The sequence below is a fragment of the Cnephaeus nilssonii genome (genome assembly GCF_951640355.1).
Source record: "Cnephaeus nilssonii genome assembly, chromosome: 7".
Taxonomy (NCBI): domain Eukaryota; kingdom Metazoa; phylum Chordata; class Mammalia; order Chiroptera; family Vespertilionidae; genus Cnephaeus; species Cnephaeus nilssonii.
Window position 1 is genome coordinate 87,686,154 of NC_137078.1, and position 69,202 is coordinate 87,755,355.

Here is a 69,202-nt window from a genome sequence, read left to right on the forward strand (position 1 = left end):
GCCAGCCTTTGGATACTGCTGGCCTCCTGGGGGTGCAGAGGGGTTAGGGTGCTTAGGGGTTAATTGCTCTATCACCTAAGGTATGTCACCCCAAATAGCCAGGCAGAGAGAAGTTTCTAAGAGCTCTCCATGACCCTTAGGCTCTGGTGCTCCTTATATGTACTGGGACTCTCACTAGCAGGAAGTTCTTCTGTAAGTCTAGCCTCGTTCACATTTTGGCTGTAACCAAAGGCTGTTTCCTGGAGAGGCTAATCCCCCAAATTAGACATAAGAGCAGCTTCCATCTGTGACTAATCTCCATGGCTCTGAGGCATTTGACGGGGTTGATCATAAACTCTTCCTTAAAACTCAGAATTCGCCCTAACCGGTTTGGCTCGGTGGATAGAGCGTTGGTCTGCGGACTGCAAGGTCCCAGGTTCGATTCCGGTCAAGGGCATGTATGTTGGTTGCGGGCACATCCCCAGTAGGGAGTGTGCAGGAGGCAGCTGATTGATGTTTCTCTCTCATCGATGTTTCTAACTCTCTCTCCCTCTCCCTTCCTCTCTGTAAAAAATCAATAAAATATATTAAAAAAACACACCAAAAACAAAGAAAAACAAAACCTCAGAATTCTAATGCTGAAGGCAATTCTGAATTAAAATACTGGCTGTTCTCTTTCTGGCTGGGTGGCTTCAAACAAACTACTTGACCTCTCTGAGCCTCAGTGGCGGGTACACGAACAATGATAGCAACTAGTATTATCTTATTATAATCAAGATTTATGAAAGTGCTTAGCACAGAGCACACACTATAGAAGTGTTCTGTCAAATAAAATATTAAATTGGAATAAGATAAGAAGAGTAAGAGTGAGTCATGTTTTTTGTTTTTAAAGATCCCCGAGGGAGACTCCAAAACCTGCCTTGGCCACCTCTTGCAGCAAATCAGCCATGTTGGTGGTAGTGCTCTCTGCTGTCGAACCTGACTGCCGCCTGCTGTGGCTGGTTCTCCCATCTCCGTCCTGCCCTCTACCTTGTCCTCTGGGCTCGCTCCCATCACAGGTCCCTCCCATTCGGCCCCCGAAGGGAAAGGTCCACTTACTGCTCCGGTCCATGGTCCTGCTCGCAGTGTCCGTCCCAGGGGCAGGCAGGGGAGTCGGGACCTGCCACGCGCCACCCGCCCCTCTCCTCCGCCAGGGCTAGCAGCGCCACCCTGGGGTGGGGGCTGTGCTGGCGCAGCTGGCCAGGAGCTCCACCTCGAACCGGGTGGGCTTCAGGGAGAAGCGGGAGGGCCACGTCGAAGCCGGGCCGGAAGGTGTCCACCGTGGGGCTGGCCTCGGCCACCATTGCCTGTCCCAGCGGGAAGGTCCAAGAGCAGGAGGCCGGGTGGAGCCGCAGGACCAGGTGGTTCTTGCCCCCATTCCATTTCGGGGGCACCAGGCTGCACTCTCCAGCGGGGGCGTCCAGGCTGAGGAGGTGGAGGCAGGCCTCGGTGGGGCTGACGGTGTGGTAGCGGGACCCCTCAATGGAAGCCAGGATCTTGTGCTGAGTCTCAGAGGTGGGTCCGGCCGCTGGGTACACGAACACCTTGAAGCCACCACTCCTGCACTTCGAGGTGTCAAAGCAAGCTCCCCAGTCGCAGCTGCCACCACGGGGCCCTCGAGGAAGTTGAGCGGCATCTTCTGGGAGCTCCCCAGGCTGGAAGAAGCTCTGAAGGAGCTCTGCATCCAGCCAGCGGGGCCAGCCTTGGGGGGCCCCTGCCCGAGGTCCGGTGGGCACTGCCAGGCGGAGAAGGGGAAAGATCCCCAGGAGGCCGAGGAGCCAGGAGGCCAACAGTGCCAGCCAAAGGGACTTCCTTCTCCACGACTGCATGTGGCCACCACAGCCAGGGCCGGGGAAGCAGGAGGAGCAGGGGCCTGAGGGGGGGGGGGGCCGCTGGAGCTGGGATCAACCTAGTGCAGCGCCCTCATTGTACAGATGGGAAGACTGAGGCTCATCAAGAGCAGGCTGCCTGCGCAGGGCCAAACAGCAAGTCACCACCCAGGCGCCAGGAGGCCAGGAAGGGCCCAGCTTTCTGGCTTTGCGTTCCTGTGGTCAGGACTCTGCTTCCTTGGTCTTGGGACAAGCGAGCCAGCCTTTGCCCTCCCAGCAGGGCCCCCTGCCCCCAAGCACTATTCAGGCTGATGCAACCTCTGTCCTGACTGCTGGGCTGTGTCCTTCTGCCCTTCTGGCTGAACCCCCTGACCTGGCCCTCAATGGGAACGACTGTCTGCCAGGCCATGGGGGACCTGTCAGGGCTCCCACAAGAGGCAGCTTGGCCAGGGTGCAGGGCTGGTCTCCCCAATCCCCGCCCCCCCCCCACACTCGCCACCCGCCCCCGCCGCCTGAGCAGTCCCGGAGCAGCCCTGGCCACCCCTGTGCCAGTGGACCGGCACTCCTGGGCTCCGGGCCCTGTGGCTGAGCTAAAATTAGACCCTGTGCCCCATGTGGGCTATCAGGGTCAGCTGAGTTCAAGGCCTGGGTGTAGCCGGTGCTCCCTGCCTGGGGGGCCAGGAGGGCTCTTGGTCCTGGTCCCCTCCCATCCTACCGCTGTCTCCGTCTCGGGCAGCTCAGCCCCTCCTCCTCCAACCCCTAGAGGCTGACCCTGCACCCTCTGGCTTGGAGCTATCCCCTTGCAGAGGCCAGCGACCCTGCACCAAGGCTCTGCCCCAGGGTCCCCAGCCCTTCCCGTGCGCCTTCTCCCTTCCCTCTCCAGGCACCATCTGGCCAGCCTAGCTTTCTCTCCCAGCGGCAGCCCGGCTCCTCCCCTGCCAGCCTTGATTCGTTCCTGGCCGGGAGGCAGGGTCTCCCCTTAACCCCTTCCAAACCAGTTTCCTTGATTGCTAATAATAACCAGCAAGGACCACACCTCGGTTTGCCACAAGCTACCACAGCCTGTGTCTCTGAATTCTCACATCAACCCTTCAAGGCGCGGAGTTTAAAGCGCCAGAAGCATGGCTGGGTAGGGTAGCCAGCATGTTCGTCATCCCGGAGTTCTGCAAGCCGTTTTGATGCATCAAGTAGAGGGTGGAGGTAGATATAAGCCCTCTGAAAGGCTCACAGTCGCCACAGACGGAGGGAAGGGGAGAAGGGGAAGCAGGGCCAATTCTGAGATGGGTGCAGCAGGTCAGCGCTGGCCCCCAGTCAGCTCTTACAGGCTAACTGTTCTGTTTCTTTAACTCCCCGGACACTGTCATTTTAATTTAGAACATCTCAGATTTTTTTTTTTCTTATCATTACTCCCAAAAACGTCCTCCAAATGGCCAGCAAAGGGGGAATCTGGCCTCTTCGCATGACAGGGTCAGTCACTGAGTGATGGACTGACGTTCCCTGCACGGGTCAGGTTCTCTCTGTAGTGAGAGGCCTTTGCACATGCTCTTACTGCTCCTGCCTGCACGGCGTCCCTCTGTTTGCTGGGCTAACTCCTCACCCTACAGCAAGCATGTCAAACGCAAAGGCTAACATGGGCCAAATAAACGAGGCATTCGGCCCACGGCTTGCCCTATGGGAATCAGCTCCCTTCCTATAGGAAGCCTCCCTGACTCTCCTCCGACTGGGTTCGGGCCCTCCTCTAGGTTCTCATGCCATTGCTTCATCTCTCTATACCCAGACACATGCATTCATTCATCCAACCAATACTTACTGAGTACTACTGGTAAATATTGGCCGAACTTTATGCCAGGCACTGGGAATATACCACTGAAGAACAGTAATAGCTAACATTCATATTGCTATGCTTTTTCATTTAATCCTTTCCTATGGGGGCCACGAAGGAGATACCATCATGATTCCACTTTACAGATGCAGAAATGGAGGCCCAGGGAGCTTCATGTAACTTGCCTAAATTCCCATAGCTTAGCCAGAATCTACACCCCGGCGGTCCGGTCCGTTCCCTTAGCCACTGCACCATTCCATCTCCTACAGAAGACAGACATGGCCCTAGGTCACTGTCCCAGGGAAAGAGAGACCAGTAACCAGGCAATTACTGAAGAAGGGGGCAGAGGAGGCGTCTGAGGCAGGAACACCTCCCCTAAGACCTGAAGGATAACAATGTGTCTTTTAGGACAATCCCTGTGGCTACCTGTGTGGGAACAGTGAAAGGGGTGAGATATATTTTGAGCCAGGGCAAAATGACAGGATTGTTGATGGGTGGGATGTGAGGGGTTGCCTGAGCCCGAGGCAGGGTGGAGGTGCCAGCAACTGAGATGGGGAAGACTTGGAGGGAAGGGGGGCAATTTGGGGAAAAGGTCGTGTGGACTGAAAAGCGGCCACCTGTTAACCCTGACAAGCTCAGGGGAGGCTTGCATGGTGGGCCTTGCAAACTCAGAGACTGAAAGTAACCACAGAGGATGGTCTGAACATTGAAGTTCCTAACTAATAGCAGGTCATGGCGGTAGTCACATCCTAGTCCATCTCTACCTTCAGTGAGCCTGTCTGTTGCCTTTTTTGCATCTAGGACAACATACCTTTGAAATGTCAGAGTAAGCCCCTTTTCCAGACCCCTCAGGGCATAACTGCTGCACCAGAGCAGAGACCTCCGACCCCTCATTGTCACTCTGGTTCCCACATTCCATCTCCATGTGCTGTAAATGTTATTAGGTATCCTGTACCCACCAACGTAAAAGAAGTTATGTGTCTCTCCCTTTCACTCTTTATCCAGTCCCAGAAATGCCCCCGCTTTGCTTTCTCCTGCCCCCGTCATCTACCACCCATGGACTTCATGTCACCCTCCTTGCATTTTCTCCTTTGATTCTGGTGTACAAAATCAGATGCAAAACTGCCATTCTCTGGAGCACTTTCTCAATTTGTTGAGTTTTTGCTTCCAGGCAATTGTCATCAGTTTGATTCAAATAAACTCAAAATTTTTCTACAGGTTTGGACATTTCTTACATCGATAGTCAGGTTCTAAGGCTGGGAATTCATCCTTCTCATCCCCTGTACCAGCATAATGAATGTCCAACCAAAGCTTGTTGAAGGAGAGGATGGATGGATGGATGGATGGATGGATGGATGGATGGATGGACGGACAAAGTTGGGAGGGCTAGGAGGCCAAGGCCAGCTGTTGAGAGGATGGTGGTGGGACACCTGCTCCAGCTCCAGGCCCCCTGGCTGGCTCAGGCCCATGCCCACACTTGAGCGCACACACACGCCTTCTCCTACCTTCATCCTTGCAGAGGAGGCTCTCAGGCCAGCTGGGCCTGGGCTTGTCTGAACTGCCATTCACATACTTGCCTGGGGACTTGGATGAAAAAAGAGAAGGCAGGGCATTCTGGCAGGCAGGACTGAGCTGGGCTCGTCCTAAAAATACATGTCTGGGCTCTGCTAAGGGCTCTGAGCATCCATCAAAGCCATTAGGCGTGCCTGTCCTATACCTGGGCTCTGATCACTGGAACAGAAGCCAACACTTTGGGGTGACGAGAGTGAGACAGGGCAGGAGAGAGGAGGACAACAGTGAGGAGGAGGAGGAAGAGGAGGAAGAGGAGGAGGGGGGGTAGGAGGAGGCACTGGGCTATAGTTCAACAAAGGGAGGATTCTGGGAGGGGCAGGAGGCTTGTTTGTTTCCTGCAGGGCAGTTTGAAGCAGGCCTCTAAGTGGGTTTGCAGATAAGAAGATGCTCTGGATGGCATCCCAGAGCTCAGCGATGTTTGTTCCATGGCTGTGGTGGTGTCATGCTGCCTGGGGCGGGAGGGGCGGGGGGGGAGGGGCGCAGGAGGGGCGGGTCTGAGGGCTGCCTGAGCGTGGAGTTGCTTCCTGCCTGAGGTGCCAGGTATCATATTGGTCAAGGTGCCCAGGCAGGAAATGGAAGCTAACGTCACTGTGTTTGATCGGAAGTGCCCCCTCTTTGCACCCTGACTCTGCTTCCCCACCATCCTAACTTTTCTGGGAGGGCGCGACATCTCCGGAAGGAATGTATCTCGTCTTCTAGGAGAAAGGGGCCTGGGGCACTACCTGGGGCTGTGGTGAAGAGCACAGCGCAGGTGCTCTTACCAAGCTGTGTGTTCCTGTGCAGGTTACTCCACCTCTCTGTGCTTCTGTTTCCTCATCTATACAATGCTGGTAATAGCTTCTTTCTCAAAGGCTTGCTGGGGAGAGAATTAAATGAGAGAATGCCTGGCACAGAGCAGGCACCTAACCAATGGCATCCTTTGTTCCTCCTCAGCCCAGAGGGGGGTGAGATGACTTGCCCCAGGGACACTAAGCTTCCATCTGGGGTAGATCAGGACCGGTTTTCCCCTCCCGCACCCATGCTCTTCCTGCCGCACCTCCATCTCAGTTCAGAGCTCTAGGAGGCAGTCACCATGGAAACCCATCTGTTGCTTCTTTGCTGCTGCTTGTTCCTCCCGCTCTGAGCTGGCTGGGTGTCTCACTGAAAAATTAACCAGTGGAGCCTCGGGGGTCTCAGCTCACTTGCTTGAGCACAGATAAGTCCAAACTGTGGTCCCCAAGGGGCATCATCAAACAGGCCCCCAAGGGTCATGGGTCCCTATGGATTCAGGCCCAGACGTTTAATAGGTCTGAGAACTAAGATGCTAATTTGTAGAAAACAGATATCCAAGAGTGATACAAATGATTTCTGACCAGTAGGGATTATAGGTCATAACCCAAAGGTCATAGGTCACGCACTGTAGGGCGTTTGGGGCTGGAATCTGATTAGCAATCTTCTTCCAGTGTTCTCCATGCTTCATTGATTATACCCGTCAGTCCTCCGAACTAGCTTTATCATCCTGATAGTTTCCTCATGATTACGTGAAATACAACTTTAACTTGTGCTCACGATGCGTTTGTCTGATAATTTTTAAAAAATTCAGATGAGTATAATTTGGTAGCTCACTGGAGCCTCATGTTCCTCCTCTGTAAAATGGGGAATTCAAAGGAGGAGCTGACCAATTTGCTGACCCTGCACCAGGCACTACTGAGTTCTTGAGAGCCATGATTTCATCTAAGCTTCACAGCAAAACCGCAGGGGCGGGGTGGTGGCTCTTATCCCCTTTTACAGGTGAGGTGAGTGAGGCTCAGAGAGGTGAAGTGATTGCCCCAAAGCTACACAGCCAGTGAGAAACAAAGTCTGTATTTGAACCACTGCATCACAGGGGGCTAATTCCTGCTTCTGTGGGGCTGGTTGAATGAGAAAACAGGTGGGGAAGTGCTTGGCAAGCTAGACAGGTATGCTCACTTGTGAATAGTTATCGACGGCCCAAGGCATCCTCCTAACCAGACACAGCTAGGCATGGCCCAGGATCTGGGCTCCCCTCCTATAGGGTGGGTTTCTGTTGTCTGAGGTGAGTAGGCATCGCTGGTCCAGCCCCTCACACACAGGACAGCATCCCTGCCTGAACCTGCAGAACAGTTTCCGCCCTGGCCTCCCTTTGGGGCCTGAATTGCTGAGACAGGTGTCTGGCGGACAGCAGGCCAAGTAGAGTCCATTTCAAACCCTGGTCTTGAGGTTATTCTGTCCCATCCTCCTGATGGTTTAGATCCTCCGGAATTAGATCTTCTCTGAAGGCTCCAGAAGCCATGCCCAGCCTCCTCGAAGTTTCCGGACCCAGCTTCACCTCAGCCCTGGGCCCAGGGGTTAATCAGTGGGGCCAGCAGACAATGTTTACGAGCAGGCAGACAATTATCAGCCCGCTTTCCAAAGCAGCGGCAGGAAGATTTATTTCTCCCTCCTCCCTCCCTGGAGATGCCACTCGGCAGAGTAAACACAGCTTTCTGCTGGCTTCTGAGGAGCTGCCAGCTGAGAGGTGGGAGCTGAGAGGAGGTGCAGGGGCTCAGCCCCATTTCTCTTGAAGTCTGGGCTCCACCTTGGGCGCCTGGCCCCTCATTTAATCCTCAAAACCACCAGAAGTGCTAGGTGCTCTTTTTTCGTGGGGGGAGGGAGGGAAGAGAGAGAGAGAGGGAGGGAGATTTGTTGTTCCACTTATTTATGCATTCATTGGTTGCTTCTTGAATTCCCTGACAGGATCAAACCCAAAACCTTGGTGTATCGGGATGATGCTCTAACCCAGTGGTTGGCAAACCGCTGCTCGAGAGCCACATGTGGCTCTTTGGCCCCTTGAGTGTGGCTCTTCCACAAAATACCACGTGCGGGCGCGCACGTACAGTGCGATTGAAACTTCGTGGCCCATGCGCAGAAGTCGGTTTTTGGCCTGGGCGAGTCTATTTTGAAGAAGTGGCGTTAGAACACTCAAGGGGCCGAAGAGCCGCATGCGGCTCGCGAGCCGCGGTTTGCCGACCACTGCTCTAACCAACTGAGCTACTAGGCGAGGGGGCAAGGTGCTCTTAACTCTGCCTCCAGATTGGGGAAGGGCCCAGCCGGCAGTGTGGTTCAGTGGTTGAGCATTGACCTTGAACCAGGAGGTCACAGTCTGATTCTGGTCAGGGCACATGGCGGGTTGTGGGCTTGATCCCCAGTGGGGGGCGTGCAGGAGGCAGCCAATCAATGATTCACTCTCATCATTGATGTTTCTATTTCTCTCTCCCTCTCCTTTCCTCTCTGAAATCAATAAATCAATACAAATATATTTTTGTGGAAAACAGATTGGGGGAGGGAGATGCAGAGAGGTGAAATCACACGTCTAGGGTAACCCAGCTAGTGGGTGGTAGACCAAGCCATGGTCTGTCTGACATCAGGCCTGCCGGACTTTCTACTTTCCCGTATGGAAGAAAAGGCTGTCGATTTGTTGAGTCTCTACTGTGTGTCAGGCACCATGTTGGGCACTTTACTTCTTCCTCTGATCTGGAAGGAGCATTTCCTAGAATCCCTTTACTATGCCATTAACACCAGAAGAGTGAGATAGTGCCGTCCATAACTGAGGGAGGAAACACAGGAGCGAATCCCAGGAAGAAGAGATGAGCCTCAAGTTGCCACGTGTAATCCAACCAGAGTCCTCATCAGAGGCCCATGAGGTCCTGTCGGTTTCACCTCCAAGCTGCCCCCATGCCTCAGAGCCCACGGAAATTATTCACACTAGCCAATCCTAAGCCTGCTTACCCTGCCTCATCCCTTCTTACCGTGGACACCACAATAAAGACTCTGGCCCAAGTTTCCCCTTGTTTTCTCTGCCCCCTGACCAACCTGGTGCTTCCCCATGGGCCCCCCGCAGCAGGGCGTGACTCCTCCCCTAGGATCTGTGAATATTGCAAACTGTCTTTTCAATGGTAGTTGTCCCCTGTTCTCATCATACCTAAATAATAATAAAATCTATATTTTAAAACAAACTCCTCAGTGGTTTCCATCATACAGACTAAAAACCAGGCTTCTTTCCACAGTCTAGAAGGCCCTCCAGGATCTGGCCCCTGTCTGCCCTCCAGACCTTGCCTCCTTCCCTCTCCCCGGCTCCTCCAGCCCCACCGCCTTCTCTCTATTTCTCAGATCCAGCAAAGTAGTTTCCACCTCAGGACCTGGCTGTTCCCTCTCCAGGGCACATGCCTCTCCCAGAGCCCAGTATCATGGCTCCTTATTGACATCTAGGGCTCAGTTCACATGTCCTCTGCTCAGAGAGGCTGCTCTGAGCGCTCACCATCCAGGAACAGGAGCAGCTAGCAGCCCTTGGGTGTTTTCCATGTGTCAGGCACCCTTTTGTGTACTTCCCATGTGTTCACCCTTAGAATCCTCCAACCCTATAAGGTATGTATTAGTATTATTATTTCCAGAAACAATAATAAGAAACAGAGGCTCAGAGAGGTTAAGTGATGTGACCAAAGTCCCACAGCTAAGAGGCGGGACAGCTGGGATGCAACCCAGCAGCTCATTTCGCGTCCACACGTCCACGCTCTGAATCACTACGCCTGGCAGATTAAGTTTATCTCCTGGGCAGAGTAAGTTTAAAAATAACTATTCTTACATTTCTTTTTTAAAATGTTTTCATTGATTTCAGAGAGAGGAAGGGAGAGGGAGAGAGAGAGAGAAAAACATCGATGATGAGAGGGAATCATTGATTGGCTGCCTCCTGCATGCCCTCCTATTGGGGATTTGAGTCTGAAACCCAGGCATGTGCCCTGACCAGGAATCCAACCTTGACTTTCTGGTTTGTAGATCAATGCTCAACCACCGAGCCACACAGGCTGGGCTAAAATAATTACTATTTTATTACATTGTATTGAACAGAGGCTGAATTCCACCCACCCATTTTCTCTAACCAAATTTGAACTCCTTTATGCAAATCACTCACTGCCCCCTTATCATCTTACACCAATTTTCCTGACTTACTTGGACCCTGAAGGCATTTGTGTTTGCAACCCCCCGCTCTGGGTGCCTCTTACACCTTCCCTCATTCTTTTAACCCACTGTGCCAGGTGAATGGTTAACATGGTGGTCCAGGGGCAGGCTAAGTAGCCATCTCAGATGGTGGATAAAGAAAAATTGAATTTATTTAAGGAAAGCTCTTGTCGTCAATGGGCCCGGGGGCTGAGTCAGTGAGCTTGGAATGCAGATGGAATTTGGATGTGCAATCAGGTGTCTTGAGGACAGTTTCAGCTCCTTGCATGGTCTGACTCCTGGTGTCCAGCAAGTTTTTCCTGGCCTTTGTTCTTCTGTGGCAGGAAGCCCTTAAGGATCGCATTGCCCTATAGTCCTAACTCCGGGCTCTGCGCTAGGCCCACTGAGATGAATCAGATGGCATCTGTGCCTTCAAGGAGCCCATGGCCGTGAGGGGAGGCGGACCTGCACACGGTTGTCCCACTGCACTGTTACATAAGCGATTGTGGAAATGTCAGTGCATATTAGGGATTCAGCCAGGAAGGATTTCTCAGAAAAAGTGTCAGCTCTGCTGGGTTTGCAAGACTGGACAGAACACAGACAGGAAAGATGCAGCACAAACAAATGCACGGTTGAGCGCTTCACGTGGAGGGACCGGACTGCTACTTTGGAGTGAATCTAACTGGATGAGTCTTGAAGGCCCCTGGGCTTCTGATAAGGGTGCAGCCTTCGCCACGGGGGCTGAAAGCAGTCTGAGGAGGGTTTTAAGCTGGGGCTGATGCTGTGTTGTCGGTAAGGGTTCTCCCCTCACACCGTCCTCATTTTCCCAAACCTGCTGAGCACTTGGCACCTGCCAGGCCGGCTCCTGTTCTGCAGGCTGGGAGCTTTTCCAGGCATTTGATGGGATTGATGATAACAAGGCTGGGAGCCAGGAAAAGCAGTGCAGGAGTGGGAATTCAGGCCTTCCTTGGCTTCTGGGCTTCCCCGAACTGGCTCGGCCTCCAAGAATCATTTTTGATGAGAGATTCTGGGAAGCAGGCCATTGCCAAGGCCAAGTAAACTCCTGAAGGAATGGAAGGAGCCCAAAAGTAGAAAGAGTAATGGCCTCCCCAGTTTTCCCCTCCTAACTGGGAGGGGGGGGTGAGGGGGGGGGCGGATGTCCTGCCCCTCCCTGTGCAGGAAGCCCCCTCAGCCTGGACTCACGCCTCTGGGCTCCAAAGTCCCTACTCCTCCCAGCTAGGGCTCTGGCGACTGCCTTGGGGGAGGGGATGCCCCCTCAGTTGTAAAGTTAGACCTGCCATTTTAAGTGACTCTCTTAACAATGCTTATTCTATTTTATGTTCTCCATTATCAGGAAGAGAAGAGAAAATCCAAAGCTCGTCACTCAAATACCAACTGAAAGTCTCTTAGCAACAAGGTAAAGGCCAGAGTGGGATTGTGGCTGACTAGAAGGGGACCTTGGACCATTGGAAGATGAGATCTGTGGTGAAAAGGCTGGAAAATCAACCATTTGCTGAACACTCAAAAGCATTTGGGTCTTAATCCCAGAAGAGATTAGATTGGAAGGAAATGCAATTGGAACTCAAGTATTTTATTTTGCAACCGAAAATAGTCTGGGCCCTACGCAGATCTTCCTAACAGTGGCAAAAGAGGTAAAGGAAGCTGTGACATCCCTGTTTCTGGGGAGTTTAAAATTCAACCAGCAGATGTCCCCAGCGTGGCCTGGTCTAGAGCAGGAAAAGGAGAAACGACCTCCAGCTGCCCCTGTCATGCCTGGGAATCCGGTTAGCCATGCGTGTTCTGGACCAGCAGCAGAACACCGATTAATTAGCCAAAGGGAGCCACTCTCTGCTCTGCACTAAGCTTTTTATGTTCCGCCATCAACCACAGCTTTAATTAAATCCGGGGCTTAATTACCACAGTGCAGTCTGCCATCACTCTCTCCTGATGACTTTATCTTGGATCCTGGAAGGATGGTGGTGACGGCAGTGTATCAGGAGGAGAGATGAGCCTAAAGAAGCCTAAAGCACAGACTCTGAACACTGGTGATGTGAGGGCCCACGGGGTGGGCAGGTGGAAGGATCAGCTGTCGGACCCAGCACCTGACCTCAAGTTGCTCATAATTGATTGCAGAGTTAAAGCTTCCTACCTAGGAGATGGCACAAGGCGATGTGAAATAAGCCGCCAAAGGAGAGGCACACACCAGTATCCCAGCAACTGAGAGGGAGCAGAGACCCTTTGGGACTGGACCAGGGGAGCTTCCTGGAGAGAAAGTGAGGACCTAGAGGGATTTTCAGGGAAGAACATGATTACACAAGGCAGCAGGCAGGGCAGTGTACCCAGTGGAGGGAAGAGCATGAGTGTGGAAGTAACAGTGAGAACCTGATTCATCTGGAGGATGAGGAGGAGGCAAGTGTAGCTGGGAACAGAGCCGAGCAGAAGAGAAGGGGTTCCTATCAAAGAGGAGCATGAGCAGCCCTTTTGGAGAAGGTGGGGGACAGGTTGGGGAAGGCCCTGAATGCCAGGCTAAGAAGTTGGGACCTCATTCAGTAGGTAGTGGGAAGCCATTGAAAGTTTTTGAGCTGCTTGAATGATCCAAATGTCTTTTTGTTTTAACTTTATTTACTTTTACAATATTTTTGGAAGTACATGTTGTTTCTTAAACATGTTTTTAGAGAGAGAGAAATATCGATGAGAGAGAAATATCAGCAATTGGCTGCCTCCTGCACACCACCTTCTGTGGATTGAGCTCACATGAGCCCTGACTGGGAATCAAACCCGTGACTTCTTGGTTCATGAGTTGATGTTCAACCATTGAGCCACACTGGCTGGGCTTAACTATTTTTACTATTTTTACAGATGTCCTCTTTCCCCCACCCCCACCAAATTTCTTATGAAAGTTTACAAGACTCTTGAGGATGTGGTCCTGCCTATTCCTCAGGTCTCTCTCTCTCCATTTTATCCCTCGCATTGTGTTCCAGCGGAGTGTAAAACGTTCTTCCCGCTCCTTGTATTCCTAAATTCTATTCCTTCCGTTTTCAATTTTAACTTCTAAGATCTTGCTGACTTCATTTCCCCTTGGGAAGGTACCACCTTCCAAGGCTCCCACAACCCGCCGAGTTTCCCCAGTCCAGTACATGTCACTGGTGAAATTATTTATTTGTTGGAAACCTCTGCTAGACTGTGAATTCTTTTGAGGCTGCGGATGGCATATTGCTCACCCGTGTCCCTAAGTACCCGCACAGAGCCAGCAAGGTGAGGGTGGATGGAGGGGCTGGGGCACGGGAGGACCGTGATCTCTCACGTTTCCCTTGTTCCTGGAAAAGAACAATGGCACGTTACTAGAGTCAACAGGTAAAGGTTGGTAGGAAACGCGCACTTTACCTGAATGATCAGTCTCTTAATCTCACAGGCAACAAAGCTGGGGCGGGGCGGGGGGAAACGAAACAAGTTCCCACCTCCCTAAAATAAAGTGAAGCCACGCTATTTCTTGGCACGCCTGGGAATTATTGAAGGAACAGTGAGGCTGACCGTTGCTAATGGGACTAAATGCAGAAACCTCCGCTCGAGCCTCGTCACCAGGGAGGTGGCTCCTTGACCACCAGGGGGAGGCATTGCATCGCATCGCGGGCCTTGGGCGGTTTCTTCCAACGACAAAGGGCCGCGTAGCACTATGGGAAGTGTAGTCCTAGGGTAGAAATGCGCGATCTTGCGCGGTGCACCACGGGAATTATAGTTCTGGATAGAGAGTCGGGAAATGCTTTTAAGTGCCAATGTTGAGTTCTAGAAACTACAACTACCACAGGGCCATGAGCTCCTGGGCAGTTTCTCGGTTCCGTCGAAGTGACCGTCTGGGCTGCTTCTGAGAGGTCAGCTTGACTGGTAAGTTTGAGAGGGGGAAGCTCCTATTCTGATCGGAGGTGTCTGCAGACTTTTTCACATCCCAGCCCGGTATGGTGCTCTTCGTCTCCTCCCAGGAACTTCATATTAACCTCTCCTCCTTTCTGGCTGCTGTTCAGACGCCTCCAGTAGCCACCCACGCCCTAACTCTCCCACTGTCTTCTCCAGCCGTCACTCCCGGCGCCCCTGGAACGCCGCTCAGCGCTCTCGTCTTAGGACCCAGCCCCCTCAACCCCACCCTACGCCCCAGCTTCACCTCTCCGAAACCTGGACTTCCCGCGCCACACCTGTGTGCTTCACTCTCGCCCTCACTTTGCTGTTTCCCATGCTATGGAAGAAGGCTCGCCATTACTTCTCAGTCCGGGGAAAGCCCGGCGGGACTGGAAGTCAGCAGATCCGGGTTCCAGTCCAACTCCGCCGCTCACTCGCTGAGTGACCTGGGGCAAACCCTCCTTCTCCGGGACTCACTTTCTCCACCCACCAAACGGAGATGACAGTTGCGCTGTCACTCCCAGGGTGAGGCTGTGTTGTGCAGCCAATGAGCTAGTCTGCGTGAAGGTGCTATGTAAACTGTAAAGCCTCCACAAGCGAGGGAGATTATTTTTATTAGAATTATTAATGCTCTGGAACAGTCTTATCTTGGCTCCTTTTTTTAGCTCTGCCCCCTTGTTGCTCAAGCCTGTCCCCTGAGTGCTTGGTGTCTCTAAGCGCAGGATGATATTTCCTCACTTCCTCCAGAGACCAAAGGTCAGACTAATGAGCTTTAGGTCCCCAGAGAGCTTTCCCTGAAAGGCAGCTCCAAAGAAGTGCTTATCTTGGACTCGGTCCTGAAATAGTCAGAGACGAGAAGTCCACACAGCTGGCGGAGGGAGGCTTCTGCTCACTGGAAACAGGGCCGGGCAGGAGATGGACAGCTGGGCATAAGCCTTATCCCTTCCCCCTCGGTTCTTCTGGGCCCGTTCTGTAGATTGTGTTCTTGCCGGGCTGTCTCAGGCAGGAAAAGGCTGGGAGGAATGAATGCATTTTGTCAAAGACTTTAATCCAGAAAAAAATTAGAGACCTTAGTTTGGAATGATAAAAGAGAGACATAACATTGTTAATTAATTCCTAACATTTTATGAACACTTAAAATGTACCAAGCCCTAAGCAATAGTCATTTAAAAATACTTTTATTGACTTCAGAGAGGAAGGGAGAGGGAGAGAGAGATAGAAGCATCAATGATGAAAGAGAATCACTGATCGGCTGCCTCCTGCATGTCTCCTGCTGGGGATCGAGCCTGCAACCTGGGCATGTGCCCTTGACCGGAATCGAACCCGGGACCCTTCAGTCCGCAGACCGATGCTCTATCCACTGAGCCAAACTGGCTAGGGCTCAATATCAATTTTTTAATTTAAGTTTTACTGTGCCCCCATTTTACATATAAGGAACTTTGCCTCAAAGTTCATGTGGTTATAATGATAGAGCTACCATTTATGGTTATAGTGCCTTCTACATATTATTTACATATATTTGATTTACATATATTATTTAATTTAACCCTCATCTACAACTTCATGAGTGATTATTATTTCTATCATGTGGTTAAATTATCAGAGGCCTAGAATTTAAGGAACTTGTTCAAGATTACACAGCCAATTAAGTGGCAGAGGTGGAATTCACACTTCACCAAAGCCTTCCTTTCCTCACTATAACATATAGCCTTACTTTTAGATAAAAAGAGATTAAAAAATTGAGAGGGTTTAAAACAAAGCCTCATAAAGGGACATTTTTTTGGGGGGGTCCCTAATATATGGAGAAAGCATGAAGGTAGGTGGTTTGGCCTGAAAAGAAGTACAAAACAATCTACCTCTGTAGTATATCTGATGAGATAAGGCATAAGTATGTAAAAAATTAAATAGCATTTATTGGATAAATGGATTATTAAGGCCTATTGCAGGGCACTACATTAAGCCTAGTGACTAACAGGAGTATGTTTCTGGTGGCTATGGGATTAAACCAAGTGAAATCATAGTAATCATTTTATTAATTTGAAAATGAACTGGAACACTCAGGAAATGGTGCAGGTACACGTGTCTGAATAAAAGAAAAATCCCGTGTGCTATCTGAACCAGAGATTCCGAAACCTTGCTGATCAGAAACACTTGGGAAGCTTTTAAAAATTACCTGACCTCTGGGAATGTGGCCCCTAAAATCTCTGCATTTGAAGAGTGATTCCCAGATGATTGTGATGATAGGTTCAGGAACCTTGATCTAGATTCTACTTGGGCCACTTGTAGGCACGTCTCTGATAGAAAACTGCTAGAATAAGTACTAATGTAAGAACTGTCATAAGGCAGCCTGTGATTGGTTACCAGGGGCTGAAGACAGTGCCTATGCTAGACTTGAGAGGAGGGAAGGTTGTAAGGACTTGGGGAAGCTTCAGGGAAGACCAGGGATTTCATGGGCCTTGATGAATGGGGCAGGTTTGAAAGGGCAGAGAGTCTTCTAGGCACCACCATGAACTGTTTAGATAAAGTGAGCAAAAGAAGATAGAGACACAAGGCTGGTTTCCTGGGAAAATTCTGTAGCAATTACTAGAAATGACTGGATGCTCTTTGTGGATGTTCCTCAGGCAAAATTTGCAAGTCAGATTGGATTTTTCCATCTCCCCATTCTACTTGAGCCCAGAGAATGCAGAATCATTTTTATGTTAGTTTCACTGTGCACAATTAGCTTCTTTATTTTTTATTTTTTAAAATGTTTTTATTGATTTTTTAGAAAGAGAGGAAGGGAGAGGGAGGAGAGATATAAACATCAATGAGAGAGAAACATCATCGATCACCTGCCTCCTGCAACCTGGGTATGTGCCCTGACCAGGAATTGAACCGGTGACATCTTGTTCCTGGATTAATGCTCAACTGCTGAGCTATACTGGCCCGGCTAGTTTTTATTTCCAAACTTAATTTAGTTGATAACCTTCCCCAGAACTTTCCAGGAACCCCAAAGGATTCTACCCTCCTGTTTAGCTACTTGTAAGTCCACTCATTCTGATTCCAGTCCCAAGTACTGTTCTCTGTGGGGTAAGACCAAAATCTCTTCCCATAAGAAGCTGCTGTCATTCTACCCAATTCTGAAACCTGACTCATAGTTGGCTCTCCCTTCTCCCTTGACTCCCCAAATCCACTCAGTTGCCAACGCTTATTTCTACTTTTCAGTCAATCAATAGATATTTCCTGGATACTAAGAGCCAAGTACTACTCTAGGTGCTTTAAATGCGTTATTTCATTTATCCCCATAGCAACCCTATGAAGATGGATAGTATTCTCATTGTACAGATGGGGAATCAGGCTTAGAGAGATCGGATAACTTGCCCAAGGTAAGAAAGCTAGGCAGCAAAGGAACTAGGGCTCATCTCCTGAGCTAAAGAAGCTCTCTTTCTGAGAACTCCTGCACTGTTTATCTGACCCTCTTTTATGGCAGTTAGAACTTTCTGCCGCTTCATTGTCATGTGGGTGGCATGTGTCTTGTGCCCTTGTGTAGGTCTTCCGTTTGTATGCCATCAACAACGAGGGGAAAGGTCATGTCTGAGACTAAGCAGCACACATTCAATTTCACAGGCTACATAGTCCACTGAGTGCATCAGTCATTTCTGAAATACGTAGCCATAGTCTATTCCTACACGTGCCCCATCTGGCCTGGGGGTCAAACCTGCAACCCAGGTACATGCCCTTAGCTCAGCTTCTTAAAAAGAATTGGGTTTACTTTTAAATTTGCTTCAGAGAAAGGAAGTCTATAGCAGAAAGGAAGTCACTTATTATCTTCCAAAGTTAAATAGATCAACACTAGGATTATTGGTTGTTTGGGGTTTTCCACTGGACCAGACAGTTGGCAATCGGGAGATCTATGTGTGATAATAGTTCTGCTTATGACCTTGAACTGCTCACTTAACCAAGTTGGACCTTGATTTCTTCATCAGGAAAGCACATGTAGGTTACTGGGCCAGTGGGGAGGTGGGGGAGGGCGAAGATGATTGTGAGGAGGATTGATGAAAATTATCTCTAAGGTCTCCTCTTCTTCTTTTTTTGTTGTTGTTAATCCTCACCCAAGGAAATTTTTTCCATTGACTTTTTAAAAAATATAATTTTTATTGATTTCAGAGAGGAAGGAAAAGGGAGAGAGAGATAGAAATATCAGTGATGAGAATCATTAATCGGTTGCCTCCTGCATGCCCCCTACTGGGGATTGAGCCCGAAACCTGGGCATGTACCCTTGACCGGAATTGAACCTGGGACCCTTCAGTTCCCAGGCTGATGCTCTATCCACTGAGCAAAACCGGATAGGGCTCCATTGACTTTTAGAGAAAATGGATGAGAAGGAGGGAGTGGGTCGGGGGAGGAGGGAGAAAGAGAGAGAGAAACAGAAACATTGATGTAAGAGAGACACATTGATTGGTTGCCACCTGTGCGAGCCCCATCTGGCCTGGGGATTAAACCCAGGTACATGCCCTTGACTTGGAATTGAACCCATGATCCTTTGGTGCATGGGCCAACGCTCTAACTACTAAGCAACACCTGCCAGGGCTAAGGTCTCTTATTGCTTTGACTTGAACTTTCTTTTCTTCTTTTTTTTTATGACTTGACCTTTCTGATCCATCTCAGAGCATCTTTAAAAAAAAGCAGAGTAATGTAATGATTAAAAATGTGGGCTTAGGGCCCGACTGGCATTGTTCAGTGGATGAGCTTCAACCTTTGTGAACCAGGAGGTCACGTTTAGATTCTTGGTCAAGGGCACATGCCTGGGTTGCAGGCTTGATCCCCATTGTGGGGCGTTCAGGAGGCAGCTGATCAATGATTCTCTCTCATCATTGATGTTTGTATTTCTCTTTCCCTCCCTTTCTGAAATTAATAAAAATATATAATAAACAAACAAACAAATAAGTAAAATAAATAGATGTGGGCTTAGGACTGGACTCAATGTATCGGTTTAAATGTGTGTGTGTTTTAATTGATTTCAGAGAGAGGAAGAGAGAGGGAGAGAGAATCATCCATCACCTGCCTCCTGCACACCTCCTACTGGGGATAGAGCCCAAAACCTAGGCATGTGCTCTGACTTGGAATCCAACCGTGACCTTCTGGTTCATGGGTTGATGCTCAACCACTGTGCCACACTGGCTGGGTGTCAGTGTATCCGTTTAGATGCTTTTGGTTCAAGCAATAGAAATCTAAACTCAGTTGGTTTAAACAAAAAGGGATTTATTGACTTATGTAACTGGAAAGTCTAGGATTGGGTCAGGCTTCAAGTATAGTCTAATCCAGCAATTCTTAATGCCTGCATAAATGTGACTGTTTCTCTGATTCTCTTAGCTCTGCCATCCTCTACAGGTAGCTTCATCCTCAAGGTAGCAAAGTGGCCACAACTGCCAGTTCAAAGCTTCATATCTGCACATCACTCTAGTTCAAAACAAGGCCTTTTCCACCTTTCACCATCAAACCAAAGTCCTGGGCTTTACTCTGACTGGATGAACTTATGTGACCAGGGGATACCAGGGCTGATTGGCTCAGGTCAATTAAGGCCCAACTCTAGAGATTAGGGATAAGTCAGCCACAACCAGATCCCGAAGCTACTGTGTAAGAGGGCAAGATAGAATGGATATTGAGAGTCTGACGATCCTTTCCACAGGTACAGCCATATTACCCATGATCAAATTCTGATTTTGCTAGCTGTATGTTCTTGGATAAATTACCCAACTTTATCATGCATCATTTTCTTCATCTGTAAGATGAGATAACAGTATCTCAGAGGATTGTTGAAAGGATTCAATTAAATAATTCATGTAAAGCATTTAGTGTAGCTCCTGGCACAGAGTAAGTGTAATGATGATGGTGCTGGTGGTGATGAGATTGAAGAGGGACAGGGAGCAATGGCATTGGCCCCAGTGCAGAAGCAGCCAAGTTACAGGAATGTCTTCTAGGCAGAAGCGTGCGCAGCTGCCACATTGAAGGCGCGCGTTTGAACTACTGCCCCCATCGTACTCTTTCCTATTTCTGCCCCATTTTGCTCTTTTATTATGTCCTGTCTAGAAATGCTTTTTATTTTTATTTTCTTCCCTGCCTCTAAGTCTTCCTCATGTTCAAGGCCCAGCATAAGTGCCACCTTTATAGCCAATAGTTTAGGTCAGCGATTCTGTAAATATACAGTTGGCCCTTGAACAGTGCGGGGGGGTTAGGGCTACCAACCTCTCATGCAGTCAAAATTCATGCACAACTTTGACTCCCTCAAACTCAATTACTGTTGTGCCTCAGTATCTGCAGGGGATTGGTTCCAGGACCCTAGCCCCTTCCCCAGAGACACCAAGATCTGCAGATGCTCAGGTCTCTTATATAAAATGGTGTAAAACAATGCACACAGTCAGCCCTCCCATCTGCGGATTCCCAAGCACAGATAGAAAATGTGTTTGGTCTGCGGTTGGTTGAATCTGAGGATGCAAAACCCAGAGAAATGGAGGGTCGACTGTATATTTATTGAAAAAAAAAATCCAGGTATAAGCGGACCTGTGTGGTTCAAACCCATGTTGTTCGAAGGTCAACTGTTTAACATGAGCAGGATCAGTAAGGATTGAGAGCTCAGGTCTGGATTAGACTGACGTGTGTTTTGTCACCTGTAAGCAGTGTGACCTGGGCACATTATTCAACTTCCCTCTGCCTTATTTTCCTCATCTCTAAAACAGGGTCTTAGTAATTAAGTACCTTCTTCAGATGTGTGAGAGAATGAAATGCTGTAGTATATGTAAAGATCTTAGTTCAATGCTGACACAGTAAATAATATGTCTAAGTAGTTATTATTCTTTGCCTCATGAGGACAAGGTTTGTGTTAAATTCTCTGCAGCAATTACATCTTCTTACCACCCCTCCCCCATCAACAACAACATCAAAATCTTGGCAAAGGCAGTGTAGCAAAGCAGATGATGTGAAAGATTGAGAGAGCCACACTGGCAGGGAGATGGGGTGATAAGGAGGGGTGGTCAGGGGTGGCAGAAGACACGCGTAAGCAACAGGAAGCTAAGAGGGAACCAGCGAGAGCTTGTTCTGTGTTCCACTCTCCAGCATCAAGGTCCGCACTGCCCAAGTCGTTCGATCCAACTGCTGATGAGATGGGGGTCAACCAGTCCGTGGGCTTTCCACCTGTCACAGGACCCCACCTCGTGGGCTGTGGGGATGTGATGGAGGGCCAGAGTCCCCAGGTAAGTGTCTGCAGTTCCATCCCTGGGCACCTACACTGCTTCTGCCTGAGTGTGACTTATCGATCGCCATTCTGATGGTGCAGTTCCAGGGCCGGGGAGGAAACTGGGTTAGAGCGGGTCTGGATTAGGTTATAGAGCCCCCAAGTCTGTCCTCCGGCATTTTTCTTACTCCTTTCAATGAGGAACCTCTCAGTAGAGGTGAACCTCTCAGTAGAGTTCTTTTTCCAGCTAGGAAGCAAGGGGGCTCTGGCTTCAATGGCAGCTTTCAGATCCTTCCTCCCGTCTTGAGAGCAGATGCCTAATCCTGGAAAGGTTTCTGATCTCCTGCTAATCTGAGTGTCTGAGAGGAGAGCAGTGGACCGTTTGCCATTGGCCTATGACTCCCAACCTGGATGGGAAGACAGTCCCTTTTTCTCCTCTCCTGCCTTCATTCATTTCCCCCTGCTGCTTTGGTTCCAGACTTTTCCTCCAAGAGTTCCCAGGTCCTTCTCTGCTGGCCGTTGGACTCCCCTCTCTCTTGTGAGAGGCACACACTTCCTGGTAACCTCTTGCTGCTGTGTGAGAGGAGTGTGCTGCTGCTTGTGAGGGGCCAGCCTGGAGGTGACCCCTCAATGCCACCCCATTTAGCATGCGGGCTGATTTCTCACCCCTGGGGTTCCTCCAGGCCTGGGCTCAGGGCCAGATTTAAATCTTTCCATGTCCCAAGCTCTGAAAATATTTTGGTGCCCCCAGATGTAATTCAAAATACAGTTGGCTATTTGAAATAACATAAGCCTTATGTGTATTCTAAAAATAAAATTGCTTCTTTCTGGATTTTCTGAATGCAAAATTCAGGTATGTGAATTGAAGCTCAAGTTTTCCCATTTGGTGCTTTGCTCTTGCCCCAAACACCTGCTGAGTGTGTTTGTTGGGAAATCTAGCAGTGCTTGGGCCTCTAGCTGTGAGCAGCTGCTCTCTTCTTTCCTACAGGGGAGCTTCTTCCGACTCTTCTACCCCTGCCAGGAGTCAGAGGAGACCATGGAGCAGCCCCTGTGGATTCCCCGCTACGAGTACTGCGCTGGCCTGGCCGATTACCTGCAGTTTAATAAGCGCTGGGGGGGTTTGCTCTTTAACCTGGCTGTGGGTAAGAGTTGGCCTCACCTCTAGATGCTTTCCCAGCTTCTTGGTTATGTTCCTAGGAAATTGCAGGTAGACACAGTACCTTACAGCTTGCTTTGTCCAGCGCTTTTGTAGTGGGACATCCATTAGCCAGCATGGTGTGGAGAGCTGGAAGAGGGTTATATAATAAGAGCTTTTATAGAGTTAGATTGTCCTGGATTTGAGTCCAGACGTTATCATTTACTAGCTGTAGGGCTTGGGCAAGTTATGTAACCTGCCTGAATACCTGCCTTTGCAGGTTCTGGTTTGGGGTGTATGTAAAGCCTCTAGAGCAGGGCCTGGGACAGAATGTGTTCCATAAACGGAGGCTATTACTCATTTATCCGGCATGTAATTCCCACTCTGCCAGCTGTGTAGATCAAAGAAACATGCCTCACTGCCAAAGAGTGTACTGTCTCCCGCTGTTCCCCCTCCAGCTCTCTCCTCTTCTCGGGAGGGTCACACTGAATCATCCACTTCCCCCCGTGACCCCACCACTAGGAACTCTGCCCACTGCCTTGGCATCTCAGGGATTTCTGCCCCCCCCCCCGCCCACCTTCTTCCCATTTGGATTTATCTTCCCATTTTCTATTGTGTTCATGCTGTCCGGGGAACACAGAAAAGGTGATTGGTTACCCTGGGCTACTCAGGGGTACATGATAGTCCTCCAGAAAGGAGGGACATGTGCTCCCACACATGCCTATGCCCAGGCTGCCCTTGGGGTTACAGCTTTGGGGCAGCCAGAGATTCTATAGCCCCTGTCTCTGCTAGGATCTTGTCGCCTGCCTATTAGCTGGAATGGCCCCTTTAAGACAAAGGACTCTGGATACCCTTTGATCATCTTCTCCCATGGCCTGGGAGCTTTCAGGTAAGAGCCTTTTTCCCTTTAGACCTTGTCATGCTCCTTGCCTGGTGACAGCTGTTGAGACTTATTCTCAAAGGGCAGAGAAACAGACATTTCCATCTGCCAGCTGTCTTACCTACCATCTGCCTCATTTCCTGGCCTGGGGTCCAAGCTTCTTTCACCTGGTGGAGCTTTCAGCAGGCTTCACACCCTTCGCTTCTCATGTTCCAGCATTTATATAAGTTAATACTTCTGGTTTTCTTCCAACATAACAGCACAGAAATATTAGGAGTTTGAGCCTCATAGTCAGACTAGAGGCCCGGTGCACGAAATTTGTGCACGGGGGCAGGGGGGGGGTGGCGGTCCCTCAGCCTGGCCTGCACCCTCTCCAATCTGGGTTCCTCTCGCAATCCAGAACCACTGGCTCCTAAGCGCTCACCTGCCTGCCTGCCTGATGCCCCTAACTGCTCCCCTGCCAGCCTGATGGCCCTAACTGCTCTCCCCTCTTGGCCTGATCCCCCTAACTGCCTAACTGCTCTCCCCTGCCAGCCTGATGGCCCTAACTGCTCTCCCCTCCTGGCCTCACCCCCCTAACTGCCTATCTGCACTCCCCTCCTGGCCTGATCTCCCTAACTGCCTATCTGCTCTCCCCTCCTGGCCTAAACCCCCTAACTGCCCATCTGCTCTCCCTTCCTCTCCACACCTTCAGACCCCAGCACAGGAGTGCTGAGAGCTCTCTGCCAAGGCCCTGCCCCCATCCTGATGCCCTCCTCCGGGCCAGGTTGCGCAGCAGGCCTGCACACGCCTCTGCCGCGGGGGCTGCTCCCCCCTCCCCCCGCGACAGCCTCATGTCCCTGTGGTGCAAGTCCCCGCCCCCGTTCCCACCCACCAGCTTTTGTGTGCACGCAGCCTGTTGAATGGTCATGACTGGGACACTGTTAAGACCAATTAGCATATTACCATATTTCCTCTTTATATATATAGATAGTCATTTATTCAACATATGTTGAAGGATGACTGCACTGAATGAGAGAAGCTCACTTCCTGCCCTCATGGAGCTCTCAGCCTCACCTCCAAGTCTTAGCCAGACCACCTGTGCTCTGTGTGAGCTTGGGCAGCTGTAGAACTCCGAGCCTAGGTTTCTTCACCTGTCAAACGGGGACAGATGCTGCTCCCACAGGGCAGTCTGTGAGGATTCCGTTGGACTAACTAGTAGGAGCACACACACAGTTCTCTTCGTTCTAGCTGGAGGAACATGGGCTGGTGAACTGTAGGGTCCCTGTTACCAGGCTTCAGAGACTCTTTAGTGTTTGTAAGCTCCATGAAGACAGAGACCATGTCTGTCTTCTCTTTCCCAGTGCCTAGGGCAGTACCTGGACAGTAGTTGTTTCCCAGTAAATATTTATTGAATGGATACAGCGGCTATGATTTTCTAGGTTCTCATTCATTCAGAAAATATCTGTTGAGCACCTGCTCTGCGCCAGCCTCTTGGCGTGAGAGGAAGGTGGGACATACAGATATAAAAACAAGGAATACACATTCACTAGAGGAGCCTGAATGTGGACTCACATGACTATAGCCTATGGCAGGAAGTGGAGAGTTGATGTGAGATGAGGGTAGAAAGACAAGTAGATGGTTTTCCATATTGCTTTCTTGGTCAATAAATTAGTATCTGCTGTGTGCCAGGACCAATGCTGGGATTGGGTACTCAGTAGTGAATAAGATAGAGTACCTGCCCTCAGAAAGGTAGTCTAGTGGGGAAAGAAGCTAAGAAACATTCTCTCTCACGTTCACAGGTATTTTATATAGTCAGCAGGAAAGCACATGACTTTGGAGAGTGATCTTTTTGGTCTCAATCTGTATTGAGACTTCACACCTCAGTAGACCTTGTGAGCTCGTTATAAATAAATACTCTTCATTAACCAGAGCAAAATTCCAAGAAAAGGGGAGGGAAAGGGACATGGTTTCCTTTCGTAGTTTCTGTGTTTGATTCAAGCTCTGAAACCCTTCCCACGTTCCATAGACTCATGGTTTCCCATCCCAGGGCAGGGTATGCGCTTTAAACACTACTTAACCATTTGCAATGTGCCATTGTCTCCTTTGGTTTCCACACAATCCTTCGGGGCAGGCAGGGGAGGGAGCATATTTTACAGAAGAGCAGGCAGGCTCTGAAAGGCATACTTGCCCAAACTGACCTCCCTGAATCAGTTAGGATGTGGGGAAGTTGTATTTAACAGAAAACGCCCAAATAATAGTGACCTAAACGACACTGATTTCTTTTGCAGATAAAAGACAGCTAGAAGGCTGATATGTAGTTCTGTGCACTTATCAGAGAAGCAGACTTTTTTTTATCGTCTTGCTCTGCCATGGTGGCTTCCATTTATGAAGATATCTCATGACCCGTGGTGGCTGTTTTAGCTCTAGCCATTACACCCATATTCCAGGCAATAGGAAGGGCGTGCTCTTCTTTTTGAGATTTCCTCAAGTATAACACAACTGCTTGCGTCCCATTGACTAGAGCTGCTATGTCCACTATAATAGCTTCTAGCCACATATGGCTATTGTACATTTGAGGTCTGGTTGGTTCAGAATGAGATGTGCTATAAATATAAAATATACACTGAATTTCAAAGATTTCGTATTTTTAAAAAGTAATAAAAAACCACATTATTTTTTAATTTAAAAAATATTTTTATTGATTTCAGAGAGGAAGGGAGAGGGGGAGAGAGAGAGATAGAAACATCAATGATGAGAGAGAATCATTGACTGGCTGCCTCCTGCATGCCTACTACTGGGGATCGAGCCTGCAACCCAGGCCTGTGCCCTTGACCAGAATCGAACCTGGGACCTTTCAGTCTGCAGGTGGATGTTCTGTCCACTGAGCCAAACTGGCTAGAGCTTTAAATTTTGATTATATGTTGAAGTGATCATGTTTGGCTGCATTGAGTTACATATATTATTAAAATTAATTCTACCTGTTTCTTTTTACTTTTAAAAATATATCTACTAGAAATTTTTATTTATTTATTTATTTTTAAATATATTTTATTGATTTTTTTACAGAGAGGAAGAGAGAGGGATAGAGAGTTAGAAACATCGATGAGAGAGAAACATCGATCAGCTGCCTCCTGCACACCCCCCACTGGGGATGTGCCCACAACCAAGGCACATGCCCTTGACCGAATCGAACCTGTAACCCTTGAGTCCGCAGGCCAACGCTCTATCCACTGAGCCAAACCGGTTTCGGCTACTAGAAATTTTTAAATTACTCAGGGTAGTATTATATATATATTTTTGTTTTTAATATATTTTTTTATTGATTTCAGAGAGGAAAGGAGAGGGAGAGAGAGATAGAAACATCAATGATGAGAGAGAGAATCATTAATTGGCTGCCTCCTGCCTGCCCCACACCTGGGATCCAGCCTATTACCTGGGCATATGGCCTGACCAGAATGGGAATTGAACAATGACCTCCTGGTTCATAGGTCAACGCTGAACCACTGAGCCATGCCAACTGGGCCAGTATTATATTTCTTTTGCTGGACTAGAATTTAATCACATACAAACCTGGTTGTAGAGGAGGCTGGGAAATGTCATATTTTGATGGCATGACAGTGTCTTTAGCTGAACATTAGATTATTTTATCAAGGAGGAAGGAAGTGTTTGGAGCGGGCAGTTAGCAGTGTCTGCCATATTCTTTTTTTCTGTAAAGCTGGACAGACAAAAATTCCACATGCTAAATCTCAGATGCAGATTTGCATATTAAAGAAATAGCCAGAGTCCCTGTCCTCAAGGTGCTTACCAACTAATTTGGGAGACATACAATATAACAATAAAAATGCAATTGTTGAAGTAGCCAAACTGTATTGGGGATGGTGTGGGATGGTGTGTGTGTGTGTGTGTGTGTGTGTGTGTGTGTGTGTGTAGGGTTGGAAAACACCATGGATTGATTTGCACGTGCTTCCTAGCGGAGGACTCTGGGGGCTGTGGTGAGAGCAGGGATATTCTGGCTAGAGAAAGCACCTTGAAAAGGGCTGCTACAAATGGAAGTCCTCCATGCAGTCTTTTGAGATGGTCACTAGCAGAGAATGGTTAGAATGGGGGCTAAGGGTGGGCCATTTTTCTGATCACTTTTCTCTGTTCCTTCCTGAATCTCTAGGACACTATATTCAGCCTTCTGCATGGAGCTGGCCTCCCACGGCTTTGTGGTGGCTGTGCCAGAGCACAGGTGAGCAATGGCAGTCACAGTGAACTGTCGTGGATTGGGTGCCTGCTGTGGGCTAGGATATAGGTTAGTCCCCTAATCCTCACAGCACCTGTGCAAATATCATATCCATTTTAAAGGTGAGGAAACCAAGGTTCAAAGATGTTAAATAGTCTGGCCGGTGTGGCTAAGTGGTTGAGCGTTAATCTATGAAACAGGAGGTTGCGGCTCGAATCCCAGTCAGAGCACATGTCCTGGTTGTGGGCTTGATCCTCAATGGGAGGATCAAGCAGGAGGCAGCTGATCAATGATTCTCTCTCATCATTGATGTTTCTGCCTCTCCCTCTCCCTTCCTCTCTGAAATCAATTTAAAAAATACACTTAAATTAGTGGTATTAAAGCTTTAAAAAAAAAAAAGAAAAGATGTTAAATAACTTGTTCAAAGTGACACAGCTGAGTTAGGGTTCAAACTCAAAATCCATGTTTTTTCTACTCTCCTATGCATGCCCTTAGATTTTTCTCCCCTAGCAGCTGAAGGATGAGCCAGAGTGTCTTGGGTGAAAAGGAGGATTTGGTAAACGGGAGAAATAAGCTCAAGAGTGTACTTGGGTTTCTCTCTGGTGACATGTGTATTTCAGGGATGGGTCAGCTGCCACCACCTGTATCTGCAAGCAGGTCCCAGAAGAGAAGCAGCCCTCGAATGAGTTGCTGGAGGAGGAATGGATTCCCTACCGTCCAGTTAAGGAAGGGGAGAAGGAATTTCGTGTTCGGAATTGCCAGGTAGGCTTGTGCCAATTAGGGAAGAAGAATTAATAAGCCTGTCCTACATTCACTAAGAAGACTTATCCAAATTTCTCTCTTGAAATCTCAGGCGTAGTGTGAGTCTGAGCTTGCACATCAATAGGAGAAATGGGGTATTAATCAAGACTGTTGATAATTGCAAGTGACAGAAACCCAACTTATGCTTGCTGGGCAAGAAGGAGAATAGATAGGCTTATGTAAGTGGACATATAGGATGGGCAAGACCACTGGGACCAGCCTCAGATGCCCTCGGGACTTGTCTTTTGTTCTCATCCCTGTGTCCTCTGCTGGTTGGTCTCATCTGCAAACTGACATACTTTAAAGTTAGAGCCACAGTTCTTGAGCTTGCATATGTTTGACCTCGCCATCTGAGAGTATGGGACTGTTTGAGGTTGCTCCCTCAGTCCCTACCCCTGCCCCAAGCTTCAGTATGAAAAATCCTGGAGAGACTCCTAGGCTGGGAGAAGTACCAAAGTGAGAAGTTCCTATCAGAAAAACATTGTTAGATTTTATTTTTGTTTGCAGGGTGGGGGGCAGTCCTCAAAGGCAGGGTTAACAGGAGAAGTGGAGCTGGTAAGTGCTGGGCAGAAAAAAACAGGAGATGTGGGCAATAAATGATAAGTAGAATCCAGTACTGGATTGATAATAACAGCAGCCTTATGTCCTTTTGTTTTCAAAGTGCTTTCATATACATTGTCTTATTTGGTCCTCCTGACAACCCCAAGGGTATGTAGATAGAGTGTGGATAGCAGGTGGACTCTATTGAACCATTAGGTCAGGGGTGGGGACCTTTTTTCTGCCAAGGGCCATTTGGGTATTTCACAGGCCATACAATGTTATCAACTTAAAAATTAGCCTGCTGTATTTGGTCAAACATTGAATTAACTCACCCCTACGGCCTTGGCAGGGCCAGACCAAATGATTTCTCAGGCCTTATGTGACCCAGGGGCCAGACATTTCCCACCCCTGCATTAGGTGATGCTTATGTGAGCTGCTAAGAAGGAGCTGAGCCTTTCTCAGCATGTGGGGCCCAAGGGCTTGCTGAGACCTGGGAGAGCAAACTCTCCCTGCATTCTTCCTTGGCTCTGTAGGGAGTGAGTTTCTTCTGGATGGTTTGTGCAGTGTTCCCAGCTCCCACTGGGACTGTCTCTCTTGCAGGTGTATCAGCGGGTAGATGAGTGTACTCGGGTGTTGAAGATCCTGCAAAAGGTCACTGCTGGGGAGCCTGTCCTCAACATCTTGCCTGGTGGGTTGGATCTGATGACCTTGAAGGTATGACCTGAGCTCATGTATTCATCAGGACTTTCTTGGTTACACGTAATAGGAACTTACCTAACTTACCAGCTTAAACCAAAAGAGAATTTACTGGCTCGAGTAACTACGAAGACCAAAGGCAGACTGGCTTTGAGCCATGTAGTTAGATCTAGTGTCTCAAACATTGCCATCAAAGCTCTGTCACTCCTCTTCCTTCTGTCTCAGTTCCACTCCGTGTATGTGGGCTTCATTAGGCAAGAAAGGTTGCTGGTAGCCCAAGCCTGCATTTCAGCTCAGCTCCAGATTTAAAAGGAAAAGAGACTCTGTTTGCTTCCACTAATCTGGGGAAGGCTGTGGCCCTGCTTGAATCAGATGCCCCCCTGGGCCAATCACTGTGCCAGAGGGACAGGATAATCTGATGGGCCTGCCTAGGTTACACACCCACTCTGACAGCCCCACAGAGCCACCTGGATGAGGGAGAGATGGTCCCTTCCCCAAAGTCCTATGTTCCCTGCAGGCTAACACCTTTCTTTGAGGGAACCCCCAGAACCCCCAAGAGGATAGAAATTGCTGTTTGGTGCCTATTAGATACATTTTTCTCCCCCACCCAGTTCTTTTCTCCCTAATTTCAAAAGTAGCTCAAGCACTAGAGAACTAAGAAATCATAAAAAGCATAAAGAAAAAAGAAACAATTTTTTTTTTGACATTTTGATGTTTGTCCTTTCATTCTTTTAATGCATTACACACACACACACACACACACACACACACACACACATCTATACATATATATTTGTATATATATATCCTATATAATAAAAGGCTAATATGCAAATCGACCGAACGGCAGAATGACCGGTCACTATGACGTGCACTGACCACCAGGGGGCATATGCTCAACACAGGAGCTGCCCCCTGGTGGTCAGTGTGCTCCCACAGGGGGAGCGCTGCTCAGCCAGAAGCCGGGCTCTCGGCTGGCGAGCGCAGCAGCAGTAAGGACCCCTCGGGGGATGTCTGCCACAGGGGAGCAGCCTAAGCCGGCAGGTAGATATCCCCCTAGGGGTCCTGGACTGCGAGAGAGTGCAGGCCGGGCCAAGGGACTCCCCCGCCCCACAGTGCACGAATGTCGTGCACTGGGCCTCTAGTATATATATGAAAATCTAATGTTATTTACTATAAGCTGTTTTGTGGCCTTTTTTCTTTATTTAGCAAATATATATAAAATAACAATTACTGTTTTATGAGTATTTACTATGTAAGAGCAGATCACACAAATGTATGCAGTAAGCATTAGCATCTCTTCACATAGAAAGAAATAAAAGATCAAAGAAGCTAAGTATTTTCCCAAGGTTACACAACTAAGTGAGTGGTAGAGTTAAAATTTAAGTTGGGCTTTTGGATCCCAAAGACTGTGCTGTGTGTCCCAAAGCCTCTTTAGAAAATATCTTTTAAAGGCTTTGGTAAAGTCTTCCAGAAAGAGACACCTGTCTGGATGGTCAGTAGGGAAGGCAGAACCTGGAATCTGGAGTGCTTTACCGGCCCCCACCAGATAAGCGGGCTCCCAGGCAGAGGCCCAGGCCTGCATGTCATTGGGGAATGGCAGGCTACAGTATAGTTGGGTTAGTTAAGAGGGAGCCTTTTGGAGAAATACAGAATAAAGAAGGTAAATTTTCACGTATCAGACTGAGTAAGATCTGAAAATTGATTACTCATTCTTGTTGGCAAAGCTGTAGGGAAGTAGATATAATCCTACGTTGCCTATGAGAGTGCAGATTGCCCCATGTGTGGGGCAGTTTGGCAATAGCTATTAATGTTACAAATGCACATATTTTTTGACCCAGTAATTTCCAGTTTTGGAAATGTATTCTGCAGATACCTGCACACATGCAACATGATATATGTGCAAGGTTATTCATTCCAGTGTTGTTTATAATAGCAAAAGATTGATAGTATCCTAAATGTTCACTAATAAGGGAGCTAGTTCAATAGATGATGGAACAATGGCTGTATTCATTTGGGTAATGCTATTTGCTATGGCACATAAATCCCAAATCTCAGTGGCTTAACACAATAGAAATTTATTTCTCTCCCACATAAAGTCCAAAAATGGGAGCTCAGGGATCCAAGCTACTTTTATCCTATACTCTACCCTCTTCCACTTATGAAACCCAGCTTCACTGTGTGCATTAAGCCAGGAACCGGAAAGGACATGGAGGTGTGCACGAAAGAGTGTGCATGGACTAGGCCTGGAAGTAGAGATTTCACTTTCACTCACATTCTATTGGCTAGAGCCACAAGGCCACATCTAACTGCTGGGAAATAGAGTCTAGCTATGTGTCCAGGAAGAAGAGGAACAGATTTGGAGATCACTAGCTATTTGTACCATGGTGAAATCAAATGTAGCTGTAAAAAAAAGATAAGGAAGCTCTTTATGTATTAACATCATTATGCAAAAGGGTAAGATATAATATCCCTTGTGTAATAAGGGAGGAAGTATATATTCATGTTTACCCATATATGTGTCAGTAAATTCTTCAAAGACATGTAAGAAACTTACCTGTTTGAGTGCAGGGAGTGGAAAGGGGATGGGGTAGGTGGGAGAGTTCTCTGTATACTCCTGATTTTATTTTATTAAATATTTTTATTGACTTCAGAGAGGAAGGGAGAGAAAGAGACAGAGAAACATCAATGATGAAGAGAATCATCGATTGGCTGCCTCTTGCACAACCCCTGCTGGGGATCAAGCCCGAAAGCCCAGCATATGCCGTGACCTAGAATTGAACCGAGACCTCCTGGTTCATAGATTGACGCTCAACTGCTGAGCCACGCTGGGTGGGCTGCTCCTGATTTTAGAGTTATATTAACCTATACAAATGCCTGAACAGGCCACCAACCAAGTTGCTGATCTGGAGGCACTGAGTAAAGGGGGGGAATTTAAATATAAAACCTTGGGATAGAAATTGGGGAGAACCAGGTTCAGGCCAGAGGCTGGGCAGCGAAGCCTAGAGACTTCCCAAGCCCCTTAGCAGACAGCTGCAGTGGCTCTTTATGTAGCTGTGCCCTGAAGGCTTCTAGAGGCAGCTGGAAATAGGTACGTGCAGAGCATGTTCCAGCAAGCTCACTCACTCCGCTGCAGAAAAGCCAGGAGAGAGGTCCAGAGGAAGTAGAACCTGAGTTGGTTTCTCTACAGGCAGGTCTTGCTTCAGAGCAAAGTGGACGGGCAGCAGGAGCTCCCCCATTCTGCCCTTGACTTGGTGCGTGTGTCACCCCGTTGGACGGGTTTTAAGACAGGCATCTAGCGGTGGAGAGAGTTCTTACTCTTAATGTGCTCTTACACTGATGGGTCAGGTTGGAATCACATAATTTTTATCTACTCATAGATATTTTTTAAATGAGGAAAATCATTTTAAAAAATATTTTTATTGATTTCAGAGAGGAAGAGAGAGAGAGAGAGAGAGAGAGAGAGAGAGAGAGAGAGAGAGAAACATCAATATGAGAGAGAAGCACTGATTGGCTACCTCCTGCACACCCCACACCGGGGGATCGAGCCGGCAACCCAGGCATCTGCCCTCACCAGGGATCAAACCGTGACCTCCTGGTTCATAGGTCAATGCTCAACCACTGAACCACACTGGCTGGGCTATTCATAAATATTTGAATGTCTACTCTACTCCAGGCATTGTAGGTGTTAAGATGCAAAAATAAAGATGGGAAACATGGTTTTTGGAATGCCTGCCTCCAGAAGGCTGTTCAGTCCAGGGATTGCCTGGCAGGCTGCTCTCCAGTTGGCCGGTTCTTTCCTGTGGTGGGGGTGGGTGGGAGTGCTGGAAACTCACTTGAGTGGTGCTTCTGCATTGTCTCGCTGTTTCTCCTTCTTGCCCCTGAAGAAGTCCTCAGAAAGCACTCCTCTGTCTGACGTGGCTAAGTTCTCTGCTTTCCTCAGGGCAGCATCGACATGAGCTGTGTGGCTGTAATGGGACATTCCTTTGGAGGGGCCACAGCTATTCTGGCTTTGGCCAAGGAGACCCAATTCCGGTGAGTTTCCCATGATGCTGCTATAAGCTCCACACCCGTTCATTCTTTCAGCAGGTATTCCTTACGTAAGTATCATGCGCTAGGCACTGTTTTGGGGGCTGGGAATTTAGTGGTGAACAAGAAAACAAGGTCCCTGATTTCATGGAATTTGTGGGAGGAAACAGACTAGTAAACAAGCTAACAGATAACCAAATCCCCAGCAAAAAGTGCAATGAAGAAACTAAAATAGGCCAGCCGTATAAAGGTCTAAGGGGAAATCATTTTAGGCAGAGGGAACAGCTAACGCAAAGGCCTTGAGGTGGAAGGAAGCTTGCTGTGTCAGTGTGGGAGGAGCATGGTGAGTGAAGGGGAAGAGATTAAAGATGTGACCAGAAAGATAAAGGGCAGATCACAGAGCCTTTGGCCAGAGTAAGGAAGTTAGGCCTTATTCTAAATGTGATGGGAAACCATTGAAGGATTTAAGCAGAGAAAAAACAACTTACTTACATTTTAAAAGATTCCTCTGGCTACTGTGTGAAGAGTGGATAGTAGCTGGACAGAAAGCAAGGAGGCTAGTTAGAGGGAGCTATTTCGGGGTCCAGGTGAGATGATGGATTTGCATTACGATGGAGGCAGTGGGATGGAGAGAAATGAATGGAGTCAGGGCATGTTTTAGAATTTTCAGGACTGTGATGTATGAGGTGAAGGGAAGAGAGGAATCAAGGTTTTTCATTTGTGTATCCATCATTTGAGTGAAGATGATCGCCCTTTACTGAGATGGAGAAGGCTGGAGGAGCATTTGGGGCGGGGAGGCTTATCTTAGGGCCTTCGTTTTGCCCTTGGTTACTGCTTGTTTACTGCTTGACATACTGGCTAGATCTCTGAGTTGTGTCACCAAGAGGCTTTTCCTAGCCTCCGCCTCGTATGCTCTGGGCTCACTTAGCAACTTGTGCAATCAGAATGCTGAGCTGTATTTTGTTAATTTGTCTGTTCTGCCTCCCTTTCTCGACTGGGGACTCCTTGAGAGCAAGAACTGTGTCATTTAGCCCTAGCTGGTTTGACTCAGTGGATAGAGCACTGGCCTGTGGACTGAAGGGTCTTGGGATTGATTCCGGTCAAGGGCATATACCTTGGTTGCAGGCTCCTTCCCCAGCCCTGGTTCAGGCATGTGCAGGAGGCAATCAATCGATGTTTCTCTCTGTGTCTCTCCCCCTCCCTTCCACTCTCTCTAAAAATCAATGGGAATATATCCTCAGGTGAGGATTAAAACAAAAACAACAACAACAAAAGAATTGTGTCATTTATCCCTGTATCCAGAGCATAGGGCTAAGCACATAGTCGTACTCAAAGAGTGTTGAGTGAAGGATTAAACGAATGAAGGCCATTCCGTGCAATGGAAGGCAGCTGCCTGAGAGCAGGTCCAGGGCGAGGAGAGGTCTGACCCTTGCTCTCAGTGAGTTTAAAATGTAGAAGGATCTTTGGCAACAGGTGAAAGTGGTCTCTATCCAAGATCCTAACTGAAGGGTGTGGACCCTGGTACCTCCTTGGATTTCTGAACCTTCAGAAGATCTCGACGCCTTCCCCCATTGCCCTAACCGCTTCTGCACGGCAGTTCCCAATGTCTGGTCCTGCTGCAGGTGTGCTGTGGCTCTGGATGCTTGGATGTTCCCTCTGGAGCGTGACTTTTACCCGAAGGCCCGAGGCCCTGTATTCTTCATCAATGCTGAGAAATTCCAGACAGTGGAGAGTGTCAACTTGATGAAGAAGGTGTGTGCCCAGCATGAACAGTCCAGGATCATCACTGTCCTGTAAGTAAACTCCAAGGCCACGCTCCCAGTGCCCTGCCACCTTCTCGCCAGCTGTGGCTCCCTTGATTACTTTTGGGTTATCCAGAAGCTCTGCCTGTTAATGGGATACCTGAATGCTTCCTGATTTTCAAAACCTTAATTCCTTTAGAATTTCATATCTGCTCTTCTCCACTTCGTTCTACAGTGATTTCTTCACCAGTTTATGTGACAGGATTTGTCTGTTCACTTCTGGGAAAAGGGTATTGTGGGATTGTGTGTTGGGTCTGAGTGGACTCCAACGATATCTAACCTCATTTGGGAATTTTATTGGGTCTTTGGAAGAATATGGGTAAAGCCTGGCCAGCGTGGCTCAGTGGTTGAGCACTGACCTATGAACCAGGAGATCACGGTTCGATTCCCGGTCAGGACACATGCCTGAGTTTCAGGCTCAATCCCCATTGTGGAGCATGCAGGAGGCAGCCAATCGATGATTCTCTCTCATCATTGATGTTTCTGTCTTTCTCTCCCTCTTCCTTCCTCTCTGAAATCAATAAAAATGTATATTAAAAAAAAAAAGAAGAATGTGGGTATGATAGACCTTTGACATTCATAAGACAGATTTTTAGAGACCTTCATGACTACCTAAATTCAGACATCTTTCAGACACCATCTATATTCTGGCTAAGAGAAACCACACTTCACTCCATCATCAGCACTATCAGCTTTCTCTCATAAGCCATTTTCACAGAAAAATTTTGAGAACTTTTAAGAAACATACCATGCATAGGAAGTGGCCTAGAGCTCCAGGTGCAGGCTGAAGGCTCGCTGACAAGGCTGTGACTTGCTCCTGTCCTGCACTTGAGCCTAAAGCACATGCTTCAAGGGTCCCAGGCCCCATTGAAGCAAAACAACAAGTAACTGCATGCCACAGACCTTGGAATCTTCCAGAAATCATTTCAGGTAGTTGAAATGCCAACTCCACAGCCCCGGGAGGCTAGGGATCTGCTCAGTAATAGCGGCTTCTTCTCTTGCTCATTTTGGCCCCGAGGCCAGTCAGATTCGGGATCATTGTGAGCCCGGAGGAAAAGGCGGTGAGAGCCGTTGGAAATGGGTACACGGGGATTTAACTGCTGGTAATGTATTCTTTCTTAAACTGAGTGCTGGACATTCAAGTATCCATTATATTATTCTTTATGCTTTTTCATGTGCCTTAAAAATACATTAAAATTTTTTTTATTGATTTCAGAGAGGAAGGAACATCAAGATAAGAGAGAATCATTGATTGACTGTCTCCTGTAGGCCCCCTACTGGGGATCGAGCCCACAACCTGGATGTGTGCCTGACCGAGAATTGAATTGTGATCTCTTACTTCAGTGGTCGGCAAACTGCGGCTCGCGAGCCACATGCGGCTCTTTGGCCCCTTGAGTGTGGCTCTTCCACAAAATACCACGTGCCTGGGCGAGTCTATTTTGAAAAAGACCTATTTTTAAATAGGCCTGGGCGAGTCTATTTTGAAAAAGTGGCATTAGAAGAAGTTTAAGTTTAAAAAATTTGGCTCTCAAAAGAAATTTCAATCATTGTACTGTTGGTATTTGGCTCTGTTGACTAATGAGTTTGCCGACCACTGTCCTAGTTCATAAGTCGAATGCTCAACCACTGAGCCAAGCTGGCCCGGCAAAAAAATACATTTTTGTAAAATCAGGGTTTTTTTTTGCATGATATCAAAGTTTAGCATTTCGATTTTTCTTCCTTATTGATTTGACTAATGTTAGTTTTTAGTAATGTTAGTTTTAAGTAATTTAGCCCCAAATGAACCTAGTCAGAATTTCACCTTTGCATTAAATGTATTTGATACCAAAGGACTTAAATTCTAATCCAGAAAGCCTCTTTTACAAGCACTTGCCCTCACTTAAGTTCCTTTTTCCTGTTTACTTTGTGGTACAGTTCTGAAGACAGGAGCTGACATGTTTTATGAATGTTCGGAAGTCACCAGGTAAAAGCCGTGGTGTTACAGTGTATAATAACAGGAATGGCAGGTGCTGCAGACCTGGCCTCCTTGGCCCTGTCCCCACTCTGGCTAACACTCTGGCTAACTCAGCCTTTTCCCTGCACCACCAGGCATTGTGGTCCAGGCGTTGAGGCCTCTCTGAAGCCAAGCACACCTGTGTTCAAATCCTAATGCTGTCCCCTTACTAGCTGTGTGACCATGGGCAAACCATTTCTCACCTGATTTTGTCAGAGGGGAATATTCTTCCCTTATTGTGAAAATGAAATAATGCACATAAAGTACCTTGAACATAGTAGGTGCTTAACAAATATTTGTGTGCCCTGACCTCAAAACTACCAGTTATTTGTTTTTCTTTTCCTCTAGTGGTTCTGTTCATCGAAGTCAAACTGACTTTGCTTTTGTGTCTGGGAACTGGATTGGTAAATTCTTCTCCAGTCAAAACCGTGGGACCTTGGACCCCTATGAAGGTCAAGAGATTGTGGTACGGGCCATGTTGGCCTTCCTGCAGAAGCACCTTGGTAAGGACAGAACTGGGACTTCTGAGGCAGCCATGGGGTCCCTTAGATTTCCATGCAAAGTGGTCTATACTGATAAGTCTCGGATCAGGGAGATTATGGCTAAAGGAAACTCTGACTGAAGGAGAGAGTTACATAGACTTATAGAAATAACACTTAGCTGAAAGTTTGGAGATCCTGACTCTGTCTCTTACTACCCCAATGACCTTGACCTAGTCATTTAACTTCTCTGAGCCTTAGTTTCCTCACTGTAAATGGAATATTCACATCTCTCTACTCCACTACCTCTGTTCTAACTCATCACTTATCCGTATGGTGGAGGAGGTTATGATGAGAAGTGGGTTAAATTTGTAGAAGTGCTTTAATAAAAACAAAGCACGGGAAGATTGTGACTAATATCATAAATCACCCCAGCTAAATGGCAAGACCGAAGAGGTCTTTGGTCCAGCCTCCTGTCCTTAGGAGATACCCTCTCATATCCTCCCTGCCACACAGCCCAGCAGCAGGGAGAGTGCTCTGCCACAGCGTCAGCCCTCACCACCGCTGGAAACTTTAATGGTTTGGAAGTTAGTATTGCAGGCTTTTTTGGGTTACAAGGTCTAGAGAGATTTACCTCTACTGTTCTGCCAGTGACTCTCAGGACCCACGGATGCGAGTACCCAGTCTTTGGGAGACGAGGGAAAAGAGGCTCCCTAGATAAAGCGATATTTGTCTTTAATCTTAGCAGGTGATTAGGGTTCAGCAGGCAGGGGAGGGGCAAGGGTCTTCTAAACAGGAAGCACAAAGGCCTGGGTGGGCCTGGTCAGTTTTGAGAAACTGTGTTCAGTGTATCTGGAGCTCAGGATGGTGAATTGTTGGAAGATGAAGGTAGAGAAATGGGCAGAAACCAAATCTCGAATCCCATGCATTTGCTGAAATAATCTTGAATTTCCCCCCACAGTCTGTGAGAGTCCTTGGGTTCTAAACAGGGGGCTGTCATGATTAGACTTGTATTTGCATTCGGGCTGCAACATGGAGGATGGGCGAGACGGGGCAGGTTGAGAGGCAGAGAGCCCGGGTGGGAGGCTCTTGAAGTATCTAGCTGCTGAGAGATAAGACAGAGTCTGAAAAAAAGCAGAGCCTCTCTGCTCTAGTTAATTAGCTTTGCAAAGAGAGAAAAGCTTTTTGGTGGCCACACAGTTCCTTGTCACATGGGAAACTAAAATAGGTTGAAGAGGCTGAGCAGAACTTCTCACCACTCCTAAAAAATACCACCGAGAGCACATATTCCAGTGACACAGGGATAGTACTGTCCATCGAGAAGATTGGTGCTTCTCTCATATTAACTACATGCAGCTCCTGCCCCCACCTAGTCATTCTCTCTTCCCCTCTCCTGGAAGACTGTTTTACACCTTCTCCTTTATCTTCACCTCCAGCACCTCATCCTTTTTGGTCTGCTCAGGATGGTTGTGCCAGCAATTCTTTTCTCTTTACCTTAGACCAGGGTGGGCAACCTTTTCTCTGCCAAGGGCCCTTTGGAAATTTATAACTTCATTCAAGGGTCATACAAAATTATCTACTGCCCGGCCGGCGTGACTCAGTGGTTGAGCGTCACCCTATGAACCAGGAGTTCACGGTTCGATTTCTGGTCAGGGCACAAGCCCAGTTTGCAGGCTCCATCCCCAGTGGGGGGCGTGCAGGAGGCAGCTGATCAATGACTGTCTCACCATTGATGTTTTTTTTTTTTCTCTCTCCCTCTCCCTTCCTCTCTGAAATCAATAATATATATATAAACTTAAAAATTAGCCTGCTATGTTTGTTCAAACATTAATTAACTCACCCCTAATGCTTTGGCAGGGCCAGGCCAAATGATTCCTCAGGCCTTAGCTAAATCCAGTGGTCAGTTCCCATTCCTCAGCTCAGTGGAGCTCTCAGCACAGCTGACGGAGCTGTGATGCCATCCTTCCAAGACAACCCACTGAGGCTGTCTCCTGTCTCAGGATTTCTCCTCCTCCGTCTACTTGGCTGCTTCCAGGGCTCAGTGCTTGGACCTCTCCTCTGTCTATGTCCTAATGTCATCTGGTCTCATGGCTTTAGATGCCATCTCCAGGCTGACAAGTCCCCAGTTTATATCTCCATTTTTATCTCTCCCATGAACATCAGATTTATATAACCCACTTATTCAACATCTAATAAACATCACAAACAAAGACCAGTTTCAGTTGCAGTCTTTCTCTTCTCAACTAATAGTTACTCCATCCTTCTAGTTACTCAAGCCTAAGTCCTCATTCATGTCTCTTCTCTTACACCTCCCATCCCATCCCTCAGAAAATCCTATCAGCTCTACCTTTCAAATACATGTGGAATGTAACCACTTGTCATCACCCCACAACTGCCATGCTGTGCAAGTCAGCTCTCACCTAAATTTAAATTACTGTATCAGTTTCCTACTGGTCTCCCTACTGTCATCATGCCTCCCTACACAATCTTTTTATTTTTTTCTTAGTGTTGTCACTATTTATTTATTTATTTAAAATATATTTTTTATTGATTTTAGAGAGGAAGGGAGAGGGAGAGAGAGATAGAAACATCAATGATGAGAGAGAATCATTGATTGGCTGCCTCCTGCATGCCCCCCCACCGCAACCCAGGCATGTGCCCTTGACCGGAATCGAACCTGGGACCTTTCAGCTCACAGGCTCTATCCACTGAACCAAACCGGCCAGGGCCCTACACAATCTTTTCAATAGGACAGCCAGAGTGATCTGTTAGAAAGCTAGGCACATGTTGTCACACCTCTGCTCAGAACCATCCAGTGACTCCATTTCTCTGAGAGTCAGAGCCAGTGTCCATTGTCCTGCTAGACCCGATGATGTGGCCTCCTGAGCTCACTGCTCTCTTCCCCTGGCCTACCTCACTCCTGCCACACGAGCCTCCAACACTCCGGGGGCACTCTGTCTGGCTTCAAGCCTTTGTAGTGCTCTTCCCACTGCCTGGAACTTTCTTCCTGTGTAGTCTCGTGGCTCGCTCCCACCTCCTTCAAGTCTTTCTTCAAATCTCACCTTCCCAGTGAGACACACCCTGACCAGCCTTTTAAAAACATTACATCTTCCCTACCTCCCTCACCCTGTCCTTGGCACCACCACTGCTTCTCCTATCTGGCTCTTCCCCCCCCCCCCCCCATAGCACTGGTCACCTTTTCACATCCTATATAATTTATGATGTCTATTGTTATCTCTGCCCACTGGAGTGTGAGCTCTATGAGGATGAGGATTTCTATTTGTTTGTGGATGGACTTTTTGGAACCAAGAACAGAATGTGGCACATCATGGGTATATTCAGTATTTTTTGAATTAATGAACATGTAGCATTTATTTGTTGAGGACCTATTCCGTGCCAGGTTCTTTGCAGGGCCCTGGGACTCAAAGATGAAGGAGAGTGGGCCCTGCCTTCTGTCCCAGGTTTCGTTTGTTTTGAATATGGAAGTCCTTTGCCTGCTTGGCTGTGCCCTTCTCCCTCAGCCTGAGGCCTCGGACCCTTTCTGACTGTTAGACCCACCTGCCCATGACCCAGTGCCCTCTCTTGGATCATTCCCAGCGTTACGCTGCTTCATGATGTTGCCACCCTCTTCCTTCTACTCTTCACTGAGGTGGCCCTGGATTTGCATCCACTGGCTGGCGTACAAAGGACCTTTTCTTGCTCAGCACCATCTCCGAGCCTGGAAGTAGACTTCCCATTTTCTCACCCTTCCTGACCAAGGTGTGAACTCTGTCACTTACCATCTGTAATGACATTGGACAAATCAGGTAGCGTCTTTGAGCCTAGTTTCCTCAACTATAAAGTAGGCTAATAACAGTACTTAGCTAATAGAGATATTGTGAAAATTAAATGAAACAGTGCATGGTCAGCACAGTCCCCACAATGAGTTATTCTTCAACAAATATTACTTTTTTGTTATCATTATTGAGTTATTGTGGATTAAGCAAGTTATTTATGAAGCATTTTATAAAGGCACTGAATGTATAGTAGTTACCATTACTGCTACCACCATCACAACCAGTCCTTTTAGCATCCCAGGTGCTTCTCTCTAGGATGGCCCACTAAGTCTGTGGTCAGTACTCTTTGATCTAACCTTACAATGATTTACCTAACCTTCCTGGGGGTTTTTGTGTGTGTTTTTTTCAGACCTGAAAGAGAACTATGACCAATGGAACAACTTCATTGAAGGCATTGGACCATCGCTCACCCCAGGGGCCCCACACCATCTGTCTAGCCTCTAGACACAACTGGGCTGAATTCTCATTTGGGGTCTGCCCATGACCTCCTATCAGGAAGTGGTCAACAGCCCTTCTTCACAGATCCAAAGGATGTAATCACACTGCTGATTGGATAACGGGGTACTTTGATCTTAGACTTGTTGATCTTAAATTCGTGGTGGGACTTGGATCACTTACTGATTGGCACACTGACTTTCTGGGGCCTGAGCCCTGATGGCGTGGGGTTGGAGCAGTTGGGATGGGGCTGGGGAGCACCCAAGCCCTAAGCTGAGCACTGTGAGCACTATTAACCCAGCAAGCCTTCTCCCTCACCTTGGGCCAGTGTGGCTTCTGCAGTGGAAGAAATGAAGCCAAAGGATGGAGTGAAAATTCCTACCTTTAGGACCTTTAGCCAACCTGGCCCTCTCTCCTCATACCTCTCAGCCCTCTCTCTCTCCCGGGCCACTTGGTGAGTTCTCAGCACTTTGGGGAACTTTCTAGGATATGGACCACTGTCAGTTTTCTGTTTATTTTCAAGCCTTCTCCCACATGAAATGGTCCTGGGCACTCAGGACTAAGTTATCCTTGTGAGCCCATGGAGGAGGGCAGATAGCATTGCCCTCACAGCATAGGGCAAGATGCTGAGCCTCCGAAGCTCTGGATGTCTTGGGGTTTTGCTAAAAATTTATCTTGACACAAGTAGGTTGAGTTGGAGAATAACAGTGTTAAGTAGCCCTTGCCACAGGGGGATGTAGTTTGGTAGCTAGAGTTCAGGAGGCCAACCCTAGAAAGGTTAGGAACACTTTGGTCTTGCCTCTTACCTCAGGTATCGTGGGCCTCCACCTTGCTCAGAATTGGGGTGCTGTAAGTTGTCTGTCTTCTGGCTCTGAGGCCATAGCCCCAAATTTAAGTCAGAATATAGGTTGAATTTTTATTCCGTTCCATTTATATAATATGAATGATCTTTATACTCATGTTTATCTAATGATATGTTGGGATATTCTTTACTTAATCTGCATTAGAGCAAGATGGGGAGCCATCTGGACGTAACTTTTCCTTCTGTCTTCCTTTGTTCACTTACCACTTGTGCCCACACGGGGAAAAAAAAAAAAACCGTGTAAAAGGAAAGGAGGTCTTCCTGGGGAATCTAGTTCAAAGCTGTCTGGGAAGATCAGCCTGAAAGACCCCTCTCCACTACTCTAGACCGCTTACCTCAGTTCAAGTCGGGGACCCAGAGCAGCAAGAACTAAAGGGACATGCAGCTCTACACAATAGGTCCAAGGTCCGTGCCTCCACCACACGCTGGGACTAGGTCTCCCACCTCTTCACAGTTGCTGTAAGAGGAGAAACATCAGATCCGTGGAGGCTCTGAACCATGGGAGGATCTATGAGTTCCAGTGAGACGTAGTGTAAAGAGAATATCACTAAAGCCTGGGCTCTAGAGTTCTATAGGCTGGTTTTGAGTCCTGGTTTCACCATGACTAACTGGGTAAATGTGAGCAAATGATGTTCTCTTTCCAATCTCGGTTCCTGCATTTCCAAGATGCATTATGATAGTTAGGAGGATTAACTGAGAGTATGTATATGCATATGGATTATTTAAAGTATGTTTCCTATTTTCCAAATATACAAGATTTTTCCAGTTATCCTATAGCTGTTGTTTTCAAGCTTAATTGCTTTTGGTCAGAAAAAAATGACCCATATGATTTTCATCCTGAAACTTGCTTGTGGGCCCGGTCTGAGGTACATTTTGTAAATGTTCCTTATACGCTTAAAAAGACTAGATTCTCAAGGTGCTGGCTCACTCAGCAGCGTGGTGGTTTTCCTCCTGTGGGAGTGCAGACAGACATGTAATCGCGCCTTCCAACCCCCATTGGGGACCAGAGCCCCTCAGCACTCACAGAAGCGGTAGCTGCCTCCCCGTGCACATGGGCTGGTTCTGCAGCTTTAGCACATGAGACCCACCTTCTCTCTGCCTGACATGGTGCAGATATATTTTGTAAAGACCGGAGCCTCCCTAGAGAAAGAAGTTGTTTGGAAACTGGATCTGTCTCTCCTCCATTCAGTTCATATTCTGTCAATGACTCATTTATCCAGCAACCTTGGAGCAGATGAATTTTCCCTATAATTGAAAATTATCTTTTAAGCCACAAAACATAACATTGACTATTTTGAATGGTAACTTACCAAAAAGATAGTGCACATACCTCTTAGTGTGAATTGACCTCATTTAAATTTCAGGATGTTTCAGTCAGGATAGATTATATTATATGGTAGTAGCAAGCAACCCGGAAAATCAACAGAAGTTTATTCCTTGTCCACGCTACTTGTCCTCTGTGGGTCAACCAGAGGGTCGTCTCTGTGTCATTTTTTACAAAATATATTTTTATTGATTCCAGATATAAAGAGGGATAGAAACGTCAGTGATGGGAGAGAATCATTGATTGGCTATTTCCTTGCACACCCCACACTGGGATCGAGCCCAGAACCTGGGAATGTGCCCTGACTGAGAATTGAACCGTTCACAGGTCTATGCTCAATCACTGAGCCATGCCAGCCAGGCTCTGTGTCATTTTTATCCTTACTTGGGGACTCGGGCTGGCAGAGCTGCCACCGTCTGGAAGTGTTGGAAGAGCATGGTGGAACTTTCTGCCCAGAAGTAACACTCATTATTTCCATCCACATGTCATTGGCCCAAGCAAGTCACCTGGCCATACCTAACATCCCATCATCCCAAGAGAGCAGAATATCTGTGGCCAGGCCCAGTGGCGGTGCAGTGGCACCCTTTGGCCTGTGAAGACAGGATAGCTCTTTGCACCTACACTACATGGCCCCAGCAGCTGTCCTCCTATCCTGTGATTGCATTTCATAGTCTGTGTCATCTCCCTATGGTCAGGCGGCCAGCCATTACTCTTCATTGCCTCCGATGTGCCAGCCCCTAGCAGCTCTCCCATCACTTCAGATTTATTCAGACCAGCTACATTATTTACAACTGTCTAAAGTAGAAGTCGGCAGTTACTGAGAGAGGGCTTTAGGGACTCTCCTGCAACTAAAATGCACTGCCTTTAGTGCTTAGAATTTGCAACCTTCCTTTGACTGCTCAGAGGGGGTATAGCAAGGTCTTTGGTCCTTTGCCTTGGTTTTTGGTTAGCTTCTAGGGAATCGAAGGACACCAGATACATGGCCTTTAGAAAAGCAAGATAATCCTACATATTAATTGTCATGGGCTGATAACCTGCATGCTAGTGACTCTTTTCGAGAAGCAAAGGTGTCCTGTGTTTCTTTTGCTTCTTGTTCCCATGCCGTTATAGAACTGTGCTCATGGAGGCCTCCTGGTGGCGTGTTGTGACGTTGCTGTGCAGGGCAGGGTTATTTCAGTTAGGAAGGGAGGTGAGCCAGTACCGGATGGAATGAGACTCCTCGTCCCTCCCACTTCCTGGAAGCATCAGGTTGAGGCTGGTTGGGTTCTTGCTTTCCCTCCAACACAACTGCCCCCTTGTCCTTCCTCAAGAAGTCCACTGGGCTCTTGAAATATCATGTGTTGGCCTTGTGGGGACCTTCATCTGCCCCCCTTTTCTTCTGGGGCACCACTGACCCCTGGACCTGCAAAGTGACAGTGACAGGAGGGGCCATACACTGTACTCGGGACCCAGTCCTTATTAGGAAGCTCACTTTCTGTCCCATCACAGCCAGATGCAAAGATCAGTGCCCCTGCCATAGCTGCGTGGCAAAATGACCACGATGCTGATGATCGCCACTGTAATAGCCAGCGTTGATGAGGCCCCGGATGCGTGTCCGGGACTGTGCTCAGTGCTTTACATGCCTCATCTCACGTGGTTTTCACGTGAGATGAGGCATCTCAGTGACCCCGGGAGGTCAGGTGGCATTAGCCTCATTTTCTGTAGGAGAAAGCAGAGTCGTAGAGAAGTGATTTGATTAAGTTCTCACAGCAAGAATTTGGCCAAGCTGGGATTTAGGCATCAAAGTCCAAGCTTTCAACCACTGGGCCATCCTGCCTAATACACATACTTGGTTTTGCACCTCCCCCTGTCTCTTTAAACTGTCAGGGTATGAGGAATATAATTTCATGATAGATCGAATCAAGAATGTCAAATTTTCCAGCAATTTCTTTTGTTTTTTTAATTTTTTGTTGTTGTTAATCCTCACCTGAGGATATTTTTTTCCCATTGATTTTTAGAGAGAGTGGAAGGAAGGGGGGGGGGGGGAGAGGCGGAGAGAAACATCGGTATGAAAAAGACACATCCGTTGGTTACCTCCCGTACACTCCCCAACCAGGGCCGGGGATCGAACCTGCAACCCAGGTACGTGCCCTGGACTGGAGGTCGAACCCGCGACCTATTGGTGCACTGGCCAACAGTCTAGTCACTGAGCCACACCGGCCAGGGCCAGCAGTTTCTATATGACTTGTATTGAGATTCAGTGATGTCCTTAGCACTACTGAGAAGTGGATTGGAGAGAATTGAGCTTCATTGAGGATTGTGGGGGTGAGTGTACTCACTCATGACAAGTGAGGGAAGCAGTTCAGGAACTAAGAACATGATCTTTAAAGTCAGACAACTCCAACACTATTATCCCTGTGACTTTATGCTAATTCATTAACTTATATGAGCTTCAATTTTCTCATTTATAAAATGGCAATTCTAATAGTGCTTCCCTCTTAGAGTTGTAATAAGTGAAATAATGCATGGAAAGCACATAGCACGGTGTCTGTACTAAGGGGTTATTAAACATTAACTATTAGTGTTATTTTATTTGGTCCTCCTTAGACCTATAAGGTGAGGTATAATTTGCCCTTGTCCTCAACAGCCCCAGATGGTCTTGGTCTAAGTTCTCATTCCACCTTCTGTTTCACAGTTACCTCCCTTACATGAAGCCTGCTAACCCCCTCTCAGCTACTACCATTGTGTGAGGGTGGAGCTAGAGGAAGAGAGAGAATTTTTCCATTCTCTTTGCTCTCATTTCCCTGCTCCTCACAGCAAACGTCAAAATCCACACCATGGTTCTAGCTTTGCAGGCTCTCTTTACCACGTCTGTGCACCAGATATAAACGAAAGGTCCTAAAATGTTGAATGGGGTACTCAGGAGGTCTGTGCAGAGGACGCGGGGATAGGAATTTGTTGGAGGGGCCGGTTGTATTCATTCTTGTCCGCTGCCTCTGAGGCGGGGGTCAGGGTAAAGGACCCCGTGACCTCAGGAGAAACTTCCCCAGGCCTGAGAATGGCCTGCAAGTTACCTCTGCAAGCTCTCTCCCTCACCGCCATATCCGATTTCCTGCCAGGTTCTTCTGTTTCTTCCCACTTGGTGGATCTCACTCCCAGCCCATCTTTTCCCTTTCATTCGAGCCTCGTCCCTCCCATGGATCACCCCTGAAGTCATTTTACATCTCCTGGACTCCTAACTTCTCCTTTCCTCTGCATTCTGCTGCCAGATCTGCCTGAAGCACCACTTTTATATAAAAATGCCAGCCTGGCAAGGTGGTCCAGTGGAGAGAAGACCAAACTGATCGGAGCCCTGGGTCCTTGTCTCAGCCCTCACAGTCTCTCAATCTGTGGCCTTGTGCGAATGCGCGTGTGCTCTTCCTCTCATGACTTCAGCTTCCCTAACGATACACCTGGATGTAGGGTGGTGGTTGAATTGGCTGGTCCTTAAGGAGGACTGGCATTTCATGTCTCCGTCACTGTGTTGTCTAGACTCTACTGGACCCTCTTTTCCCTGTTCAATTGCATCTCACCCCCGCATTCTGTCTGGTCTTGCCCCACTTCTGTCGTCTGCTTCCTCCCAGGCACTCTGCTTTTTCCGCAGTCCCCTTAATATCCCCACCCATTCCCCAAACAGGCATGCATGCCCTTTCTCCTGATCTTTTCTGGCTTGCAGGGAGCCTTCCCAACTTCCTTTCTGTATATCCAAATATGGCTAATCCTTGGGCCTATTTCTAGTTCCACCTCTTCTATAAAAGCCATTTTTATGAAATTCAACTAACGTTTGATCTCTTGGCCTCCTGTTGCCCAAGAGAAATATATTCTGTGCCATGTCTAGTATTGTACTTCATTACATTGTTCCAGGAGCAGGGCCTATCTGTTGAACAGGGAAACACATCCTCCTGTTGACTGACATGGGGAGCAGGATTGCTGTCCCCTCCCCCCACTCCCCCCAGCAGCAGGTTCTTGTTCCCCAGCCAGACTTGGGAACAGCTGGTATTTGCCCAGCCCTCTGATGTCTCCAGCTGCCCCTCCTTCTTTTTCTTTGGTTTTCTCAGATCCCAGCTGTGGGGCCCAGGGCAGAGCCGCCGGACCATGCAGCCAAGGGCAGCTGGAGCAAATGAGATACATGGACATGAAGCAGTTGAGAGTTAGAAGGAAGGCAGAACTGAGCACAAATCACACCAGTGTGGAAAGTGAGGGAAAGCAGTTTGCCAGCTTAATTTTCCCATCTTGCTTTCATCTAAAAAAAGAAGCTGCTCAGAAATACAGTCCTCCTCAGCCTGCTAAGCCAGGTGGTCCCCAGATTCTTGCCAAGTGTGCATATATAATTACTCATCTTCATGGAGTCACACCCAGGTCTGAATCTAAACACTGATACTTCTTTGCCATTTGATCTGGAACCAGCGAACCATTCTTTTTCTGCGAAATGGGGTCACTAATGTCTGCCTTGTCCCCTACGTGTTTGGGGGTGTTCCATGTAAAATGTAAGAGCACTTTGTAATTTATAAAGCACTGGACAAATCTATGTTGCTATGAATAGGAAATGTGCCATATTTTATTTTTACTGCAGTGTGCTACTAAATGAGCACTTATTCTGTGCCAAATACTGTGCTAAGTGCTTTACATACATTGTAAATACATTGAATCCTAACAACTTTCCTGTAAAATAATGCGTGTTATCCCCTTTCAACAGACCAGGAAAGTGAGGTTCAGAGGTTTGGTGCTCCAGCCGGATTTGAACTTAAACTGCCGGGTTCCAACATCAGAGCTCTTAATTCCTGTTCATTCCTATCTCATAAAAACAAAATGGTTCTTTACCACGTGTAAGCTAAAATAGCCCACAGTTTGCCGGAACCGGTTTGGCTCAGAGGATAGAACGTCGGCCTGCGGACTGAAGGGTCCTGGGTTCGATTCCGGTCAAGGGCACGTACCTTGGTTGCAGGCACATCCCCAGTAGGAGGTGTGCAGGAGACAGCTGATCGATGCTTCTAACTCTCTATCCCTCTCCCTTCCTCTCTGTAAAAAATCAATAAAATATATTTAAAAAAATAATAAAATAAAATAGCCCACAGTTTAATCTCCCGTAAATGCCCTATGCAGTTGGGTCATATAAAGAGTCATTTTTGTCGAAGACATGACTGAGTCCTGACAGTACACCTTGAATTGCTTTTCTTCCAGTAGAGATGGGCTGGCTCCATCCGTTCATCCACCCGTCCATCCATCCATCCGCCATCTATCCACCTACCTCACATAAAGTTAACCTTAAGTGCCATACTGTACAAACCAACCAACTGGCAGAATGATATTTTTAAATCTCTAATTCATATATTATAGATTAGTGATTCTCAACTCTAGATGCACATCAGAATCACTTTGAAACTACATAAGAACACCCATATCCTACCCTGGCCAGGTAGCTCAGTTGGTTAGAGTGTCTTCCCAATACCTCAAGGTTGTGGATTTGATCCTCAGTCAGGGCACATACAAGAATCAACCAGTGAGTGCATAAATAAGTGGAACCAATAAATTGATATTTCTTGCTTCCCACCCCCCCTCTCTTCCCCTCTTTCTCCCTTCCATTCCCTCTAAAAATTAATGGAAAAAATATCCTTGGGTGAAGATGAACAAAAAACATGTTCCGGCCATGTCTCCAGAGATCCAGAGATGCTGATTCAAGGTATAGGGTGGAGCCTAGGGATGAGGGAGAGAGAGAGAGGCTCCAGGGGTATTCAGCCAAATATGAGAACCTTTGCTGTGATTTAAAACTATTAGCTTTGCCCTGGCTGGTGTGCTCAGTGGTTAGATCGTTTCTCCCTCTCTCCCCCTCCCTCCTCTCTACTCCTCTATCTAAAATCATCCTCACTCCTCTGGTGAACATTAAAAAGAAGAGAGATAAAAATATTAACCTATTTTCTCTTTTACGAAACAAGAGTATTTGCTAGCTGAAAATAGTAGAATCATTAAATTTTAGACTTGGAAGAGCCCATACATCAGTTGGTTCGTGAGGAAACCAGAGCTCAGAGAACTTCAACAAGTAGCTGGCAAACTTGAATCAAAATTCAGATCTTCTGACTCCCAGTCTAGTGTTTTAGATATATGCATGGGCGCCAGGCTTTTTTGGATTACTGAGAAAAACCTCAGGACCCACTCGCCACGACATCCATGATTCCCAGCCATCACACCTTGCAGTTTTTGTGTTAGAAGAAGCCTGGCGAGAAGGCCTGTGAGAGCCTACTGAGACGGCAGTTCTCATGTGTGTGCATTTACCCTACACGCACGGACTGACGTACTGTGTGCTGTGGCTGGCACCGTCCGCAGGGACTGAATCTGGAGAACAAGAAAGGCAAGTCAGCAGCGTGATGAGTGCATAACAGGGCGTGTATGAGGCTCAGAAGTGGCACAGGGTGGGTGCAACCTCAGCAGAGTAAAAAGGCTCCACAGAGTATCATATACTGGAGCTTGGTGTTTGTATTCGTTATCTATTGCTGCATAATAAATAGTCCCCAAATTTAGCAGCGTAGCCCTAACCAGTTTGGCTCAGTGGATAGAGCGTCGGCCTGCAGACTCAAGGGTCCCAGGTTCGATTCCGGTCAAGGGCATGTACCTTGGTTGCGGGCACATCCCCAGTAGGGGATGTACAGGAGGCAGCTGATCGATGTTTCTCTCTCATCGATGTTTCTAACTCTATCCTTCTCCCTTCCTCTCTGTAAAAATTAATAAAATATATTTTAAAAAATTAGCAGCTTAGAGCAACAAGCATCTCACACTTTCTGTGGCTCAGGAATTCCACAGTGGTTTGGCTGAAGGTCTGTCATGAGATGCCAGCTGGGCCTGGCTAGCATAGCTCAGTGATTGAGCATTGACCTATGAACCAGGAGGTCATGGTTCAATTCCCAGTCAGGGTATATGCCCGGCTGCAGGCTCGAACCCCATTGGGGCATGCAGGAGGCAGCCAATCCATAATTATCTCTCATCATTGATGTTTCTCTTTCTCTCCCCCTCTCCCTTCCTCTCTGAAATCAATAAAAAAATATATTTTTAAATGAAGATGCCAGCTGGGCCCTAGCTGGTTTGGCTCGGTGGTTAGAGCGTCGGCCTGTGGACTGAAGGGTCCTGGGTTCAGTTCTGGTCAAGGCCATGTACCTTGGTTGCAGGCTCAGTCCCTGGCCCCAGTCGCGGAACATGCAGGAGGCAACCAATCAATGTGTCTCTCTCACATCGAAGTTTCTCTCCCCGTGTCTCTCCCCACCCCCTTCCACAGTCTCTGAAAATCCATGGAAAAAATATCCTCAGGTGAGGATTAACAACAACAAAAAAGATGCCAGCTGGGATTCCTATCATCTGAAGGCTTGACTGGGACTGGAGGATCCACTTCCCCGACGGCTCACTCCCATGGCCGGAGAGGAGGCCTCAGTTTCTCAGCAGCAGAGCTCTCCGTGGGCTGCTGCTCAAGACGTGGCAACTGGCTTCTCCCACAGCAAGTGATCCCGGGGAGTAAAACGGAAGCCACTAAGTCTCCCCACCCTGGGAAGTCATGCTCCATCATTTCCACAGAGTCACATTAATACACAGGACAGGCCAATTCAGTGGGGGGAGAGGGGTACATGAGGGCTGGGATACCAGGAGGTGGGGCTCACTGGGGACCGTCTTGGAGGCTGGCTACCATGGCATTGAAGATGAATGGAATTTTCCAGATGGACAGGGAGAAGAAAGGCATTCCAGGCAGAGGAAATGAAATAAATAGCAGGGCAAGTAAGTAGGGCATGGCATGTTCAGGACATTGTAACTGGATTTTTGAAAACAGGTGGAAAACAAGGATATGGGAGAGCTTACAGAAATCAGCCTTCTATGCCAAGCGCACAGGTTAGGCCTGATCATGTTGGCCAGTGGTTTTCAAATGTTTCTGCTTGTTGCAATCACCTGAGGAGATTTTAAAACTTCCAATGCCAAAGCTATACCACTGTCAATAAGACTTTCTGGGCATAGACCTGGGTATCTGTAGTTTTTATTATTATTATTACTTTTTTATATTTTCATTGATTTCAGAGAGGAAGGGAGAGGGAGAGAGAGAATCATTAATCAGCAGCCTCCTGCATGCTCCCCCTCCACCCCCACTGGGGATGGAGCTCACAACCCAGGCATGTGCTCTGACCGGAATCGAACCTGGGACCCTTCAGCCCACAAGCTGATGCTCTATTTGCTGAGCCAAATCAGCCAGGGCCTGGGTATCTGTCCTTTTTAAAGTTTCTCAGGTGATTCCAAGGCTGAGAACCAGTGGTACAGGCAACTTAAAGTAACGGAAAGCTTGAAACAGGAGAGTCATGTGATCAGATGTCCAGTCTCTTCTCCCGGAAGTGCAGCTACACCTTCCTTCTCGGCTCCCCTAGAAAAGTAAATATTAGAACTAGACAGGCCCTGTCATCTGCACGCACCTCCTCACTTGGGTGTGATGTTTCATCATTTCTACTAACAAAAATTGAGCAGAAATGTTTAAACTTTAGCAGCCCCAGGTAGGTTCCCAGCATCCTCAATTACCTATTTAAATTTCCAAGCCCAGGGTTGATGCCAACATTCTCATCTATCTATATAATAGAGGAATATGCAAATTAGCTGGGACACCATAACGTCACGACCAACAGCAGGGACCTGAGGCTGCATGGCGACTGGCGGGGGGCGAGGGACCTCAGACCTTGCCCCCCCCTACCCCGTGGGGCTTGACAGGGGACCTCAGGCTGCGCCCCCCACCCTGCAGGGCTTGATGGGGGACCTCAGGCCACGCCCCCCGCCCCGGCACTGGGCCAGGGGGCCTCAGGTTGTGCCCCCTGCCCGGTGGGTGTTGGAGGGGACTAACATTGTGGGGTCCCCGTAAGTGCCAACGTAAAGTGTGGAACACTGTGTTAGGGGTCTGTTAGTTGCCAGTGACGGAAAGCAGACTGGATCCAACTTTTGAAGTGGGGTTGTTGGCTGTCTGCATGGCTGCCAAGGTAGTTGCCAGCAGCCCCAGACTCCACAATCCCCAAGGAAGATCTTGGCGATGTTCTTTCCCATATTATTGGTCCTCGTGGAGGGAGGCTGACTCTGCTTGAATCCTGTACGCACCTCTAGGGTCGCTGTGGACAGGTGATGAGCACTGAAATGGTCCAGGCCTGAGCCATGGCCCAACTCTTACACCAGGGCAGGCACAACCCTGTGACTGATGGTTTACCAGATATGTGGGGGATGGCAGAAGGACAGGCAGCCCCCCCCCCCCAAAGGGCAGAATTTAGGCAGACAGACCACCCATATCCTCATAAGGATCCTAGAGCAGCGGTCGCCAACCTTTCGGACCTCACGGACCACCAGTGGTCCACGGACCACCGATTGGCGACCACTGTCCTAGAGTATTCCTTCCCGGATAGAGCTGCCTCTTTCTTTCCCTCTGGGACCTCTGGCTTTTTCACTTGGGAGCCCTCCCTGAGATCTTTCACTGTAGAAAGCACTTCCAATACCTTTAGAAGATTTTAAAGCAGTCATTCAACCATGGATGCATTGATGCAGCACTACTCATATGAGGACATTTATCCTAAAAACCAAATCACTGGATGTATAGCTTTTGTTTATTTTTACTTTCAAGGGTACATGTAAAGCAAACATTCTTACTTCCACTCCACCGAATGCCAACTCTCATCTCTGGAAACTGGGAGTGAGAGGGGGTCAGTGGCACGGTGGAAATCAGGAATAGAGTCAAGGTCAGTGGTGGGATGAAAGTTAGGGGTAAGGTGAACATCAGAGAAAAAGGGTTGGCTATGTCTTTCATAAGCTACTTGGCAATTTTGAAATGGACTAAGACAGTAATTTTATATTTTGACTCAGTTCTATCAAAATTTCTGCCGTGTCATAATGTCCCCCATATCAAACTGGCTTTGCCAAACTGCCCTGCTTTGAGACACAGTTGGACTGAGACTCAGATGGCTGACTCCCAGGCCAATACTCTTATCAGATAGGGCACCGTCCCTGGCAGAGTGGGCCTGGGTCCAGGCAGGACAGGTTCCAGGCCCAGATCGGCCCTCGTTTGTCTCCCTTGAGCAGCCTGAGCAGTTGGCCTGAGCACCTGCTCCACCCATTCTTTGTCTTCCTCCCCCATCCCCCTTCCTCTGCCTCTGGGTTGCAGATCAGGGAGGTGAGGGTGGAATGGGCAAGGGTGAGCTAGCTGCCTGCTTCCACCCACAGCCCCCACCCCAGCTTCCTCGACTCTGTCTCTCCAGCCTCCTTGTCCTCCATAAATAAAACTAACCCCAGAGGATGCCCTCATCTTCCTGCTGCACCCAGTTGGAAACACCCAGTTCAAAAGCTGCAGAGCCTGTAAGACTTCCTCTCACCTGCTCTGCGTGGCTGGGGCAGAGACCCATGGCCCTGCTGTCAACAGGGCCGCTGACGCCCCAGGAGCCAGTTCCTCTTTACTTTAGGGTCTCAGCCTTGAGTTGCTATTTTTATTTTGTTTTTGTTCTGTTTTGTTTTAATTTCCCTTTGTTCCTCCCCGCCACACACACACCCGCCCCACCATCCCCATTCTTTGAGTAAGAGATGCTGTATTAGTCAGCAGAGGCTGTCATAAAATAACATCAGTTGGGAGGCTTAAGCAACAAACATTTATTTCTCACAGGTCTCATGCTGGGGAGTCCAAGATGAAGGTGCCAGCTGACTTGGTTTCTGGTGAGGGCCCTCTTCCTGGCTTGCAGACAGCTGCCCTCTCTCAGTATTCTCACAGGGGGGAGGGGGGAGATGGGGAAAGAGAGAGGGGGGAAGGGTCTGGTCTCTTTTCCTCCTCTTATAAGGGCACTAATCCCATCATGGGGGCCCACTCTCATGACCTCATATAAACCTAATTACCTCCAAAAGGCCCCACCTCCAAATGCCATCTCATTGGGAGTTAGAGCTTCAATGAATACATTTGGGGAAGAAACAAACATTCAGCCCATAATAGATGCTTATTGTAAAATTTTTGAAAAATACAGAAAGTAAAACAGAAGAAAAGCACAACCTATCCTACCATCTAAAGGTAGTGTTGTAAACTTTTAGCATATATATATATTTAAGAATAACCTTTAAAAATATATATCTTTATTGATTTCAGAGGGGAAGGGAGAGGGAGAGAGAGAAAGAAACATCAATGATGAGAGAGACTCATTGATCAGCTGCTTCCTGCACACCTCACACTGGGAATCGAGCCCGCAACCTGGGCATGTGCCCTGACCGGGAATCGAACCAAGACCTCCTGGCTCATAGGTCGATGCTCAACCAATGAGCCACACCAGCCAGGCTCAAAAGGTTCCTTAAAATCCACTATTGTGGACATCTTTTCTATGTGCATGTGTACATCTCAACTTCTAATTATTTCCTTTGAGTAAAATTCAGTAGGAAATTAAAGCTCTCCATCTTAGCACATTGGGCACTAGCTGTCATCTGAGAAGCCTTGGGCATAGAAAATGGGTACATATGTCAGCAGAGGTTAGGGGTAGCCATACTCACAGACTGTCCCATGAAGCCAGAATGCCAGAAAGCCAGAGGACTAATTTACAATGAAAAATGTCAGTGGGGGAGACCAGACCTCCCCGCACCCGCCCGGTCCATCGACCTGTGGGCCCTCCACTGGCAGAGGCCACATTATAATCAGAAGCTTGGTGGTATGGATGCAGTCAGAGCAGGGGGATTAAGTGACATGACCCAAATGTTCAAAATATCAGGCTAACGCCCGCTGTACACATCTCCACAGTAGAGCTAAACCACTGTCATCGGGGGTAGACAGACAGGTTCTTGGGCCTCTGTAACTCTGCCCGGGTTTACGAACCCCTGTTCCAGTCAACATATTGTTTCTTTAGGTGTGTGATAGCCAAATCCTGTTGGCCGGGAGCTGACCTCATTAGAGCATTGGTTCCTAATCCTTGGTTCAGTGGACCTCTGGAAGGTTCTAGAAGAGTTCCCCTGAGAATATAGTCAATAATATTCTATAACCATGTATGGTGTCTGATGGGTGGGAAATTTATTGGGATGATCCCCAAGTAAGTTGTATAATGTCTAATCACTGGGGTGTATACCTGAAACTAATAAAGTACTGTATGTCAACTGTAATTGAAAAATTAAACAATGATTTTTTAAAAAAAGAGCCCCCCTGAAATTGTGTGTTTGGTCAAATATCCATTTTCCTGGAGAGAGTTTGTGATGGTTACCAGATTTTCAGAAAAGGATATCCATTTAATAGTGACATCGTGTGGCCCCCATGTTCCAGACCTTGTACTGAGGGTTTCACATACATACATTATCGCATTAAATTCTCACTGAGGTCAAGGAACTTGCCCCACGTTAACGTTTGGGCAAGTGGAAGAACTACTGCTTTAAAGAGGCTTTGTAAATCCTTTCTCTGGTACATTCGATGCCTGTGCTGCAGGGGAGTGTTATCTCCCCGCCCGCTTTATCTTCCTCAGTGAAGAAAAAAGTGCTGCCAACAGGCGCACACGATCCGGCCAGATGAAGCCCGGGAATGGCCTTGTTGGTTCTTCCTGGAGACTGAGCTCTGCTGTCGGCCCCAGCATCTCCAGTTACCTGTTTTATTTTCTCATTCACAGGTCGCTTTGTGCACTTAAATTAACTCGTGAACTAGCACCTCTTATCAGCCTCTCACCCACTTTGACAGCTTGGATGCCGTCTTCTGTAAATGCCCTTCCTACCAAAAAGCAGGCCGGCTGTCTGTCTGCCCTCCCTTTCACTCCATCAGAGTCTGGAAACTTCAGGGTTTCTAAAGGATCATGGGGTTGCTTTTTATTAAAAGCGGCATGCTTGGCTTCCCAATAGAAATCAGGCAAAAAGTTATTCACTGAATACTCATCAGTTTTCCAGACACTGTTCTAGGCATTAAGGATATGGATAGCCTGACCGGCATGGCTCAGTGGTTGAACATCGACCTATTAACCAGGAGATCACGGTTCAACTCCTGATCAGGCCACATGCCTGGGTTGCAGGCTCGATCCCCAGTGTGCAGGATACAGTGGAGGCAGCCTATCAACGATTCTCTCTTATCATTGATGTTTCTCTCTCTCCCTCCCTCTCCCTTCCTCTCTGAAACCAATAAAAATATATATATTTTTAAAAAGGATATGGATAAAAATCTTTGCCCTCATGGAGCCTAGGTTTTAGGAAAAAAATTAAACAAGTAAACAAGTAAAATATATTCGATCAGATGCTTTAAAGTGCCTAGGAGATAAATTAATAGGGTTGGGTATAGAGAGTGCCAGGGGTGGAGGGGTGCATGTTTACCTCGGGTGATCAGGCAAGGCCTCACTCAGAAGTGACAACTGAGCAGAGACCTCTGTGGCAGAGTGGAGAAAACAGGTTTCGGGGTCAGACAGGCTAAGTTCAAATCTTGACTGTTTTTTTAATTGTGTGGCCTTGGACTAGACTCTTAGACTGAGCTTCAGTTCCTCCGTTCTCAGCAGATAGATAAAAGTACCTACTTATGAGGATGGGAACTGTTGTCTTGAGGGTCCATTCAATCCAGCGTTCCCTTATTTCTGGAGGGTCTTACTTGGATCCAGAGGCCCAAGGGGAGGGGCTGGAGCCTCCTCCTTTTCCTGAGTCTGGCAGCAAGATGAGGTCTAAACCTTCTCTCCTGGTGACTGAGAAGGAAGTCACTCTGCAACAATAGGAGCACTTCTCTCTGAAAACAGAGGGTTTTTGTTTTTAGGAAAGACCCCTCATAGTTCCCTCTTCTCCCTGCCTGATAACGACGTGGCCTTCAATCCAGTTCCCTGGTGGCGAAAACCTGGATGGATTCAGCACACTTGATCTATTTCCATCTCTCCACCACGTGCTTAAAATAAGGAGCTCATTGCTATTCCGCCCACGGCAGCGTCTAAATCATACCCGTGCTGGGCGTTGAATACATTTTTCTCTCTTCTGCTAAATATCATTTTTATCTTTGCGGAGCCCACAAGCCAGACGACAGTGTCTGCGTTAGCAGTCCGTGCACGGGGCTGAAGGAACAGAAAGGTGTTGGGGGACCCCTCCCTAGCTCAGAGTGAGCCCCATGACCTGTTTGTTCCCCACTGAAAATTCTCCTCCACACGGAGCTAGCGAAAGCCACCGTCCACGCTGTCACAGTCCCTCCTTCTGTTTCCACCACCCTCTGCCCTCGGTGGGGGCAGGGCGTTTGGGAGCCCGGGAGTCTCCGATTTCTCCTGCGAAGGCTTGAATCTAAGCACTCTCTGCACTGATGTCTCCCCACATTGACCCTTTTTTGTAAGAGGTAGAAAATTAGCAAAATGAGGAATTCAGGGAACTCCAAAAAGCAGTTTCATAAACTTGAGTTAAAGGAGATTCTTGTCCTAGCCGGTTTGACCCACGGATAGAGCGTCAGCCTGCAGACCGAATGGTCCTGGGTTCGATTCAGGTCAAGGACACCCTACCTCTTGGTTGCAGGCTCTTCCCTGGCCCAGGCCCTGGTCGGGGCTCGTGCGGGAGACAACTAATCGATGTGTTTTTCTTACATCTGTATTTCTCTGTCTTTCCCTCTCTCTTTCATTCTCTCTAAAAAGCAATGGAAAAATATCCTGGGGTGAGGATTAAAAAATAATTTTTTTAAAAAAAAGAGACTCTTGAGTCCTAAAAGGAATGATGTCATGCTCTAAATTCAGCCTGAAACTCATGCTTTTTCATCTCTAACCCTCTCCCATCCAAGCCTAACTCCTCCCAGGTACCTGCTCTCCTCCTTCCCATGAGAAAGGTTGACACTATTACCATCATTTTACAGACAATGGAGTCAGCCCCGCTGGGGAGGGAGTGGCTGGGTCCCGACTGGGACCGGAAGCTCTCCTGAGGACAGGCTGGAGCTGAGGTGTTCCTCGACTGTCTCATTATTTTAATCATTTTGAATGTTCCCTTTTCACTTAGCCCCTGTGCACTTGTGATAAGAAATCCTTGCCACCCACCGCTGCAGACCTCACGTGTGACGGAAGGGACTACTAGGGAAAAGAGTAAGCTCCCCATTCTGCTGTGGGGAAAACTGAGAGAAACTGGGAACACAAAGGGTAAGGGCCCCAGAGAGAGGAACACAGAAGAGAATGACAGCTGGCCTCCGCCTCCCAGCCGGAGCCATTCAGAACCCGCACTGTCACGTGAAGCGTTTCCCAGAGGTGGAGGTGGAGAGCTGCGAGCCAGCTGCAACAATGGCAAGAAAACGCTCCGAAGTGAGTCGGCCTCTAGCGAATCCTGACTCTGCTGTTTTTTGGCCCTGTTACCCTGGACAAGTTGCTTAGCCTTTCTGAGCCTCAGTTTTCTCATCTGTAAAATGGGGATGATAATATTTCTGCCCTGTAGGACTGTCATAAGGGTTAGATGAGGTGACACAGTGCAGTGCTATTCAGGTTACAGTCTGAGCTCCAGCGTCCCATCCTTTCCGTGGGCGCCTGGTGTTGGTTGTTGGTGGTTCCTGAGAGAAGGAGGGTCCACTTGTGTTGGTTGGCTGCCGACCAGTGGAACCTGCCCCATCAGGCAGGGATTTCTGCCAGGCCACCGTGGTAGGAGTTGGCCACCCATTGACCAGCCCACCCCGGTCCGAGCAGGATTGGTTTAATCACCACCCTCTGCTACCTAATGCAGAGAGAACGCAGGACACCTTCCTCGGAAGGGTACTCCGCTTCCAGAACTCGTCACTTGGATGGCATTTAATCTTTGTTGTCTGTTCTCTGAGCCCTTTTCAGTTGGGACATTAGGGTCCAAAGTTGCCATTTCATGATTTTTTTTTCCTCCTTTAATTTACCCCGAGTTTCTTGCAGTTTCTCCTATGGAGAACTGTGTGAATTTCTCCCTTGGACAGAGAGAGAGGGAGCTGAGAAGGAACCGTTAGAGGTCACGGTCCAACTTACTTTACAGATGGGGAGACTGAGGCCCAGAAAAGGTGACAGACTTGCTCAAAGTTGCTCAGCAAGTTAGCTGCAGGGCTAGGCCTAGAACCAGGTCTCCTAACTTCAGTCAGAATGTTTGGTCGCTATATAAAGGTACTTCCGTGCCGTCGAGGTGTTCATGAAGGCACCTGCTGAGTACAAGGCCGTGTGCCGTATCCTGGGAAGAGGCAGCCATGTTATCCCTGCCCTCTAGGGAGCTACAGCCAGGGACTCAGAGCAGAAACAGAGAAAGACAGCCGTCCCATTTAAAACGGCCCTGAGGGCCCGCGCCGGTTCCGCTCAGCGGGTTCCGCTCAGCGGATAGAGCTTCGACCTGCAGATCAAAGGGCTCTGGGTTCTATTCTGGTCAAGGGCACGCACCTTGGTTGCAGGCTCCTCCCCTACCCTGGCCCTGGTCAGGGCTTGTGCAGGAGGCAACCAATCAATGTGTTTCTCTCTCTGTCTTTCCCTCTCTCTTCCATTTTTTTCTCCTTTAATTTACCCATTGGTAAACATATCCTTGGGTGAGGATTAACAACAACAAATAGAAATAAATAAAATGGTCCTGAGGGAAGCCAATACACTTAGGTAAATTTTACCCTGTCCCAGGCAGAGACCTGGGAAGCTCTGAGTGCCTGCCTGACCCTCACAACCTCTGAGAAAGATGATCGTCGTGATTTTTTTATGTTTTAGTTCGGTTAGAACCAGACAGGCTCCAGCAGGACTCCTGGACCCCGCCATACGCCAACAGATAGCGGTGAGGAGCCTGCGGGCAGGGAAAGGGGGAGGTTGGGGCCTCCCTGCATGTGGCCTGCTCCCTAAGCCATCTGTTCTTGCGGATCCCCAGAGCAGCCAGAGCAGCTAGTAAGAGGGACAGGGGCCTCTGAAACACAAATCCTCAGTAATTACAAAGCCATGGGGTGTGAGACGGTCTTTCCTCTCCACAAGTGGCTATGGTTATCAAGGACCAGTGGTGTGTGTTTTCTGGCTGGTCCAGTGTCCCTCCGACCCTGTGCGAAGGGGATGCTGTCAGGGGCTCCTGGGAGTGGCGGTGGACCGGCTTCCAGAAAGACAAGTTAAAACCCAGCTCCAAGGTAGGCGGCAGAGCCTGGACCCTGGCAAATCAGTCTTTTGGCCTGGTTGCCATGGAGACAGACAGGCAGCAGCTGCGAGGGAAGAGGGACCAGCAGCTTCACCGACTTCTAGGATTCTGAGGCAGCCTGATGGGGGAGGGGGCTTGGCACGGCCCTGTCTCCCCCAGATACAGCAGCTCCTGTCTGCCCTGACGCCCAGACACAGGACCTGGTGAGTTGCCAGGGTCCCAGAGGGAGACATGGCGGCCGGGCTCCTGAAACCCCAGGTTTCCTGCTTCTCGGCTAGCGCCCTCCCACCGACACAGCTGCCTGCGGGCCGCTTTTGGGGCCAACGTCTCCCAGCGAGGAGCCCCTGGGCCCTGGGAGGTTCCCAAGCTCCCTCCTTGGTGTTAGAGTAAGGTGACCAGACGTCCCGATTTTTAACAATTTGTCCCGCGGCCCGCGGCGTTTTAAAAAAGTCCCGATTTTTGGAAAGAATGCACGACAAGCTAGGGAACGGCGGGAGAACGGGAAGGGAATAGACGGTTTTCGGTGGCCATGTGGCTGTTTAAACACTTTTTTTTTTAATTGATTTTTTTTTACAGAGAGGAAGGGAGAGGGATAGATAGAGAGTTAGAAACATTAAAGAGAATCATCGATCAGCTGCCTCCTGCACACCCCCCACTGGGGAAGTGCCCGCAACCAAGGTACATGCCCCTGACCGGAATCGAACCCGGGACCTTCCAGTCCGCAGGCCGACGCTCTATCCACTGAGCAAAACCGGTTTCGGCCATGTGGCTGTTTAGCCAGGATATGAGTTTTATATTATTTTTGTTAATTTTATAATGTTAAACTTTAATAATAACAAATAATTGTTGAGAACTGATTATCGAGAACGGCTTATCAAAGTTCGCATTGTTGATCAGTTGTTAGAATTGGACCACCATTGTTTGGACTTAATGAACAATGGCATTTTTTGGGATTGGCAACGACGAAAACATTTTGTAACTGTCTCTCAGACGATACACATCGTACTGCGTGCTAGTAAGCTAGTTAAACAAGTGATGTCATTACAAATCAGTTATTCAGATAATTTAGGTAAGTAATTTATTTATTTATTTCATAAATACATAAATTTTCTTAAATTTAGCAGACAGTACTCGTATTATTTATATTTTATAGTGGCGGCAAAAAGTCTAGCGCCGGCCTTGAAAGTGACACTTACGACTTACATTACGGCAAATTCATGACCTTTTAAATAACGACAGCAATCTACTAAAAAAAAAAAAAATCACTCAAATGAGAAATATGCCAAAGAATAAAATAATACTATACATAATTTTATTTATTTATTATATTTGTAAATTGTACTTACGTTGAAATTTAAAAAAATATATTACAATACTATTTTTGCGTTCTATGAAAATTTTTGTTGCTCCATATAGACCAAATTTTTAATCAAGAACTCCCCCTCCCCCCAGGTCTACGGTGTCGCGCTTTACCAATGTTAAAATCTGGTCACCTTACTCATAATATCAATTTTTATTGTCCAATTTCCAATGAGCACATTGCTGGCGTGACCACACTGGAGGGCCTGATCACAAATTCCTAGCAGGGCAGGTCATGGCGGCAGTCATGTCCCAGGCCTTGGTCACGTCCCTTAGCAAAGGTCAGTCTTCATCTTAAGTGCACTCTGTCCATTGTTGTTGTTTTTTTAAAGAGATATTACTAGTTTTTTTAAAAAAATATCTTTATTGATTTCAGAGCAGAAGGGAGAGAGAGAGAGAGAGAGAGAGAGAGAGAGAGAGAGAGAGAGAAACATCAATGATGAGAATCATTAATCGGCTGCCTACTGCACGCCACCTACTGGGGATTGAGCTCACAACCCTGGCATGAGCCTCTGACCGGAATCGAACCTGAGACCTTTCCGTCTGCAGGCCGATGCTCTACCACTGAGCCAAACCGGCTAGGACTGTCCATTGTTCTTGTGCATCTAGGATGACATCCGGGGAAATGTCTGAGCAATTTTCTTTTCTAGGCCCCTCGAAGGCACAGGGCATGAGACCACAGAACCCCTCAGTGTTACCTTGTTCCCCGCACACCATCGTTAGGTGTGGTAACTGTTCATTATTAACCATCCTGCACCCACCAATGTACAAGAAATACGCATACCTCCAATTTGCTTTTTGTCCAGTCCTAGAGGTTTCCCCGCTTTGCGAAATTCGTGCACTGGTAGGGTCCCTAGCTGCTGGCTGGGGTGGGGTGGGGGGGGTGGGGGGGGCGGTGCCTCCCTCCCTTCCCCTGGCCAGCCCGCCCCCTGGTCGAACTCCCGGACAACTCCCAGTCGAGGGGACAATTTGCATGCTATGCTTTTATTATATAGGATAAGCTGTAAAACTGCCATTCTCCCCAGCATTTTTCTCAATCCCTTGAGATTTTGCTTTGGGGCATGTCCTCAAAATTTTGGCTCGAACTCTTATGAAAGTTTTCTATAGGCTGGACATTTTTCGCCGACACCTCAGAACCAGCTACAGAAGGCGGGGCTGTAGCTCATTCTGTGTTCTTCCTCTCACGTTTCCCTTTGGCAGAAACAGCGATGGCGTGTGAGTAATTCAAGTTACCAGTGTTCCCCCCACACCCTTCTCCCCAGGTTCCTCTACCATTTGGGGGCTTTTTCTTCCTTTAAAAATTCATCTGTCGAAGTCTTAGCCCCCAGCACTTCAGAGTGTGGCCTTATTTGGGAACAGGATTGTTGCAGATATAATGAGCTAATTTAAAATGAGGTCATATTGGAGTAGGGTGGGCCCCTCATCCAATACAACGGATGTCCTTAACGAAAGGGGGAAGTTTGGACACAGACATGTGCCAGGGAGAATGCCCTGTGGAGACGAAGGAAGAGATCAAGGTGATGCCTCTAGAAGCCATGGGTCCAATGCTGCCTATACCTTGACCGCAGACTTTCAGCCTCCAGCCCCGGAGACAGTGGATTTCTGTTGTTGAAGTCACCCAGCCCACGTACCCAGGGATACTTCGTTAGAGCAGCCTTTGGAAAGGAATACAGAGGTGAAAAGAGTTACCAGCCCCGTGTTATGAACGAACAACTTAACCATACTGGGGGTGGCAGCAGAGAAGAACTAACCTAAGCAACTTTGGAAAAAAATTTTTCGACTATATACTCTAAGGCCAAGGAAAAATATTGAGCACAAATATTGAAGTGGCTGATCCCGGGGTTAGGGCAAGGACTGTACAAGATGCACGTGAGACAGAAAGTAGGAACCACACACACACAAAGTGATGGAGCCCTCACCAGTCTGGCTCAGTGAATAGAGCGTCGGCCTGCAGACTGAAGGGTCCCAGGTTCGATTCGGGTCAAGGGCACATGCCCAGGTTGTGGGCTCAATCCCCGGTGGGGGACATGCAGGAGGCAGCCAATCAATGATTCTCTCTCATCATAGATGTTTCTATCTCTCTCTCCCTCTCCCTTCCTCTCTCTGAAATCAATAAAAAATATATTAAAAAGAAAAAAGCAACAAAAAAGTGATGGAATAAGTCAAAAGGGCACAGGAGCCCTCCTGAACGGGCTTTAATGGTCAAACATGGGAAAATTTGAGCAAGAAATTTGATATTAAGAGTATTAAATTACAACATCCTATATAATAAAGAGCTAATATGCAAATGGTTGTCATGCCCTCATGCCATCACGCTGTAAAAGCTCAGACACTCAACACTGGGGAGAGAGGTATGGGGACCAGCCAGGCTGTGGCCTGGGAGAGGGACAAGCTGCCCGCACTGTGGTCCTGGGCGCCAGCGGCTATGTCTGTGCCTACGACCCGGAAGAGAAACAAGCCACCTGTTCTACGGTCCCAGGCATCAGTGGCTGCGCCTGCACCTGCAGCCCAGGAAAGGGACAAGCTGCCCGCCCTGCGGTCCCAGGCGCTAGCAGCTGTGGCCTGGGTGAAGCCACCCGCCCACGGTTCCCTGTGGCTACGGCCGGCCCGGGCAAAGCCAGCCTGGGTCCTGGGTGCCTGCGGCTGGCCAGAGGGAGGGAAGCCTAAATCCCGGGTGAGGGGCAAGGCAGAGGTGGTTAGGGGCGATCAGGCCAGCAGGGAAGCAGTTAGGGGTGATCAGGCAGGCAGGCAGAGGTGGTTAGGGGTGATCAGGCAGGCAGGCAGAGGTGGTTAGGGGCAATCAGGCAGGCAGGCAGAGGGGTTAGGGGCAATCAGGCAGGCAGAGGTGGTTAGGGGTGATCAGGCAGGCAGGCAGAGGGGTTAGGGGCAATCAAGCAGGCAGGCAGGCGAGTGGTTAGGAGCCAGCGATCCCAGATTGTGAGAGGCAGTCAGACATCCCCCGAGGGGTCCTGGATTGGAGAGGGTGCAGGCCGGGCTGAGGGACACCCCCCCCCCCCGTGCCTCTAGTATAGAATAAAACAAGCATCATGAATCAATACTGACATAATTACAGAGACAAGAAGGACAAGCTCTTCTTTACAGTAGAATTCCAACTTGTACATGAAAATAGAACATTATTTGCAAACACCAAGGAAATAACTTTCTAGGTAACTCATGAATGGAGGCTGGAAAGAGTGGGAAAAACTCCATGAGAAATGGGGTATTGACTTAGACTCAGAGATGAAGAAACCTGGCAGACATCACCCTAAGCAAGTGATGGATGTGAACTTCATCAGGAATAGGGCAAACAGCATGTCCCTCCTGATAGGATGCCCTGAGGACACAGCATCGCTTCTGCGGTACCCTTAACAAAAGTGCGTAACCTGAATTTAATCACAAGGAAACCTCAGCCGAACCCCAAATGAAGGCTATTCTTCAAGATAACCAGCCAGTTATCTTCACAAATTGTCAAGGTCATGGGAGACAAAGGACTGAGAAACCTCCAGATTAAAGGAGGCGAAGGAGACATAACAGCTAAACGCACAGAAAAGGGATATTAGTGGGACTGGTGATGGTATTGTATCCGCGCTAATTTTCTGGCTTTCGTCACAGTATTGTGGTTATGTAGGCTGGTAACGTTGGAGGAATCTGGATGAAAGATATACAAAAATTCCTTGTTCTATTTCTGCGATGTATTTAAATCTTGGGGGGAGGGGGCACGGGGCGGAGACAGCCTTTGTAGTGTGGGGGTGCCTCACTCCAGCAGACCAAATCCTCTTGGTAAGGTGCGTGTAAGACTTTTGCACTTGGCTGCTTCTGGATGTGCCAAATTCTGGAAGTGCAGGCCAAGCCCATTACAGCTCTCTTTGCTTTGCCATAACAGACTTTTCCAGGCAAGAGTCAGGCAGGCCCTAGCTGGTTTGGCTCATGGATAGAGAGTTGGCCTGCGGACTTAAGGGCCCCAGGTTCCATTCCCACCAAGGGCACATGCACCAGGTTGTGGGCTCCATCCCCAGTAGGGGGCATGCAGGAGGCAGCCAATCAGTGATTCTCTCTCATCATTGATGTTTCTGTCTCTCCCTCTCTCTTCCTCTCTGAAATCAATAAATTAAAAAAAAAAAAATTTTTTTTTTTTTTTGAAAAAAAAAAGAGAGAACCAGGCAGCAGCCCACCTAAATTCCAGGGAACACAGGTCAAGTTTTCCAGAACTCTCCCTCACCACCTTTGCTCCAGTCCATGGCAGCACTGGGGCTAGTGGAGCCTCCTGATTCCACGTGACGTGACATAAGGGGAGGGAAAGCCCTCACTTCCTTTCCCAGGACTCTCTCCTCTCCTCAGTGCCTCTCTGGGTACTTTTCTCCAGTCTGGAGATGGGGGATGGGCTACCGTGCATAGGACTGGGTTAGCTACCTCCCAGAAGTAATGTGTGGATGGCGCACTTAGTCACCTGATTCGAGGCTGAACCCAGAGCCTGAGAAAATGGCTAAAATGCCAGTTAACCTCCTGTAATGCCTGCCACTGAAAACATTCTCCATGTTTCAAATGAAAAAGAAATGGCGACTTTCCCTATCAACCCTTTCCTTGGTTTTGCTTGAGGAGATTCAAGGCACCCGTGTAAGGGATTGGTGCAGACATTCCCGAAAGGAAATGGAGCTGGTGAGCTGTCCCTGCCTCTTGGTTAGAGAAGCTAGATGGTGAATCTCAGCAAGGCTGCCATAAAACAGCATCATATATAAGAAAGCGTCTTTGCAATGAAATAATTTACCTCAAAGAGGAGGTTCTCCATAAGATAATAAACTACCCAAATGTACTGGCAATCTTTTATTCAAGTCAGAGCTCTGCATTAGTTTACTGTGTGCTTTGGGATGGAAAAAGCATTATCTTCACTCTATTCCTTGCTACTGTCTGATGACAAATTGATTTAATGACACTTCTCCAATGGCTATTCATCCACTATAGAAATATTTTTAAAATTTTTATTTATTGGTTTGAGAGAGAAGAGAGAGGGAGGGAGGGAGAGAGAGGAGGGGAGACAGAGAAACATGCACTTATTTGTGCATTTCTTTTTTTAAGTATGTTTTTACTTATTTTATTTTTTTATTTTAAACATTTTATTGTTTAAGGTATTACAAATAGTAGTACATATGTCTCTTTTTTTTTCCCCACTGACCTCCCCCCCTGCCTCCCCTTGCCCTCATCCCCCTGCCCCCAGTGTCTTGAGTCTGTTGTATTTGTGCATTTCTTGGTTGATTCTTGTATGTGCCCTGACAAGGGATTGAACCCGAAACCTTGGCATATAGAGATGATGCTCTAACCCAGTGGTCGGCAAACTCATTATCAATAGTACAACGATTGAAATTTCTTTTGAGCCAAATATCAACAGTACAACGATTGAGATTTCTTTTGAGAGCCAAATTTTTTAAACTAAAACTTCTTCTAACGCCACTTCCTCAAAACAGACTCGCCCAGGCTGTGGTATTTTGTGGAAGAGCCACATTCAAGGGGCCAAAGAGCCGCATGTGGTTCGCGGAGCCACAGTTTGCCCACCACTGCCCTAGCCCCTTACACCATCTGAGGATACAACCAGAAGCCTGCAACCTGACCATGCTGGCACTCTCATCTTGGACTCCAACCTCCAAAACTGTGAGAAATAAAGTTCTGTTGTGTGGAAGCAAAGGGGCCACATGCTAACCTGACGAGCTCAGGAGAGACCTGCGTGGTGGGTGGCCTTGCAAACTCCAGACCTAAGGTAACCACAAAGGATGGTCTGAAATTAAAGCCAATTAAAAAGCAGTCTATGTGGGTAGTCATGTCCTAGGCCCTTATCTTCCCTGACAAAGATCAACTTCAATCTTTACTGAGTCTATTGTCTTTTTGCATCTGAGGGTAACTTGTAAGTTTCCTTTTTTCTGGACCCCTCCAGGGTACAACCAATGTGCTAGTGTTATGCCCAGTGTTCAGGATCCCCAAAAACCCACCAGGAAGGAGCCAAGCCCGATATAAAAGCATAAGAACCTTTATTCGTGCTAGCACGAGCTCCCATCTCCAGCAATCACCGGCGCAGCGGCAGGGGAGAGAGCGCGCGCTTTGGGAGAACAAAGGCTTTATAGGGGGTCCAAAGCAGTGGGGGGGGGGGGGGGGAACGTTCGTGGCCCCGTTGATTGGTCAGGGGGCAGGGTCAGGGGTCTGGTTACGCAGGGGCACTGTGCAGTTTACCTGATTTGGACTGAGTCCACTTCTCTGCATTCCTATTGGCAGGTTTAAGGGCGGGTCGGGTAACTGACACATTCTGTGATTTTCTCAGAAAAGGGAGTCATATACATAGTTACACAGGATGGAGGGTACAGTACATTTTGTGCTGTCCTGCTCTGCCCTTTCATTCCCCCCTTGTCTTGAAACTTACGGGCCCAATCATAGGACGGTTTGCATTTCTACCTCGTCTCCCGCTTCTGGCCAAGGCCTCTAGTACCACAG

At 48.1% G+C, this 69,202-nt stretch overlaps 2 protein-coding genes across 2 annotated transcripts in view; one reads left to right on the forward strand and one right to left on the reverse strand.

Moving 5' to 3' along the window:
- Positions 1-2,292, reverse strand: part of EXTL1 (exostosin like glycosyltransferase 1) — a 12,792-nt gene extending 10,500 nt beyond the window's left edge. The window contains exon 1 of the mRNA XM_079777807.1: positions 1,078-2,292. Coding sequence (XP_079633933.1) covers positions 1,078-1,847 — 770 coding nt within the window. The 5' untranslated portion in view covers positions 1,848-2,292. The remainder of the gene's footprint in view (positions 1-1,077) is intronic.
- Positions 2,293-14,019: 11,727 nt separating this feature from the next.
- On the forward strand, positions 14,020-43,782 carry PAFAH2 (platelet activating factor acetylhydrolase 2). The gene is made up of 11 exons (XM_079777642.1): positions 14,020-14,094; positions 21,196-21,332; positions 22,302-22,455; positions 23,241-23,337; positions 27,473-27,541; positions 28,156-28,297; positions 29,477-29,590; positions 33,516-33,607; positions 35,224-35,394; positions 37,745-37,899; positions 42,061-43,782. Exons 2-11 carry the CDS (start codon positions 21,243-21,245, stop codon positions 42,153-42,155), a joined length of 1,179 nt encoding a protein of 392 aa, XP_079633768.1. The 5' UTR covers positions 14,020-14,094; positions 21,196-21,242; the 3' UTR covers positions 42,156-43,782.
- Positions 43,783-69,202: the final 25,420 nt, after the last annotated feature.

What these genes read in the sequence shown, in the direction of transcription:
- PAFAH2 (XM_079777642.1), top strand. Translation starts at nt 21,243, where the DNA reads ATGGGGGTCAACCAGTCCGTGGGCTTTCCACCTGTCACAGGACCCCAC. An exon ending in GCCAAGGAGACCCAATTCCG is followed by an intron (nt 33,608 to 35,223) that starts GTGAGTTTCCCA and finishes GTCCTGCTGCAG; the next exon opens with GTGTGCTGTGGCTCTGGATG. An exon ending in TCCAGGATCATCACTGTCCT is followed by an intron (nt 35,395 to 37,744) that starts GTAAGTAAACTC and finishes CTTTTCCTCTAG; the next exon opens with TGGTTCTGTTCATCGAAGTC.